Here is a 72,089-nt window from a genome sequence, read left to right as displayed (position 1 = left end):
GCCTTATTAGTCTCTTGCGGCAGTCCTCCAGTTTCTGTTAGCTTTTTTAATATTTCAGGAATATTTTTCAGTGCCTCCAGGGCCGATTCATGCTTTTCAAGTGACTCCGCAATCTTGGATAATGATGGAGTTTCATTCTTATCTTCACTCATCTAATCAAAATTTTGAAATAGAAATTTTAGAATTTTGTGGGCCTTTACAAGTTCACCACGAAGCTCGTCACCTCGTTGAGGTGCCTGCGAGCAACAAACACCTGTTCAGCTCTTTGAGCGGTGTACAATATTTAATTATAATTTAAAATAAACAGGAATTTAAGTATTTGAAATAACCAATCAAAGTTTTTTCTGTATTAATTGAACCGCTAATTGGACATTCTGATAAACCTCCAACCCCCCAGTTAAATACTAAACTTACCTTGTGGTGGCTTATCCGTGTGGACGCTAAAAGGTTGGAGAATTTTCCAGAATTTCTTCACTTGGTTAAAGTATGTCTGTCTCCCTTGCTGCCTAAAAGAACTGTGAGGAGAAGTGTGCATGTGGTGTGCGTGGCAAGCAGGGCGATTTTTTCCCTACGCTATAAAAAAGGCATTGTCTCCCGGCTCCTAGATGGAACCTACTGTATCACTTCCGTGATGTAAGAAGGTGAAGGAAGATGATATAAAATTAATTAATTATGAAAAAAATCATATGTTGGAGTTCGAATTTCAGTGAATAAACTCTGGGTGGGGTTTTTATCCAAATGTAGAATTTAATATTAAATTACTCAAAATATTATGTCTGGCGTTCAAATCTATGCAAATTTGTGTTGCGAAAATTTTCATAATAGTATTTAAGAAAGTTTCGTATATGTGAACTTGATTCAATCAGTTCACATAAAGTAATTCAGTGTCATGTTATCGTAGTTTCTTTAAATTTGAAAACCCCCACTACCTGTGGGTATTACTCAAATTTGCTACCTCAATACCCCAAAAACACTGGATAGCATACCCTGCTCGTCCCCCTTTTGTATTGGTCAGTTTAGCTCTCAAAGTGGCTTATGCATCTTATATATTACTCTGCATCTTCTATATGAATGTATGTTCAATGTACGAACTAAAGGGTCAAAATGTGAGAGATTCACGCCGAATCAAATATTTATAAAAGTTGAATAGCCGAATTAATACGTTTAGATTTTACCACTATTTTGACTTGCTCATTCAAAAGTGGCCGAAGTTCGTTACTTTGGGTCATATTTAGTAAGGTGTATTAATCTATTTTGGTAATTGTAAATCTATGAAAACAAAAAAAAATGTACAGAAAGCAAGTATTAAATTTAGTTAAATACGTTTGATAACGAAAATTTACCCTGTTTTGTCACAATATTTTTTAAATTGTTTTGGACGATTAAATGTATAAAAAAATATCTCACAAGGTTACAAAGTATGAAGCAAGATTTGCAAGATATTTCTCTAAGTTTGCGTATTTCTTCAAATTAATAAAACTATTGTACTAAACTCTGATGTAAAATTTTAATTAAAATTAGGCTATAACAAAATTAGCAATACAGCAATTTTTGACAAATAAAATATAATTTAAAATAATGTTATAAAAAACTACATGAAATCTTTTAAATTATTTCGGATTAAACTTTCTAAAAAATATTTCACAAGGTTTCAAAGCGTGACAAAAGTTGCAACTTTATCTTTCCAAATTTTGTGGTTTTCGTAAAATTGGTGAAATTATTGTGATAAATGATATTTCTGCTAAATCTTAATTAAAACCGGACCTAAACAAATTTAGCAATATTGTAATCCGGGCTTTTGATGAATTTTTAAACAATTTTTTTAAAGAAATCGTGCCATGCGAAACAAAATGAATGTTTTAACCTAAATTTTGCTTTCTAGAAAATATTTCAAAAGGTTTCAAAAAGAAATTATTGTAACAATACTTGTAAAATCTTGATTACAATAAGTCGATAAAACTTTAGCAATATTGCAATCTGACGTTTTGATAAATAAAGCGAAATTTAAAAAAATGTAAAAAAAATCTCAACCTCAAAAGCAAGGCAAGCGAAAATCTATTAAATTGTTTTATATTAAACTTTGTTACAAATATTTGAAAAGGTTTCATAATTGTTTTATATTAAACTTTGTTACAAATATTTGAAAAGGTTTCATAATTGTTTTATATTAAACTTTGTTACAAATATTTGAAAAGGTTTCATAATTGTTTTATATTAAACTTTGTTACAAATATTTGAAAAGGTTTCATAATTGTTTTATATTAAACTTTGTTACAAATATTTGAAAAGGTTTCATAATTGTTTTATATTAAACTTTGTTACAAATATTTGAAAAGGTTTCATAATAGTACAAAAGTTGCATCTTTATTTCCCAAATTTTGTATTTCTCGTAAAAATTGTAAAATCATTATAACAATTGTATAAAAAATTTGCAATCGTGTAATCTGACGCTTTGGAAAATAAAACACAATTTCAAATAATTTTGTCAACGAAATCTCAACGTAACCATAAATCTTTTCAACTATTTGGAATTATATAAATTTTCTAAAAAATATTTCAAAATATTTCAAAGGTTTCCAAACTGACAACATTAATATCTTATTTTCTCCCATTTTATGTAGTTTGCCAAGTTCGCGAACATTATCTTGCTAAACAAGTGATGCATAACTTTCGTAAAAAAAATCTTGACATAAAAACTCACCGTTATCCCCAAAATTTAACCAAATCTAAGCTTCTATTAAAAAAAAATATTCCTTTCTAAAAGATATTTTGAACAGATTCAAAATATATCAAAAAATTCTTACAAAACTAGTATCTCTATTTATACACATCTTTTATGAATTCCGTAAACTTCGCAATTCCACACTTGGCACAGATTTGTCCCAGATTCAGCCTATCATAATTCAGAAATCATTCACTGTTAGAAATCTGGTATAGCAAGCAGGTATAGATTTATGGGTATTAAAGAAGCTACCGTTTGGTACTAAAATTATACTGCTCAGTAAAAATTTGCTACCAATATGGCAAAACTTTAATACCGATCTATTACTACACAGTATTATACTTATCAATACGACGTTTTGATAGAGTCATATATGAATAGCGCTTGGTACCATTTTAATACTGGATTTCTACACTCTTACAAACCTGATTCTCAGGCAGGTACGGATTTATTGTGATTGAAATGATACCGGTCAGTAAAAAATTTGCTACCAATATAGTAAAACTTTAATACCGAGCGATTACTATATAGTATCACTTATCAATACCACTTTTGTAGAGTCATATATGAATACCACTTGGTAACATTTGAATACTGGATTTCTAAGAGTGTGAAAACATGCCATAATAAGTGTGGCACGTTATTCGTGACATGTTTACTCCTCCTGCCCGTCTGTCTGCCTGCCCTGCTCCATTACGTAGACGACAAAAGACAGGACGGAAATCAATGCGTGAATACTAAACTACAAAACTTTCTCGGAAAGAGAAACACTAAGCGGAAAAGTTTTCGAGGCAGAGTTGTGCTGCACAATTAACAATTTTGTCGCGGTTTCCAACTGTCGTTGTTAACGATGTAGGGATAAAAATTAGTGGCTACACAAAATGGGTAACAAAACATCACCAATTTGGAGGAAATAATTAGTGATGGCAAAACTTAAAAGTATGCAGCATTTAGTAGTATTTGGTAATAAATTCTAATTGGTAACATAAAATAATTATTAAAAGACATTAATTGGTAACGGAAAGTAGTTTGTGTTACAAAACGAATAGTTTCAGAAAAGGGTGCAAAAAAGATCGAATTTTGGTTGATTTTTGGGGTTTTTGCCTGACACAAATTACTTATTTGTAACTTTTGAACCAATCAGAATTTTCCCTTTCCTTAAAATTTTTGACGTTTCTGAACCAAAAACAATTGCAGTTTGCAAGAATTTAACAATTCAGATACAAATTTTGGAGGAGAGGAAATTACAAGTGAAGAAATTCGGAAAAATTGGGATGTTTTCTACAAGAAAAATTGGATGGAAACGAACGAGTAAAAATTATGTATGTGTAATACAAAATCTGGTTTCACAACTTTCACCATTTTTGAGTAACAAGATGTCAAATATTTACAGGAAAAATTTTAGCAATCTTTATTTAGACCGGGTAATTCGTAATTACAATTGATCAGAGAAATTAATTGATAACCCCAATTTATGAGAAACACCGACCAAAACTTATAACTGGGGTACATTAATACATTAAATTGTCAACAAACTCCACTCATAAATGAATACAAAGTATGAATTTTGCAATGTTTGGACACCTTTAAAATATTTTTTTCAAAAAGCCTAAACCGAGGTAATTTAAAAGATTCTTCGGATGACTAACCAAGATTTTTTGACAACCTTGCTTAAAATTGTGTTGTTTTATTTGTCAAAACGCTGGATCGCAGTATTACTAAATTTTGCAGAGTCAACCTTTAATTCAAATTTTGTATCAAGTATTATTACAATAATTTCGCAAATTTGATGAAAAATCAAAAATTTATAAAGGTCTCATACTTTGAAATCGTTTGACATATTTTTTGGAAAACTTAATCCTTCGTAATTTAAAAGATTTACACTTGTTTCCGTTTGCATCTATTTGAGGAAAGATACAAAATTTGAGAAATGAAGATCCAACTTTGAAACCTTTTGAAATATTTTTCAGAAAGTTTAATCCAAAACAATTTAATAGATCTTTGATCCATGCAGTTGAGATTGAGATTTTTTTAGACAACATAAAGTGTAAAATTGTGCTTTATTTTTCAAAAAATCATTATTGCTAACTTTTTTAGAGTTTAATTTTAATTAAGATTTTACATAAATGTGATGTATTACAGTAATTTTACTCAATTTTCAATTTGACACAAGGTACAAAATTGGGGAGGTGAAGATGCAACTTTTTGCAATACGATGGAATCTTTTGAAACATTTTTTGTAACATTTAACTGTACAAAATAATTTAAAAGGTTTCAAGCTATTTTTTTGTAATACGTATTTATTTATATAAAAATAGAGATTTATTTGCCAAAATTCCAGTATCGTATTACTGGTAAATTTTGTATCGTATAATTTTTATCAACATTTTACACATGTATTATAAAAGTAGTTTCACCAGTTTAACAAAACCTACAAAATTAGAGAAATAAAGAAAGATGCAATTTTGTCGTACGTTTGTCATACTTTGAAACCTTTTAAAATATTTTTTAGAAAGCCTAATTGAATACAAGTTATGAGATAATATCACTAGTTTGAGGAAAAGAACAAAATATAGGAAATAGGGCGTGTAATATCGATATCGTTTTCGATATTTCGATATTTCGATATTACGATATTTGAATATCGAAATATCGATATTTCGATATTCAAATATCGAAATAGAAATATTGCAATTCATGAATTACTTTAATTACTTTAATCTTTTTGGGTGTGCCAAGAATTCAATTTTGGGAACCTTTGGGGGTTTAACTAAAGCAAATATCAATTTTGGAAACTGTATGGGTGTAACCAGGGGAAAAACCACTATTGGGAACTTTGGGGGTTAACCAATTAAAAATTCAATTTTGGGAGCTTTGGAGGTGTAACCAAGTTAAACTTCAATTTGGGGAAGTTGGGGGGTGCAACCAATTCAAAATTCAATTTTGTGAACTTTTGTGGGCGTAACCAATTCAAATTTCAATTTTGGGAACTTTGAGGGTGTAACCTACCAAAATTACAATTCTGGGAACTTTGGGGGTGTCACCAAGTCAAAATTCAATTTTTGAAACATTGGTGAGTGTAACCAATTCAAATTTCAATTTTTGAAATTTTGGTTGGTGTAGCCAATTCAAATTTCAATTTTTGAAACTTTGGTGGGTGTAACCAATTCAAATTTCAATTTTTGAAACTTTGGTGGGTGTAACTAATTCAAATTTCAATTTTTGAAACTTTGGTGAGTGTAACCAATTCAAATTTCAATTTTTGAAATTTTGGTTGGTGTAACCAATTCAAATTTCAATTTTTGAAACTTTGGTGGGTGTAACTAATTCAAATTTCAATTTTTGAAACTTTGGTGAGTGTAGCCAATTCAAATTTTAATTTTTGAAATTTTGGTTGGTGTAACCAATTCAAATTTCAATTTTTGAAACTTTGGTGGGTGTAACCAATTCAAATTTTAATTTTTGAAACTTTGGTGGGTATAACCAATTCAAATTTCAATTTTTGAAACTTTGGTGGGTGTAACTAATTCAAATTTCAATTTTTGAAACTTTGGTGGGTGTAACTAATTCAAATTTCAATTTTTGAAACTTTGGTGAGTGTAGCCAATTCAAATTTCAATTTTTGAAACTTTGGTAGGTGTAACAAATTCAAATTTCAATTTTGGGAACTTTGAGGGTGTAACCTACCAAAATTACAATTCTGGGAACTTTGGGGGTGTCACCAAGTCAAAATTCAATGTTGGGATCTTGGGAGGTGTAACCAATTCAAATTCTAATATTGGGAATTTAGGGGGTGTAACCACGACAAATTTCAAATATGAAAAATTTTGGGTGTGAAACCATGTCAAAAGTCAATTTTAGAAAATTTGGGGGTGTAACCAACTCAAAACTTATTTTTGGAAACTTGGGGGGTAGGGCGTAACCAAGGCAAAAGTAAATTTTGAGAACTTGTGGGGTGTTATGAGGTAAAAATTCAATTATTGGAACTGTGGGGCGTATTTGGTGACCAAGTAAAAATTCGATATTATAATATCGAAATTTCGATATTTCGATATCGGAAATTCGATATTCAAATATCGAAATATCGATATTTCGAGATCTCGAAATATCGAGATTACATGCCCTAATAGGAAACAAAGACAGAAATACTTAAAATATTTTTGAAAACCATAATCCAATGCAATTTAAGAAATTTATCGGCGTCCAAGAAGCTGATTTGATTTAATTGATTTAAACCTTTATTCAAGTGTTAATAGAAATCAGTTTACAAAACTGATATTTTGTGGCAGCATAGTTTAAAAGTGTTTTTTATTTATTTAAACTCAAGATGTAATTTATTTCTAATTTGTGGTATAGTCAAACTTTAATAAATATCTCACATAATTATTTTTTGCAGTAATTTCACCAATTTTACGTAACATACAAAATTTGGGAAATAAAAATACAAATTTTGTCACACTTTGAAGCCTTTTGAAAGAATTTCGTGAAGATTATTTTAAAAAAGACAGGATTATTTTAAAAAAGACAGGATTATTTTAAAAAAGACAGGATTATTTTAATGCCAAATTTTTATAGTCTGATTTACATAAAGATTTTGCATATGCACATAAGCCTCATATGTATGTCCCGGTAACAAAAACATTACCATGAAGTCTTATTTTTAATTTATCATTACCGGTTTACCATTACAACATGTTGCCTCCTGTCGTTAAAACTTGCAACCTAAAAGAAACTTTCCTCCTCCCACCTGACTCTTCAGAAATCTCATAAAGCATACGTGTCACACAATCCTTGTGTAATTGGAGAAAGTAAAATTTGTGGAGAAAGTAGTCCAACAACCTGTCGTGTCTCTCTGGAAGATCGCGATGATGATCATCCTCATTAGAGAGCGGATATTTATTTACGAAAAATTATTGAAATATGTACTTAATATTTGCGAAAAAAAGAGAAAATGTTTACGGAACAGGTGCAAAAAAATCATAAAAACAATATTTTTCTCAAAATTTATACTTTTCAATATTTGCAATGAATATTTGCTCTGAATTTCATCAGCTTTTAACCTTTTTTAAAACTATCATTAACAAAGGTTTTCTTATTTCAACAGTGATAAAATTTGTTTAAAAAATCGTCTCGTATAATCTAAATATTTACAAAATATATGCATTTTAAAAAAATATGTACATTTCCGTATTTTTCAAATTATAGCGGAAATTTATGTCTGAAATATTTTGATATATCTGAAAAAATAGAAATATGTATAAAAAATACTTAAAAAAACATGAACATAAAAAAATCTCAAAATTTACAATTCTGAATGTTTACAACTCTGGAAGTTTTTATAATCGAGTGGCATTGAGATATCGTCTCGTTTCATCGAAATATTTACAAATTGTATGTATTTTTTAAAAGTAAAGTATCTATGTACAATATTTCTGTATTTTTTAAATCATAGCGGAAATTTGTCTGACATATTTTAGAATTAAAAGCATATATATTAAAATTTTCGTGATCTATACGCGTTAGAAAACAAACACACAGAGTTTAACCCTCGGTCGTGCTCAAGTAAAATAGTTGAAAATAAATGCATATCCGCTCTCTGATACTGATTATCATCATCCTTTTCCCAGCCGTAGCATGAGAAAAAGAGCGCCCGACTTTCACCCACTTTGAACTTTCTGTGCTACATCTTGACATTTAATCGTGTCCCACTCCCACCTTGGCTACTTTTGGCCTTGAGGTGAAAGTGGGGCAATAAGCTGTAAAATAAAATTTCTACCGCTACCAAACTTTATTTATCTTTCATGCCCTCACTCTTTGGTCGTGTGTTGATGTAGAAAGTACTAAACAGCGGGAAATTTATTATTGTTGCAAAACTTTCCCTTTGTACTTTCTCCCCGAGTGCAATATGGACATGGGAAAGAAATTATGGGTGAGGCACTCTTACAAATGGGTGAGTTGGTAATATGTACGTCGGTAATGGTAAATTTGGTAGTGGTAAAAAGAGTTTTAAAATAACGATATTTGGTAATTAAATGAATCAAGCAGGAGGTAAAACATGACTCTACCGGCACTGGTAACAAGGGGCATTACCGTAATTTTGTGGTAATTAAATTTTTACCACTAACTACTACCAATCCGGTTTAAAGTTATTGTCAAATCAATACCATTATGGTGACTACCAGATTTTTAAGAGTGCAATACTTTACGGGGAATATTTAATGTGAGAAATTAGAACACGAGTTTTGCCATGGTTTGAAGCTGTTAGAAATTTTTTGTAAAGTCAAATACCAAATATGTCTATAGGTACATTTTTCACAGTTATCTAATGTCGAATTTGGTCAAATTTTTTGATGCCATGTAAACAAACTCTGCCAGATAACCCGTCAGATTTTTTTCTCCTTACTTTTTTTCAACGGACGGTAATAAATAACTTTTTTTTATCACCACAAGACAATTTTACCGATTGGATTTCACAAAATTTTGGTAAAATAAGGTAATAAATTAACCAAAAAAATTTCCAAATTATTTGGTAATTACTGTTCGTTCAAAATAATAGAGACAATTAAATTTTCTTTTGCCATGCAAACCAGTTAACCTCTCAGATTTTTGCGTCTCTACGTTTTTTGAACGAACTGTAACAAATAACTTTTTTTATCAGCACAAGACAATTTTACCGATTGGATTTCACAATATTTTTCGTTCCCCAATCTTTAAGCGTGTTTCCATCCTTTACATCCACATTATTACGGTAATCAAGTTGAGGAGCCCATTTCTCTGCGTGGACGTCACTCTGTACCGTCACGTCATCCAGGGACGGCTAAAAGAGCGGTAAATTGCTGCCTTATAGTTTTCTTCTCTGGCTGCATTTCTACTTGCCCAGCATGCGAGGAGCCAGGCTCATCATGGCCATAACGTAAACCTTACTTTCTCTTGGATGAATTCATATGGGAGACAGTAGACCATTATCCTGACAGGATATGGAGATCGGGACATCCACGGTGTGCTATAGTTCCGCCAAAAAATTTCTAAAATATTCTCAAAATTCTGCACATTTTGTTCATAATTTTGCCAAAAACGAAAGTAATAAAAGGTTCGTAAAAGTAGGAAATTTAGTAATTTTAACGAACGTTTGTTTTCTAGGAATGTTGTCCGTTAAATTTCCTATACATATGTTTTCTTATAATTTTTTTACAATGTCCTAGCTCCACCAAAAAAATTTAAAAATAATCTAGGAAAATTTGAACTATAAATATACTATTTTCTCAAAGTTTTACTAAAAAGAAATACCAAAATCTTTATAAAATTCACAATCTCATAGATATTTTTGTCACAAATTTTTTCTCCGAATTTTCACCCACTCGGTCAAATTTCTTATTTTCAACTAAGATTATATATGCCACAAAAATAAATACGAAGAAGTTACATAAATTTATCTTAGCTTGAAATTAGGAATTCCTATTTTTCAGGTTTAAAGAGATTTTCAAACGTTGATGAGATTCACTTTCTTCAAAATAGTGAAGTCTTAAATTTTTGTAAATTTTGCGAAATTTGACGTCGAAAATAAAGTATTTTTAAAGTTTAGAATATCATAACATGTTTAGATGTCATTCGATTCCCGAAAAAGAGTTTTAAAGTTTCACTCAAAACTTGTTATTCTTCATTTAAAATTTGTGGAATTTGTGTAATTTCAGAAATTAATACCAATCTGGCTTAAACTTAAATACATTTCTCATTCTTTACCCAAATTTTACTCTTCCTCAACTTCACCTAAATTTCCTAATTTCTCCATAAACCTTAAACTTTCACCAAAATCATAATTTCTAATTTTTTTTACCAAACTTTCCCCACCAACTTTCACCACCACATTATAAATATTTATTAAGTAAGGTGACCTGCTTTTTGTGATCGTTTTGTCCGTCCGCCTAATAACCTTAATTTTTAACCTTAATTTTCATATGGGTGGCATTTTAAAGGAAATTTTACCATAAATTGAACTCCGGAAATATTTATGACCACATGACCGTGAGGATGAGGTCAAAGGTCAATATGTTGGTAATGGTAAATTTGGTAGTGGTAAAATTTTAAAAATAGACATATTTGTTAATTTTGTTTATTAAGTAAAAATAAATTTATCAATTAAAAAAAATTTTAATTTTTCCGACGCTACTTTTTTATTTTCGTTTCCAATGGTTTGTTTCATTCTTCTTCTCGACAAGCCAACTTTCTCTCTGGGAGGAATCAAACTTTTTTCCTCGAGACATCAGAACAACAGCTCGTCTGCTCGGTCCCCGGCTGGTTGCTTGGCTGCCTGTTAAAGTGAAAGCATAAAAGTGAAAGCATTATATATGATTATGACTTTCACCATTACGAACCAAATCACTGGGGTGTCTTTCTCTCTTCCCGAGTTTCGTTTTTCGCAGACCGATACCTTACCTGCTTGTGTCTAGGCGGTTGGGAGTCTCGTTTTGGTACGGCTGAGTTTGCACAAAAGGAAGGTGAAGACATTATTTATGAAGGTGTGTAAAGGAGAGGATTACAAGAATTTTGCTTTCTCTACACTCACAAAGATACGTGTCATACGGTAATGCGATTTCGGGGAGAAAGTGCACTGGGGGTATGCATGAAGATGCGGTTTTTGAGATTTTTTTGGATGGGATAGTTTTCAATTTGAGAAAATTGTGAAAAAATTACTGCAGGCATTCATGGAGGACTTGGTAACTTTGTAAAATGGGTAAATTTTTTAAATTAACTTTACAAAGTGTGAGAGGGGTATGCATGCCTTTTTTTGTGAAATTTCAATTTGAAAATACTTTAATGTTTGTATGAAAAATATTTTCATAAAATTAGCCTTGTACATAGAAAAGTTTTTGAAAAATTGGATTTCAATTAACGCACGACTTGGTAACTTGGTAAAATGGGTAAATTTAGTAAGGAGAGGATTACAAGAACTTTGCTTTCTCTACACTCACAAAGATACGTGTCATATGGTAATGCGATTTCGGAGAGAAAGTGCACTGGGGGTATGCATGGAGATGCGGTTTTTGCGATTTTTTTGGGACGGAAAGTTTTCAATTTGGTAAAAAAATATGAAGGCAATTCACGCAGGACTTGGTAACTTTGTAAGGTGGATAAATTTTTTGAAGTAATTTTGCAAATCTTTAGATAGGTATGCATGGCGATGCAGTTTTAGCATTTTTTCGAGTAAGGTTTTTAATTTGAGAAAATTGTGTAAAAAACATTTAAATACATCACAAAAACAAAAACATGGAGAACTTGGTAACTTTGTAAAATGGGTAAATTTTATAAGGAGAGGATTACAAGAATTTTGCTTGCTCTACACTCACAGCTATACGTGTCATATATACGGTAATGCGATTTTAGTGTGTTTTTTTTGCGGGGGAAAGTTTTCAATTTCAACATGTTTTAATATTTTTATGTAAAATGTTTTGATAAAATTGGACATACGTATAAGTTTTTGATATATCGGATTTCAATTCACGCAGCTGCAGGGCTTGGTAACTTTATAAAATGGGTAAATTTTGTAAAAATAAGTTTCGAAACCATGAGGGAGGTATGCATGACGATTTTGGTATTTTTTTAGGGGAAAGTTGTAAATTTTAGAAATTTGAGAAAAATATTGATTCAGGCCTTGGGAACTTGTAATGTAAAATACGTACGTTTTACTGAAATTTTCTTTAGAAATATGCCTAAGTTTTGTAAAAGTTTGTAAGTTTACAGATTTTACAAAGTTACCAGAGGCCTGCGTGAATTGCCTCTCTATTTTTGGTGCATTTTGATACGTTTTTATGTATCTTACTTTTTTTTTCTCAATTGTGTTTTGCAGACGCGGAACCTGAACTTTGAAAAATAAATGCACTTTTTCAAAAATTTTAATTTTGGTATTTAAATTATTCATATGTTGACGATTTTTTCGAGTTTAGTTGACCTGCAATGTTTGCAATCATACAAAGAGTAGCCACTTGGGCTGTGTATCTGCTTTTTTGACTCCCACACAGAGATTTCTATGGCTCGCTCAACCACATATGAAACTCAAATTTACCCAATTTGGGGTCATATGAGATTGACGATGGTGCGGAATTTGATCATTATTTGTTTTTAGTTGGTCTGCACTGTTCAGCCAACTTCCACTATTTTAGAGCCAAAAATAAACTAATAGTTTTTTGAAAAATAATGTAAACAAAGAGCTCCAAGTTAATTTTTTAGCAATGTCATGTTATTTCATAAATAAATTTATTTCATTAAGATAAGAGTAGCATAATGTTATGCATTTATTAACAAAAATGGGTCAATCTGCGTCAACCACGTCATCATGAGCTTGACTTTCAGCTTCCCGAGTCGTCTCTGCACGTTACTTAGCTTGATGTCCTTGACCTTGCCCGCCCTGGACTTGAATGTCATCCCCAAATCCAACGGCAGTATTGCCGACTGGCCGCTCTACACCTGAGGGAGCTTGATTATTAGATTGAAATGCTACCTAGCAATTTCAAATAAATTTATTACTTAAATTAAATTATTTTAACTTTCAGTATATTTTTAAATGAAAGCTCACTTGCTGGCCCTGAATTTCCCTCAACATCTTCTGAAGTCGTTTGACTTCCTCTGTTTCTGTTTCCAACTTCCCTTTCAATTCTCTTTCCGTAGCTTTTTGAATTTCCTCAAACGCTTCTTCATTTCTCCACTGGCAGAGACAACAAAAGAAGTGGGCTTCTAAAATTCGAAGTGAAAGAATTATGTTTGCTTTATCAAATTATTTTAAATTATTGCCACTAACTATGAACAAAAACGTCACAACACGGACATCTACCTCATCCTGATTCAGGATTAAATCCTGCCCTTAGTGGCACGAATTGGCCGCATGCAGTGTTTGGACAGGTCCCTGAAAATAAGATTACGAAACATTAACAACAGTATTATTAGGGTTATATATTTTAAATTTATTCGTTCAAAAATGCCTGTTTTTCCAATTGTCTTCTCGGCGTTTTGGCCGGCAATTACTTCACCACACCATGAACAGTATCTGTCATGACGCCCGTATAAAATTGGGAGGTGCATAGACAATCTGGCAAGATTTTTTCGCCTAAAATTCATTCTTAAATAAATACGAAGCAAGATCATTAGCTATTATTAATTTACAAGTAATACAAAAAACATCTACCTTCGAATTCGATGCATCAGGATGGGGGTGGTCCACGTGACGTTGAGAAATTCAAAAATAAATTTATTTTTAAAATAAGTTAGGAAGCGTCACAAGACGAGCAAACTGTGAATTCGACAGAGGGGGAGAGAAAAACATGTGGTAGTTGAAATTCGTAAAGTCAGTAGTTCGGCTAAATATGTTTAGGTGACGCCGGTGCTGGACATATCCAAATGCAACCAACATCTGCATCAATATTTGTGGTGAAATATAAGACTACGTCTCTTAACTATTAGACTGCGAGACTTCATTTCACGCACAGGAAGTAGGGGCCTGTATCATTCACGCCCAGATTTTGATTTCCTTGGTTGTAGTGCCATGTGCTAACGTGATTTTATTCCACAGCACATTTGCGGCTGCCACGCCCACTCGATTGAAACCGGTCAAAACCACGAAAATCTTTGCCAAAAACCAAAGTTTGTTCCGATTTAAAAAAATGTTCCACCATTGTGCAACTATCCATGACCAAAATATATATACTGCAAGAAATTTCAAAATTTGACCGAAATTGAATTTTCTATGAAGGTTTTAACGGGTAAAAACAGGCTTTTTTTAGCGTTTTAACCTCTTTGATTGGGTATGCCGCGTACATATACACATATAGGTATATACATATAGGTATATGCACTTGACATATTATCAACAATTACTCCAAGTGTATGCTTCGTCCGCAATTTGCGGGCTTAACTTCTCGTGTGATAAATGATGTGAACTTACATCTTTTACATACGTTCAGGATCTGTACAAAATGGAAAAGAGTGGAAAATACGAGCTGGATATTTCTTTGATATTACTCGGTTACAAATCTTCGAGTGAATGCATTTATGAGATTTAAATATGTGAGAATAGTTTGAACAATTTTGCGTATTTTTGAAGCTAGATGAAAATTTTTCGTAAAATCGTATTGGATAAGTTAGTAAAAGATACATTAATTATATTAAATTATTAACAACTCTATTAATTTATTTTTTTTATAATACATGGATTTTTACTAAATTAACTTTGTGAAGGAAATTATAGTTTCTTATTAATTCCAAATTTTGTTAAATGGTTATTGAAATGAATTATTTGGCTTATAAAATTAAGGAAAAAATCGAGAAAGTCGTCCCAACCCAAGAAAAACCTGTTGGGAAAAAAGTCGTCCCAAAAGTTGCACGTTTTTTTGCAAAAAGTGTAGAAAGTGCTTGCCAATACTTTACCGAATTAACAGGTTAATAAAAAACTAAATTGCGAAAATAATGTCCATTTTAAGAGGTCTCGAGGGGAGAATATATCTTTTGCAAAATTTCTTAATAGAATATTCCCCACTTTTTTATGAATACCTCCAATTTTTACTTGCCCCGTTTTGAGCCAAGAAAACTGTCACATTATTCACGTGAGCAATATTTAATTGAATTCAGCTTTATTTCATTTCTCTGCATTTTACCATTTTCATACACTTTATTACATCCTAAATTTCTGGGAACTTATAGATTCCCTTTTTAAATATGTCCTTTGGTACTCGTTTTGTCTATATTTTTTTCAAAATTGCAATACGTTTCCATAATTTGATTTCCAAATTTTGTAATTTCGTACAATTTTGTAATTTCGTACAATTTTGTAATGGGTTCTTAAAATAAAATTCCAATTCCTAAAAATCTGCACTGTCTATGGAGATTTTATGAATGATTTTACATAATTTTGGCAAAATTACACCTGATTATCTAGTTTGCGAAATAACTTTATTTCAATTTCTTCTTAAATTTCGTAAATTTTCTTTTACAAACTTTTCACGAATATTTTCCGCACAAAAAAATTCCGTATAGAAAAAAGTGTCGCATTATTCACGTACCTAAAATTCAATTTAATTTCACTGCATTGCATCCCATTTTCCTGCATTTTATCATCATTTTCACCCATTTTATTGCAAACAGAGTTGCACTTTAGCATATGCTCTGACATTTGGGCATCTACCACTTGCCTGGATACTTAAATTAATCCCAATACCATAATTTATGGCATTAAAGGCATGTTCAAAATGCGGAGTTCTATTTATGCTATACTAACACCTGGAAACTTTTAGGCTCGCCATAAAATTCAATGCCGATTTAAAAAAGTTCCAAATATAATAATTTCCAAAGCATTTATGGCATTTATAACATTCCCAAAATACAAATTTGCTTTTATTCTATGAAAAGTGTCAAGATTGAGATAAAGTTCGATGCCGGTTTTAAATATTTTATTCTGTAAAAAAACCAATAGATAAATTAGATAAATGTTGGCTATGTAATTTCCATGCCAAAAATTCACAAAAAAACGAATGTAAAGAAGTAACGTCAAAACGAAAACGATTGAAATTTCATTTACTAGGACACCACGTATACCAATCACGTATTTTTTTACCTTTGACCCTCACAATCATGGGTTGGTCATGTTTGTTTGTTTGTTTCTTTGCCTTTATTTCACGGGCCATACAACCTATCAGTACAAAATTAGACTGGTCTCCCTAGGGTGACACGACTGACCACATTATTATTAATTAATTAAATGATTAAAACTAAAATATAACTAAAATCTTAACCAAAATCATACAATTATGACCTCTTATCTATTAACCACTGATTAACGGATTTTCTGAAGTTGAGACTTTTGTCATCGATATCACAAAACTCTCGGGGAAGAGAGTTCCATAATTTGCAGGCCGAATAACTGAAAGAGTTCTGATATATAGATGTGTTGTGATTTTTAACTGAACAGAGGTTGGTATTTCTGGTGACCATGCTACAATTATTTATCTGAGGGGAAAATATTTCACATAACGTCGAGATCTTGCACCCATATTTTCTAACTTTATATATAAACCAAACAGAGAAAAAGCTAAATCTCTCGGCAACCGTTAAAAGATTGTGTTTCTCCAAGAGTAGCGAGAAGTCTATAGATTTGAAGGGTTTGTAGCATTCCTTACGAGCCTTCGTGGCTTCACCTGGAGTCAATTCTGACCAAAAACGCTTATGTTTGTATTTGTTTGTGTTTGGATAATAATAATTGGCGAGTATATTACGTGTGACTCTTTGCAAACGGTCAAAGTCATTTTGACGAGTTGCGCCCCAAACTATTAGACTATAATCAATTATGGAATTAATATAAGCATTAATAAGCAACATCAGAACATGAGGAGTAATATTTCTTCTAATTTTACAAATTAGACCAGCATTTACACTAATTCTTCTGTAAACCTGATCAAAATGGCATTTATAATTTAAGTATTCATCAAGATACAGACCCAGGTACTTAAATGAAGATACTTTTTCGATCACATTATTATTAACAGTGATATTTGTCAGATCCATACGAGGTACTCCGGATTTCCTAAAAATCATAAACTTTGTCTTTGAAAAACTAATTGGAAGACCAACTGAATTACACCAAGTATCTAGACGGGATAGGATGACATGCATACGTTCACAGGCGGTCTCCAAATTTGAGGCCTCAAAATACACGACCAAATCATCGGCAAACGCTATGAAGCTACATAGGTAAAAAATATTGGGGGTTGAATTCGTCGTCAAATCCTTGGAAATCACACTCCATATGAAAATTAAGGCATTTGACCTCTCCATAGGGTCACCTTGACCTTGACCCCAAGGACCCTATTTTCGAACTCGGCCAAAAAATTAGAAATATAATGGTGGACTAGCGGTCTGATTATGTTGAGACGTTGTGGAGATATTTGCTTGCAGACGGACGGACGGACAGACAGACAGACAGACAGAAAACGATAACAATAAGCATTCAACGCTACTTATTTACTGGGCGTAATTTTCATACCGTCGCCATTCTACAACTCTAACGTGAAACGATTTCTAAATTTATGGGAAATTACATATCTTCCACATGATTTCCTTCCTTTATTAGTATTTACTTTGATCAATATCTCACTCAGGCTCAACCTAGGAGCCGACGAGGGACCTGAAAGTCATAAAAAACACGAGAAACTGTATTAATTTCCTTCCACTTAAATGAAATATATCAAGTATTCCGTATATTTTCGCGATCTGTGCAGAAATCATGTTCAACAAAATCGATACCTAAAACGTGAACTTTACCAAATTTGGAAATACTTTATTTTAAAGGTAATACCTCAATTTTTCCGAATTTTTACCAAATTCTTACCAATTTTTTTACCAAATTTTTACCAAATTTTTACCAAACTTTTCCCAAAATTATGCTAAAATTTTTACTAAATTTTTACCAAATTTTACCAAGAACTGAAATCTTGTGAAAATAGTGCCATGTAATGTTCTCACCGCCCGGTAACATTGCTACCAAATTAATAAAGAATTATTAAAAAAATAGTATAAACTCTTAAACATATGTGAACCACGAAACTAGAGACGACAGCAGCGATGACAGCATCTAAGTTAACATTTTGTATTCATCAATTCGGAAAAATGCCATTTGGCGTGAAAGTAAATATAAGTTTAAATATTTTTTCCATTGTGCAACTTTGTACAAAAATGCATCTATCTAAACAAAAGTAGCAACTTGACAAGTGGAACCATATCTTTTTAAATTGTTGACGATTCAGTTTTAAACAGAGCGTACTCACGGCAACCTTCGCATATCTCGCATATCTCGCAAATTGAGCATAGCAGAATAACTTGCGAAGCTTCGCAAAAATATTGGGCGTACTCACGACAACGTCTTATTTCACATCGCAACTCATTTAGCAAACTTGCGAAGATCAAAATATTTCTAGGGATTCGCAAAATATGACTTCGCAAATCTCTGTAATCTCGCAAATATATTGAAAAACACCTATTTTGGTATTATATCCATGAATTTCTTTCATTTCCTTGCTGGTGATGATGAGGATGAGTTTGCGAAGTAATACCGATTTTTGGAGCAAAGTAAACTCGTTAACAATTCACAGCGTGCTGATGCAAAAATCTTTGGAATGACTTTCTTAAAAAGCACATTATTTTAATCAGTCTCACAACATGGCACATTTTACGCCCCATTGCATAAGGGTTTTGAATTTAAATTTTTGAGTCTCACTTTCGCTTCTTCCACGTATTCAAATGGCGATTTTGAAACCTTTTATCTCCGTGCGTTTTTTTAATGAAGATTTTACTACATCTAAAAATCGGCAATTATTAAGTTTCTAATGTGAGGTTAAAATTTAAATTTTTTCCTAACATGAAAAATTAGTATTTTCAACTGGAAAAGACAAATCAAAATTATAACCTCCCAAACTTTTAAACCTAAAAATTCTAAATTTTCCGATACAATAAAATCTACATTTTTTAAAACGCACGGAGACGAATAAGTTTCAAAATCGCCATTTAAGAAGGGAAAGTTGAGACATAAAAATTCAAATTCAAAAGCCGCATGAAAAGCAACCTTAATACCAAATTTTAATGAGAATTGATATCGTGTTAAATTATCGGGGTTACCAATTCTGTAGTGTTGTCATTAAGTAAAATTGCTACCAAATTAGTTAACAATAATTAAGTTTCATTCAAACATTTGTTAAATTAAGCACTCCTTACGGACAAGGATTAGCAGAATCTGAATTAGATTTGGTATTCACAAATCCAGAAAAACTGCAATCTGGCGTAAATTGCAGGCAAATATAATTTTTAATGTTAATTGTGGTTTTAATTGAATTTTAGAAATTTTAGTCAATTTTTAACTTACGAGGGAACCTCTTATAGTGCCCGGAGCTCCCAGCATAACCACCATGTACATTCGACGTAGATTTTAATACTAGTCCGATGATGTGACAAAATTTCCGTGTCAAAATGACATTTCGTCAAGTGGTGACGACTTTAGTGACGCGCCGAACGGTCACTTTCGCCCATGCTTTCAAAAGAGGAAGGCTTTTCACCACTCGCTCCTCACTCATCTCACTTAAATCTCAACCTATTTTTCGACATAATTTCGGATACGATGGATGGATTTATAATCACGAACTTTACTATACCTACGCCTTGTCTTTTCTAATTTATTTTTTTTGGCACGATTGTAGAAATTAAGAATATTCACCAGGTAAAATTTACACCGTCGACATCTTCTTCCTCCCATTCCTGTGAGGTTCGTTGCGACAGACTTGCAGAAGCTTCCTCGACGTCTTGCTCATCTTCAGAATCCTCATGAAATTCATTTATTGTATCACTATCACTAATTAAATCGTATGCCTCGACATAAGTGTCAATATCACAATCATAATCAAATTCTAAAGTAATAGAAGATTCAAAGTCCGTATTTGAATTATCAACTAAATCTTCCACAAAACGCAAAACCCGGTCAACAATTTCAACATTGTTAACTAGAATTGATGAAGCGTTCGAATCTCCCGAATACCTGTCCTTGGCGATTTTAAGAACATACTCACAAATTGATACAATTATAGACATTCTATAATTTTTAAACTCAACGACTATTTCAAGGTAAAAAATTATATTAAACTCCGTTTCACTTTACATGGTATTACCGCCACACGAAACTAACATGAGATTCTCATGTTCCTTGCCTGTGGCGGTAATACCATGTAAAGTGAAACGGGGTTTAAAAGGCTACAAATAGTAAACAAGGATCATATTGTCAAAACATTTAAATTGGATGCGAGTTTACTCAATGAGTAAATGGGTTGAGATTTAAGTGAGATGAGTGAGGAGCGAGTGGTGAAAAGCGTTCCTCTTTTGAAAGCATGGGCGAAAGTGACCGTTCGGCGCGTCACTAAAGTCGTCACCACTTGACGAAATGTCATTTTGACACGGAAATTTTGTCACATCATCGGACTAGTATTAAAATCTACGTCGAATGTACATGGTGGTTATGCTGGGAGCTCCGGGCACTATAAGAGGTTCCCTCGTTAGTACAAAAAAACTGAATCTGAAATAAAAACTAGCAACGCATCACAACCTCACCATCTTATCTTTGAAATTGTAACAAATCTGTTTCGTTAAACAATGTTCCAAACGGTTTTAAAACTTAACAAACTTTTAGTTTTATTTATTATAGAAATAAATAAAATAATTTGATTAAGTATTTACCAATTACGTCAAAACATGTAAATTTTAAAAATTGTTAAACTGCATAAATATTTCATTCTATTTAATGATTGCTGCTAGTGAACCTAATTTAAATTACAGAAAGCCAAAATTTAAAATAACGTGATCCGACATAGATTTTACACAAATAGAAAAAATATTTGCTTTTGGAAAAACACTCGGTAACAACTTTATTACCAAATTATTCAAGAAAATTTATTTTTAATATTTCAAAACGTTGCAAAACATTGCGAAATCTAGAACAGTAATTAACATAATTTTTAATTTGGTAAAATTCGTGGTAAATTAGGGTTGTTCTCTCAGGAAAAACGCTCGGTAAAAAATCGGTCACATCATTTTCACAGGCTTTGTTACCAAATTACGTTTATACGAAAATTTTTATCAGAAGTGATATATAATACAGTAAAATTGGTAACATCGTTTTTGCAGGTCCCCCCAAAAAATTCCTAATCAAAGTAAAATCAACACCACTCCGAACTTTTTTTATTACTTGGGAGCTTTCACTGGAGTGAAAGTTATAGGAAAAGCAGAACATCTAAATATAAATTCGACTCAAGGAGGCTCTCGTACGCAGATTGTCGCCAACGCCGTCGTCATAGCAACGGAACACTGGGAGCAGCTGGACGAAGAATAAAATCAAATCAAGAAGAGAAAGATTGGCTCGTATTTTAATGAAACGAGAGAAAAGCGACGGGGAGATTTTATCGTAATGTGGAGAAATCAGTGAATAAGATGGAGAATAAGTTGGCATATACGCACTATTTATTACTGCGCTGGTAACGAATTGTTTAGGCAATAATTTTAGCTTGGAACTTTTAAAATTGATCACTTTATCTTCTGTAATGACAAATTAATTCGTACATAGCAAATTTTACATTTTTTGCACGGTTCTTGTTCTATAGAGAATCGTAACCGGCTCAGTTACACTTTTGGCAACAATTTTAGTTACTAACATATTTCCAGGCGGATGCAAAATTTATATAAATTGATATAAAAGACGCCTTTTTAATTTTTTACACTAATTAACAATATATAATGACGTTATAGATGTTTATGTTCCTGCATTTAACAAAAACAAGTTCCTCTAGTTTTGCAAAATTGTATACAAAGACATAATTCACAAATTTTAAAAAAATTACGAAAATTCCTTGTCTACAAGATCCAAATCAATTGCATCATGTCATCATCTGACGTATTTTTGATTGGTTCAAAATTTTTGATTGTCCTGGTCATATTTTTGACTAGCCAATCAAAAATTGAATTGAATGCATAGGATGACATGATTAACTATAAACGTAGCTTTACCAAGGACTGTGTCGAAGTTTTCGATTTTTCAAAGACTATTTCACAAAATATACGCTTTGGTGAAGAGAATTTTGTGCAAATTTTGGAGTCCAGTTTTCTCCAAGTTGAGGCTGACGCGGAAATTTTTACTGTATGGCATGCCCTACAAATTTCTTCTGTATTTACCTCGCAGTTAAATTACAAGACCAAATTTTATAATAAATTCGCAAAATTCTGATCAGTCATTTTACTGCCAATTGTACAACTCAAATGCTTTTATAGAAATTTTGAAACTAGAAATTTTGCTAACTAATCATGTAGATAATTCCAACTTGTAGAATGACACGATGACACCAGCAAGACCTTAATTGAATCGTATAATATAAAATATTCTCAAATTCTCTACATGGCGTCAACGTCCCACGAAAAATTGCAAACTAACTGGAAATCCTCAAGTTTACCAATGAATTTTCAAGCCAAAATATTTTGCCAACTTGACAACTTATTTTTTTCTAAAGATTGATTTTAATTCGTAATGAATTGCTTTTACTCTGTAAAAAACAATACATCATTTTCGTAACCTTTCCACTTTTGCTGTTTCGTTCGCCAAAATTATTTCAAAATACGATATAATTTGTCTCGACACGAAAAAAAATCGAACGGCAGAAGTGGAGACATGAAGTGAGAGGAACATTAGTTTAGCTGGAACGAGTATATGTACCTGTTCGTGACACGAATGTTTTACCATTTTATGAACACCGAGAGAGGAAAAGACACCCTTAAAAGTACGATTTGGAATTTGTATACACTTTTAGAAAACTGGTATTAAATAATTACCGACCGGAGTACATATGTGACTCTACCGGCACCGGTTTTAGGGGGAATTACCGTTCAGTAATTTTGTGTTATTAAAAAATGTACCACTCAGAAACAATTTACTACCAACCCGGTAGGAGGTTATTACCAGATCAATACCAGCGTGACTCTGACCTTACCTGATTTTTAACAGTGTATGGTTTCTCAAATAAATAATCGGTAAAAATTGGCATGATAAAATAATGGTAAAACACCGAGGTAACGAATTCGGTAAAGAAATTAGGAAAATACTGTCGTATTTCACGCAGTCCTTCGTAACTTTGTCAATTCTGTAACTTTTGTAAACTAATTTTACAGATTTTTACAAAATAAAAAGACGCCCTAGATCTGAATAAGTTTGCAAAAATTTGTAAGCCGATTTTTTCTCTGGAGATATTTGTACAATTTCGGGAAAGTTTGTAAATTTGCCATTTTATGGCGTTGCCAAAGCATTGCGTGAAGAATTTTATTATTTTTTATAGAGGCAATTCATGCAGTCCCTGGAGACATTTTAAAATTCGTACATAAACTTACAAATTTTTATATTAAATTTTATAAATATTTCTGAATAAACTTAGCTTACAAATTTTTGTAAACGTACTCAGATCACGGGTGTCGCTTTATTTAGTAAAAGTTTCGTATTGCAGTATAATTCCAACGTCAAATTCAATTTTTTGAGAAAAGTAGTTATTAACATAGCTTTCATAGATTGCATTAATTTCCTATGGGTTAGATTACGTGGATTTTGCAATTAACGGACGATTGCCTAATGTATCCTATCCTAGTGTCAAAACCATATTCGTATCATAAATATGTACTAGGTTACCAAAAAAAAAATACCAACAAATTTGATCAAAAAAAAATTACCAAAAAATTTTACCAACAATTATATAAAATATTTTGTCAATATTTTGTAAAAAAAAACTTGCCAGGTATTATATCAAAAAGTTGACCAAAAAATTTGACCAACAAATTCGACCAACAAATTTTACGAAAAAGTTGACCAAACATTTTGCCAAAAAATTTTACCAAAAAATTACCACCTTAAAAATTTGCTCCCCCAATTTCTCAGAGTGCGAAAGTAAACCACACGCTTGGAAAGTTTGGCCTGTCTCCTGGAAAAGTGGGAAATAATAAGAGAACAGTGAGATTAGTTGGTGGAGTGCACACACCGCAACACAAGAAGAACTACTTAATATCACATTTACTTACTTTTCGCGACACATTTCACCTCCAGATCTCCACCGCATTGCAGTCGGGATGCAAGCAAAATCATAATCGCAATAATGATATGTGCCAGATATGGATAAGCGATACGGATATTTCCAGAACTATGCGATTCACGTTAATAAATTTCCTCAAATAATCTTCAGCGTTTACAAATGTACAATTTACTAAATTTTACACAATGATTCGAAATATTGAGACAACTCTTGCAGTCATTGGCAACTATGTTAACGTAAATTTTACAAGTTAATTTTGCAAACTTTGCAAAATAAAGAGACACAGTCGAGGATGCAATAAAAATCAAAATCCGAATAAAGATATGTGTAAGCAATGCGGCCACATTTTCCAGAATTATGCCATTCATGTCAATAGATTTCCTCAAAGAATCTTCAACGTTTACTGTATCTATGTAAAATTTTACACAATTATATAAATTATTGAGGCAATTCATGAAGGTCTTGGTTAACATTGTACAATCCATAAATGCTGTAAACCTAGTTTTACAAAATTTTACAAATATTCCTAAGGAAAATTAGCTCACAAATTTTTGTAAACTTACTCAGATCAAGGGCGTCTCATTATGTTGTAAAAGTTAGTAAAATTATTTTACTATAATAAACTGACTGATTTAAAAAGTTACCAATGAATAACTTCGTAAACTTTGTAAAATAATTTTACAAATATATTTGTAAGTGCCTGGATTTCCAGGGCTGCTACAGCCACAAAATGAGGAGAATACATACAAAAGTCGTACAAAAATGCATGCATGTTTTGTGGAGAAATTAACCCTTCATCGCCTTCAAAATACTTAAAAATCGTGAATCGTTTCTTCACGAAACACAAATTCTCAATGAGAAGTTCTCATTTGATTTTCGATTTACTGATGTTTAAATCCTCGTCTTATTTTAGATATAATAACCCTGTAAAATCCAACGCTATATATAACAACTTGGCTCAAAACACTATATTTTGACAAGATATTCTGCCCAGCAATGGAATTTTGACTTTATTTTGGCATAAATCGAAAGTAAAATGTTTGTAAACTCTGTAAGATTTGTATTTATTCGTGTTCCTATTCAATTTGAAATGAAAATTAGGTTCATATCGCAGACAGCGTTACAAACATCCGAGTGATTTATTGCTATATTTTTTTGAAAAATATTAATTGATAAAAAATAGTAATATTTTAAAAAAAATCGTCGGATTTCAAGAATAAACTTTAAGTTACAAAGTATTCGCCATAATTAATCTCAGGCTTTTAAGTTTGACCAAAATTGCAATCAAAGTTTGCCAAAAAAAACATGCCTAATATATTTGTAATAATAGAAAATTAGATTTACCACGAAATAAACGAATCTTTCTTACTTGCAAAAGTTAATGTGTAGAAACAAAACGGAAGTAAAATGTTTGTAAACTCGACTGCAAGGTCACATATATATTTGATGTCTATTTAAATTTGAAAGAAATTTAGGTTCAAATCGCAAGGGAGTTTCTTTTCTTATAGTGTTACAAATATGGAAGTGATTTACTTTTAACTTTTTTTTTAGAAAAATATGAATTGCGAATAATATTTGCAAAAACCAACCATTCTTGCAAAATGGAATAAACCGTACCACCGCCCAGTGAGAACCACCTGAAAAAATACATTTTGCTTTATAAAATATATTGCTTTACAAAATTGAATTTATCACGAAGTACACGAAACTTTGTAGCTGTCAAAAAATAATATGTCGAATAAAAAAAACATGAGTAAAATGTGGGTAAACTTTGTAAAATTATGTACTAACTTGTTATCCTCTCAATTTTGAAAAAATAGGTTGAAATGGAAGAGGAGTTTCTTTTCTTATTACTGCATTACAAATTTCCGAGTGATTTACTTTTAATCCTTTTCGCAATATACATTCCATTAAAAAACCCAATCATTCTGACATGAACGATTCGTATCTAAAAATTAAATTTCGGGTTGCAAATTTTGATGAAAATTAATTTCTGACTTTGAAGTTTGCCAAAAACGAAGCAATATATTAAAAAAAAATTATTATTATTATTATTAAACAATTATTATTAAACAATTATTTATTTATCTCTATTTTGCGACAAGTCATTTGCACCTAACATTTTAGGTTTGGGTTGCAAATATTCCTGAAAATTAATTTCTGACTTTGAAGTTGCCAAAAAGTCACGCAATTTATTTATGACATTATAAAATAGTATTATTTTTATTTCAATCATAGTGTAAGGTGTATTCGCAGAGTTATCAAAAAAATGTATGACAAAATGTACAAATGTGTAAATTATAAAATTAGATTACCACTAAAGAAACTAATCTCGTCAAAAATTAATGTGTAGTAATTATATGTCGCTACAGGCATTAATGTCCAAGTTTGTTATCATGAATACTTTAAACGGTATAATTAAACTTTTAGGTGGATAAGTTACATTTTGTCGTGGAATGACGTTTCTATTATTGTGATTTTCACCGTTCATGTTTTAATGTAATGATTAAAGTAATTTAATGATTAAAGGTTTAATAATAGGGTTACATTTACATCTTCGTGAAGCAGGAGTTTTTTATGACAAAATTAGTGCGGATGTTTGTAAATCAGTTTGAAAACGGTTACAAGATATGTTTATAAATTGTTTATAAATTGAGAATAGGCTTGTACATACCTGTTCAGAAATTGAGTTTTCATTCAAAAGTCACTCATCCCAATTTCTGACTGACTGATTTTCATTCACATTCAGTCAATTTCGTTCAAATTTATTTCATTTCATTTCAACGGGCTTCATTTCGTTAGCAGAACGTAAGCATACTTCGTACATTAGCTCACAATTTTTTGTAAACTTACCCAGTGTCTCTTGTGTAAAAGAGACGTCTTGTAAAAGTTTGTACAATTATTTTACTATGAAAAGCTCAGGGATTTTTAAAATTACCAATGAATAACTTCGTAAACTTTATAAAATAATTTTACAAATATAAGTTCCTGGATTTCCAGGCCTGTTACAAATGACGAGAATACATTCAAAATTCATACGAAAATATGTGCATGTTTTGTGAAGAAATTAATCCTTCAAAATACTTAAAAATCATGAATCGTTTCTTTAGGAAACACAATTTTCACTTGATTCTCGATTTACTGATATTTAGACCGTGGTCTAAATAAAAGAATAAAAGAATAAAAGAAAAAAATACTTACTGCGATATTTGTAACCTGAAAGCAAAACGCTGAAAATCTATGTGTCATACAATCTCTTAAGATATTTTTCAACTTTAATTGGTTACAAACATCACTCACTTTGCGCAAATTAAAAGTATGAATCTTACAAAACCTATCAAACCTGACGTAAAACTTCATTTATTAAGTTGTCCGCATAAAGAATTTGTGACGTTAAAGATTACCAAAATTCTGCTAGTTCGTAGTTCGTACCTTTAAAAAATTAATGGCACAATCCTCAGATCCACCAATTCATAAAGATCACAGAGAAAAGTATAATGGAACTGAATTAATTTAGCAACAAGCGACAAAATTGCAAATTCTGTGTATAAAATTTATTTAGGAAAAAATATTCACTTACGATTTTTGTAAACTTGGTAATAAAATGCTAAAAACCTTCATGTTCAAATGAGTCGAAAGTAAAATGTTTGTAAAGGGTGTAATATTGCGTATTTATTCGTGTTTCTGTTCAGTTTGGAACGAAAATTATGTATGTTTAAATTGAAGAGGAATTTCTCTTCTTACAACGTTACAAACATCAGAGCGATTTACTATTCACTTTTCTTATGCAAGTACTAATAGATAAGTAAGTAAGTAAGTAATAGCCTTTATTACCCTCATTTACTAGTACTAGGGAATGCACAAAATGAAATTTTAGCATAGCACACTAGCCTATTTTCGTGAGCTTACAAACAGAAATAACTTACTTTAAATGATTAAATAACAATAACTAAGGGCTAAATTACTATATTTAACTTAACAATATATATGTACGTAAGATATTATCTACTCTTAGTTTGTATAAAGTTAGCTATAATCTATCAAATTTGTTAGAGCTTCAAATGACAAGCCAAAAACCGTGGATTTTGATTTCCATTCGTCATTAATTTTGCTGATGATAATAATATTTTTAGATAATAATATTTTTGTAGATAATAATATTTGTAGATATCTGTAGATAATAATATTTTTTTAGAACTTAGATTTAAATTAGATTTATTACGAAGACACGAATCTTTGTAGCTGTCAAAAATTAATGTGTCGAATAAACAAAACAAGAGTAACGTTTTTGTAAACTTTATAAAATTATGTACTTACTTGCTTTCCTCCCAATTTTGAAAAAAATGAGGCTCAAATGGAAGAGGAGATTTTGTCTTTCTTATCACTGCGTTACAAATTTTCGAATTAGTTACTTGTAATTTTTTTGCAACATATATTGGAAGAAAATTACAACGATTATTTCACAGCGAATGATTCGTACCTAGATACGTTCAGTATTGCAAATATTCCTTAAAATTAAATAATTGACTTTAAAGTTTGCCAAAAATCGTGCAATTTATTTGTATGAATGCAAAATTAGGTTTTTCAGTGGGAAGTTGCCGCGAATGAAAACAATCTTAATGAAAATTAATGTGTCAAAATTAAAACATAAAATATCAGTTTCTCAAAATACTGTAAACTTCACAAATATACAAAAATTACAAGTGACAAGGTAAAATATACTGCTACAAATCTGTTATAGTAAGGCAGGTATCGATTTCTCTATTAGGGTTGGTACCACTTGGTATTAAAATGATACAGTAAAGATTTGCCACCAATGTGATCAAACTTTTAATACCGAGCTATTACTACATGGTATTATTTATCAGTACCACCTTGCTAGAGTCATATATGAATACCACTTGGTACTATTTTAATGCTGGATTTCTAAGTGTTTGTAAAATATTTTTTCCTTGTAACAGAATTCCACATCTGTCATCAGAACAGCATTTAAGCATTTTTTGGGTGGATAAATTGATGCAAAATAATTTGATCAACTTTTTTATCATTTTTCTATAGTAATTTTTTTAAATTATTCGGAATTTTTTAAAACTTTTTAGTATTGTTAAGATATTAATTTTGTAAGGTTTTGAGGAATAATGGTTGAATTTTGGATAGCTTTAACGCCAAGGTAATTATTACGTATATTTTACTTCTTCCTTCAATTAATAGGTCTGCAAGCTGTACGCTAAAAATAAGACAAGTGTTTAGAAACGTGAATTGTATTTTGTAGATAAATAAATATGCTAATTAAGAAATCCGCGGAATGCATGAATTCCATAAATGCGGAAATATAAATGTCTGGAGACACATTCCAGTTGGTTTATTTTTAGATGTACAGTTACATAAGAGTAACCGTTGTAGTTATGTAACGCATGTATGTACATGTCAGGTTTCAGGACGATGTAGCAAATTCCATAAGTTCTAATTTTAGAATGAACTGTAAGGAATTGTACGCGAGTACCTGAAAGTTCTATTTTTAGTGCTTTCAGGAATGCGCTTTCAGTTTGGCATTCAAATTCCTGAACGTACACCCGCTTCCATCCTGTCCGACCTTTTGGCATAAATACGGCTGCCGTCTCGGCAGCATTAACATCTAATTACTTGGCAGAGCCTTACAACCTCTGCACAAGACTGTATAGCGATTCTCAATCTGCCTCAATTGAGAATGTGAACTTGTAAATATTGTCTCAACTAACTGTATCAAATTGTCCCAAGTAGTAATTAAGTAACTGGTAGTATCAATTGACAAGTATGTATTTGCAACTCAAAAATAGTGAATAAATTTTATCGTCGTTGTAACGTTTAAACTTAACCCAACCGTTGTTCTGAGCAAGTTAATTCACATACAAACCACCACACTTAAAAATCATTCATCAAAAATCCATCGCAATATTTAGCACACTAAATCACACATTTCACTAGTTACTCATGAACATAAACAACAAGATTGTGAATGAATTCACGCCTATGTTATTAACCCAGTAAAATTTTACAAATTTTTACAAAGGAATCAAAAACAAATGATTGGTAAAGTTGTGTAGTGTAAGAACGTTTTAAAATCGAGTAGCCGGAGTTTGCTTCGTAACCTTTGCAAAAAAATCTAGTTTGTCAAAAATGACAAACTTCATTTTTCGAAGCTTGTCATTCGAAAATGAAGTATTGACGTAGTTTTAACCAAATTATTTTAATTGTTACATATCATATCTCTAAAGATTCGTCAGTGAGTGTTATTTGCTATTAAAAATTAGAAATAATAATTAATAATTCAGTGAAATACTAATTAAATGTTTAATAGTTAAAATAATCGGATTGCAGGTACACCTTCGTGGATAAAGGATATTTATGACAACCTTAACGTCGAAAATTAGTTATTGATAACTTTAACCAAGTTATTTTAATGGTTAGATGTAACCGGCACAGATGGTGTTATGCATGACATTAATAATTAAATAACTAAATGAAATAATAATTAAATGTTTAACAATTAAAATAATCTTGTATTAAAGATTAGTAATTAATAATTAAATAATTAAAAGAAATATATTTCGTTAAATTATTAAATTATTGATTATTATTATTTAGTCTTACTTATTTTTTTAGTATACTAAAAAAATGTTTAACAATTAAAACAACCTGGTTACAGTTACACCTTCGTTAAGCAGGAATATTTATGACCAAATTAGCGCGAATGTTTGCAAATTTTTACAGGATATGTACATGTTTATAAATTTAGAATAGGTTTGTAACCTGATTTTCCTTCGCAATCTTTATAAAATTGAGGAAATGTTTGTAATGTTACAATGAGGGTATTCATTATTTCTTCGTATCCATCGTATCGTAGAATAGTTTACGAAGAAAAAACAAGGGGTCAAGTTTAGTAAAAATCGTAAGCGTAGTAACGTGATTTTCGATGACAAAATCTTACGACGCTTACAAAATCTCGTAAGCTTCGTAAGTTATTTTACGATACGAAGAATACTAAGGATACGAAGAAATAATGAATACCCTCAATGTTTATTGGACTATTTAGAAGGAGCCTAATAAATTATAAATTTAACTCGAATTATTTCTCACCAATTATATTGTGTGAACAAAATTAAGTTTGGATCGTTAGAAAAAATACATTTTTAATCATGGAAATATTGGGTATACTTACGCATATATAAGTTTTGCGAAGTTTAATTTCGCAAAACCCATGTTTGATTCGCAAATTGGTGTCAAGAGATACTTAAATGTACAGGCCTTAAAAGCCATGGTAAATGCACACCTACACTCTTTGATCGATTACTGCCTTGACATTTGGGCCATACATAACGACACTAAACTGGACACCTTACAAGCAAAAATTGATAAATTTTTATGTATATATTTTTACTCGAGAGTTGCGAAGAAAACAAAAAAGATTACAAGCATTTCCTTCTCGAGCATTCGCAACTCGGCTGAAATGATACGGATTCGTGACGAGTGTAACTTTTTGACATTAAGCGAAAGATTATAATACGTAACTCTCAAAAACGCTTACAAGAGATGGTCTCTCGGCAAGCTTTCTTTTTCTAACAGCAGAATTTCCTCTAATTTATCCATGCCGAAGCTAGATCCTATTGTGCACAGGACTGAGTCTCGTAAGCGGGCCCTCACTTATCGAACCTACAAATTATGGAATGCCCTCCCGAAAACTTGGACTTAAAAAAAGCGTCCTTGGTAACCACTCACTCACCTAACAAATACATTTCGCATGCAAAATATTCCACATAATTAATCCTTGACTTAAAGTTTTCCGAAAATTGACGCAAACTATATATATTTATATTTGTAAGTTGCAAATTAAAATTGTTACAACTTGTAACAATGCAAAATTTGATTTATCGCGAAAAAAAACGAATCCTTCTTTTCTTCCTATCAAAAATTAATATATGGAAACAAAACGAAACTAAAATGTTTGTAAACTTTGTAAAATTACGTATTCATGGGCTTTCTATTCAAACTAGAAAGAAAGTTAGGTTCAGATGGTAGAGGATTTCCATGTGTTACATTTCTTAACAACCTGGTAGAGTAACATATATACTCCGTACTGGTATTTATTTGGTAATAACTTCCTACCTGATTAGTAGCAGTTTGTTCCCGAGTGGTATATTTTTCATTGTCACGACATTACTAAAAGGTAATGTCGTTAGTAGGGTACCGGTAGACGCATTACTTCGGTCAGTAATGATTTACTACCAGTTTTCTAAGAGTGTATTACTGCCTTACAAACATCCGATTAATTTGCTTTTCAAAATACATATGAGCGAATATGAATAGCAAATGAATACAAATGAGATGCACCTAAACGTAAATTTTCTTTTACAAATATGCTTAAAAGTTTAAAGTTTTTACTTAACAAATTTGCCAAAAAGTGTTTGTAATAATACAAATTGAATTCACCACGAATTACACAAATCTTTGTAACCGTCAAAAATTAATAAGTCGAAACAAAACGAAAGCAAAATGTTTGTAAACTTTGTAAAAGAACTTATTTATGTACTTTCTATTTAAATTTTAAGGAAAATTTTGTGGGTTAAGACGGAAGAGGAGCTTTTTTTCTTATTACTGCGTTGTAAACTTCTGAGTGATTTATTTTGAATACTTCCCAATATATATTCTATTAAAAAACACAAAAATTACTGTGCCAAATGCGTGAACACGGACCTACAAATTTTAATTTATCTGCAAATATTACTGAAAATCAATTTGTGACTTTGAAGTTAGCCAAAATATATTTGCAACAATACAAAAAAGGATATACCTTGAATGAAACGAATCGTTGTAACCGTAAAAAATTTATGTGTGATAATAATACGTCAAATAATTTACTCTGTAATGGAAACCTTGCAAGTTTGTAAAGATTTCCTGAATTTTCAAAGATTACAAAATTTAAAAAAATGAAATACTTTAACAAAAAATCCCACCCGGTAAAATCATGTAAAATTTTGTGTGGCTTCATTTTTTGTAAACTGTAAGATCAAATTGGTTATGAAGTATGTTAATTAATTTAGTTGTTAGATAAGGCTACCCACCACGTAAACATATTGATAAGTTGTGTTTTGATAGAATGTGAAGAAATTCGAACTTTTAAAATAAAATAAAAATAATTCTAAATAATAATAATTTACAAAGTTTACTAGGTTACGAAAATCCGTGCGAATTAGTTTGCATTTTAACAAAGCATTAATTACAAAAATTATAAAAACCGAGACGACCTTCCGCTAAAATATGAAATTTATCGCCATTAAAGTTTGACTTATGGGTTTAAAGCATGAATCTGTATTACACCAGGTGTATTACACCAGGTGTAAAGTATTCCTCATAATAAATTTGTGACGTTAAAGTCTGTCAAAACTCTGATAGTTGTATTTTTTCAAAATGAATATGTCACGTTCCAACGAAGTCATAAAAATTAGGGCAAGGAAGCTATATAAAAATTGAATTGTAACTTAACAAACACATAAACAGTCGAGAATTTCTGTATAAAATTTATTTATTTAGGACTTTTTTACAGGACGAAAAAAATATTTATTTACCGCGATATTTTTAACCTGGTAATACAATGCTGAAAATCTTCATGGCATGGAAACTTTTAAGATATTTTAACAATATTTCTGAGTTGCAAACATGTGCGTCACAAACGACTTACTTTGCGCAGAATACATATGAATCTTCAAAAATCTCCCAAATTAACCTAAAATTAAATGTGCCATTAATGTGTATTCCTCATCAGTTATTTGTGACGTTAAGGTTTACCAAAATTCTGCTAGTTCGTACCTTTAAAAAATTAATGTCACAATCCTCAGTTCCACCAATTCATAAAGATCACAGAGAAAAATATTTTTAAAAAACTGAATTAATTCAGCAAAACTCATAGAGTCGCAAATTTCTCGGCAAATTTTTTTTGGATTTCGTTAAAAAAATATTCACTCCAAGGTTTTTAACCTGCTAATAAAAAGATCAAAATCCGCATGTAATACAAACTTTTAAGATATGCAATCTTTCCGATTAAATTGAATTTGAGTATTATTTTTTAAGGTTGAGTGTTTGATAAACTTTGAAGCCAAATTAATCACGGATAATATTTTAAGCCACGATTTTGAATTTTTAGATTCAGTCTTCGAACACAAAGTTCACTCGAAAGTTTGTTACGTAATAAAGCCATTTTTAAAATTTCCACAAAATAAGTAAAGCGATATCTTCATAGGACAGAAATGATGTATCATGATTTCCTTCGAAGTCTGAACAAATTGAGGAAATAAAGTAATATTCTTATAAAATTCTTATTTGTAAACTCTTAGAAGTCCAGTATTAAAATAATACCAACTGGTATTCATATAAAGGGTGTTAATAAAGTCCGATCCCATGCATTTTTTGGAGCGTGGTTGTTACAAATTCAGCTGGAACTTTTGAACCAGTGAAGTTATTTATTTCAAATTTTTACCATGGGAGGAACAACTAAACGTGTAAGTCATGAGCATCTTAGAGTTGAGATACAAACATTGCATCAGCAGGGGCTTAAACCTACAGAAATTGTGCAAAAATTGGGCTGCAGCCGCAGAACTGTTTGGAAATGGAAGAATAAAAATTTTGTCCACGACAAAAAGCGACCAGGGCGACCCAGAAAGGTGTCACCTACCACAAAAAGAATGATTAAAAACAGACTTTGCAAGAAAACCGGTAGTTCATTACGTAATTGAGCAAGGGAGTTAAATGACTCAAAACGCTATAAAGAGAAGAAGAAGCAAATTAACTGTGTGACCGTGCAAAAATTTGTGAAAACTACGAAGTGGGGTCACACAGCTTACAAACTAACCAAAAAAACCTCTCATGTCACAAAAATATATCGATGACCGTCTGAAATTTGAAGAACTCCTTCAGAAAAGTGCCCATTTGAGTGAAAAAAGACTTGGTGAAGAATTGCGCAGTCACATCCTTTGGACTGACGAATCTATTATTGAACTATATCCAAAATTGAACCAACAAAATGTTCGTTACAGGACAGAAAACAAATCGGATGTACCATCAAGAGCGATCCCAAAATTCGGGCTTAAAGTTATGGTAGCGGGTGGATTTTGTGCACGTTGCGTGACCCCTCTACATATCATACCAAAAGGCCAATCAGTCAATGCAAAGCATTATATGGAAAAAATATTACCTATCTATTTCGATAGCATGGGGAACAAGGAAATATTTCCGAATGAAAGAAAAATAGTTTTCATGCAGGATGGTGCTATAGCCCATACAGCAAAAGCGAGTTTGAGTCTCATCAAGACGCAAGTTTCAACGGTCTGGAGCAAGGGGGTGTGGGCCGCTAACGGCCCAGATTTGAATCCCCTGAAGAACCAGTGGTCCATACTTAAGGAAAATGTATACAAAGAGCCACAACCCCGGACGAGGGAAGAGCTAGTAAAAAAAAGTTCAAGATGTATGGAATTCGATTTCCAGAGGCACATTGGAAAAATTAGCACAGAGCCTTAAACAAAGAGTTGAGGGCATGGTTAAAGTAAATGGTAACAAGACCAAATACTAAGGTAAATATGTCGAACATTTTTTGTAAGTATCACGGGTAGTTTTTTTTATACTAGCCTTCACTTTTTTACAGGAAAAATGGGATCGGACTTTATTAACACCCTGTATGAGTTTACCAAAATGGTATTACCAAACAATATGTACTGTATAGGATAATATTTTTTATTTTTTATTTATTTTTATATTTTTATTAATCTTTATAAATTATTTGGAATGTTTTAGAGCTCATGAAGTTTATGAAGTTAACAATTTTTGTTTAGATATTAATTTTTTAAGGTTTTGAGGAATGGTTGGATTTTGGGCAGTTTTAACGTCAAATTAATTATCACAAATATTTTACTTCTTTAAATAATTAATAGATTTCCAAGTGAGACACCAAAAATAAGGGAAGAAGTTTGTGAACTCCGATGTTTGTAACCCAGTAAATGATTTTATCAATTTTTACCAAAGTAATGAAAACGAATTGAAGTATGAGTACTTTTAAAATCGAACTGTAGCCCGAGTTTGTTTCGAAACCTTTGCAAAAAATGGTTAAAATGACAACCTTAACGTCGAAAATCAATTATTCATAGCTTTAACCAAATTATTTTTATTGTTAGATGTCATCACGGGATGTCAATAAAGTGACAGTGTTATCTCCTATTAAGGTTCCCATGGATGACACGTTGGCGCGTAATCTCACTTTATCCCATGTAGTCAAATGCAATTTTTAAAATCGAATGAACTACATGAATTTTCAGATTGACGCAACTTTTAATATTTGAATAAGCTAATTTTTGGTACAACAAACAAGTCGATTTTCATACCTAACAATCAAGTATTGTTCTGCAAATATTCCTGAAAATTAATTCCGGACTTTGAAGTTGCCAAAAATTCACGCAATTTATTTGTGACGTTGCAAAATTAAATTTACCTCTAAAGAAACTAATCTCTGACCGTCAAAAATTAATGCGATAATAAAGTGTCAAATAATTCACTCAGTAATGATAACCCTGTAAGTTTTCAAAGATTGTACCCGTTTTTGCAAATATTACAAAATAGAAAAAACTTAAATAATTTATCAAAGAATTACACCAAAAAAAATCATGCAAAATTGGGTATCGCTTCTTTTTTTTGAAAACTGTAACGCCAAATTAATTATGAAATATATTTTACCATTGTATTAAGTTGTTAGATAAGGTCCCCACGTATATAGAAAACCTATCAGTACAGCTTAGCTTAGCCCGGACCAGGAATGATTAGTAAACCCATGTTTGTCAGTAGTTTTCTATGAAATTATGTGCTACTATTTTCCACTAATTCTTCCATCAATCCTTCGTATTACTAGGCTCCAAATTCTAAAAATATTTACTATCCCTTGGTCCAAATTTCAGCTTTCTATGTTAATTTCTGAAAATCGGTGGGGGTCACCCCATAGGGTCCCTCTGGATGAAAATTTTACCAATTTCACTTCATATTCTTCCATTACGGGCCATTAGCGGCCTCTATACCAAATTTCAGCTCGATTGGATCATTTTGAAAAATCGGTATGGGTCACCCCCTCGGGTATCTCCGGTTGACAAATTTTCCAATTTCACTTCATATTCTTTCATTAGGAGCCATTAGCAACCTTTGTACCAAATTTGAGCTTTCTATGACGATTTTGAAATTTTGGTGAATAATACCCCACCCACTCCGATGACCCCCACCGGTCAACCACTGGACTAATGTCACCCATCTTCGAACTCGTTTCCTAAGATTGTCCAATATGCATATGGTAAAAATTTCATGTCAATCGGTCAACTCGTTCGAGAGTTATCGAAAGACAGACGGACAGACAGACAGACAGACAGACAGACAGACGGACATGACAATTACATAAGCCCTGGTTCGGGCTAAAAATTGACAAGTTGTGTTCTTGGGAAGAAACCATGTGTAAAAATTCACTCGGATTTAAACCTCCCAAAAATACTCTAAATAAACCGTAGTAACGTTAGAAGTAGCTCACCCTGTCAAAATTAGGCTATACTAGTGCACCTTCGCGAAGGTGCACAATAAGCCGACAAAATAGATCATAATTATTATATATTCTTGCAAGTATGGTGCAATATAAACGGAGAAATGTAGCAAATGCTCAAATAAGTTGGACCACTTGTGCAACATTAGCGTCACTCCGGCTACATAATTTTGAAAATTTTATGTCAAAATTGTATGATTATTTCTCCCGGATATTCTGCACTATTGGTGCGTTTTGCATCCAGTAGCCCCTATTATTTCGCATCATTTTGGGTTCTCAACTGTTAGATACCAATGGTGCTCCTCAGACCGGTAATAATGGAGCAGGGACTTATTAATTCGCATCAATTGATGCAAAAAACTCGTCAACAGACAGACGGACGGACGGACAAGAGGAATTCAATAGCTCTCATGCTACGCAGGGTGAGCTAATAATAATAATTTCTTTATACAATAATAATTTTAAGTTTACTAGGTTACAAACATCTGCGTGAATTATAGTTTGTATAAATTCTTCACAAAACATGAGTCGCATAAATTACAAAAACCGAAACATCCTTCGGCAAATAATAACATGACCTAAAGTCTGAATAACATCGCTTAAACTATTCCTCATTATTAATTCGTGACGTTAAACTCTGCCAAAATTCTTGTAGTATTAGTACCTTTAAAAAATCAAGATGTGTCAACAGCCCTCGTTCCCAGGAATTCATAAAAATTATGGTAAGGAAAGTATACAAAAACTTGAATTGCAATTTAACAAAAACTATAACAGTTGCACATTTCTGCAGAAAATTTGTTTATGGATTTTGTTAAGAAAATATATAAAAAAAACATTTACTGCGATATTTGTAACCTGGTAATAATGCTGAAAATCTAGGTGTAATGCAACCTTTTAGATGTTTTTGTGAAGTTTATTTGGTTACAAATATCTGTGTCACAAATATCGTTCACTATTTGAACCTCAAACTCCCAGCTGAAAAAACCTAAAATTTAAAGTGTATCGTTGAAATTATTTCTCACACGTAATTTATGATGTTAAACTCTGCCAAAATTCCGCTAATATTCGTACCCTTAAAAAGTTAGTATGTCAACAATCCACATTTCCACAAATTCATAAAAATTACGGCAAGGAAAACAGAAATAAAACATAATTAATTTACTAAAAACCGTTGCAGAAACAAATTTAAATTTCTGCGCATAATATTTATTTAGGACTCTGCTAAAAAATATTTCCTGTAATGTCCGTAATCCTTTTTTAAAGGATTACATTATCCAAAAGATTATCCAAAAGATTATCCAAAACTTTTTTTTTAATTTATACAAAATTAATAATACGATATTTTGATAAGATTTGAATATTGTGTAGATTTGTATCCTGATTTTCCTCGGAGTCTGTACAAAATTGAGAAAACAAAGTAATATTCTTAGAATAGTCTTATTTGTTTTATGCACACTATTAGAAATCCATATATATGAATACCAAGCGGTATTCATATATGACTATCAAAGTGGTATAGGCAATTAATACCTTGTAGTATTAACTCACAATTAAAGTTTTACCATATTAGTGGCAAATTGTTACGCACTGGTATGATGTTAATACCAAACGGTAGCAACTTTAATTCCGAGAAATCAATACCTGTCTGTGTATCCACGATTTCTAGCTTAGCATAATTAATTCTTGATCTCAAAGTTGCCAAAAATGAAACGATTCTTCTAAACCTTGAAATATTATTATCTCTGAGAATTTGGTAAACCTTACAAGATGACAAAAGCCGATCGTAATTTTTGTTCAAAATTGGGTTCAAATTTGAAATTAAAAAAAAATGAGGTTGAAATGGTAGTGGAGTTTCTTTTCTTATTACTACGTTACAAATTTCTGAATGACTTACTTTTAATTCTTTTCCCAATGTGTATTTCATTAAGAAACCCAACAATCTTTCCAACACAATGCACTCACACCTAACAATTAAAATTCGTATTGTAAATATTCCTTAAAATTAAATTATTGGCTTTCAACTTTGCCAAAAAATCACTCAATTTATTTGTAACAATGCAAAATTAAATTTCCCACTGGAAAATTTCCACGAGTCAAACTAATCTTACACGAAAATTAATGTGTCGAAACAAAACAAGAGTAAAATGTTTGTGAACTTGGTAAAATTAGTTATTTACTTGTTCTTTGTTCAATTTTTAAAGAAAATTAGGTTCAGATGGATAAGGAGTTTGTTTTCTTATCGTTGCGTTACCAACTTCCGAGTGATGTACTTTATCTCTTTGTCTTTTTGAGATATATATTTGATAAAATACCCAACAATTATTTTGCGACAAGATAAAGGTATCTAAAATTAAATTTCGTGTTGCAAATATTCTTCAAAATTAGTTCCTGGCTTTGAAGTTTGCCCCCCCCCCCAAAAAAAAATCACGCACCTTATTTCGAACAATACAAACTTATTCATTACTTATTAATCATTATTCGCAGGGTTTGTGTGAGTTATTCAGAAAGAAATTATGCAGAAAAAGGTATTACGAAAGGTATCGTAAAATACTGACTACGCAGGAGTCGTACAAAGAGGGTCCGTAAAATTAACTAAAAAATCGTAGAAAATTCGTAATAAATTGCAGAAAAATCGTATAATACAAACTTAGATTTGCCATGAATGAAACGCTTCTTTTAAACCGTGAAATATTTATGTGTAATTATAATATGTCAAATAATGTACTCTGCAATGTAAACCTCGCAAGTTTGCAAAGATTTCTCCCCATTTTTACAAAGATGATCAAATTTTTAAAAAAATTGAAATACTTTTACAAAAATATTTGTAACAATGCAAAACTAGATTTACCACTAATGACACGATTTACTATCAAAACATAATATGTGTAAACTTTGTAAAATTACTTATTTACTTGCTGTCTGTACAATTTTGAAAGAAAATGATATAAGTCCAGATGGACCGATGGACGAGGAGTTACTTTTCTTATGATTGCATTAGAAATATCAGAGCGGTTGACTTTTAATTGGTTTTGTAACATATATGCGAGTAAAAAAAAACCCAAAACCCAACAATTATTTTGCGACAAGTCGGAAAAACCTAACTATTAAAATTCAGATTACTAATTTTTCTGTAAATTAACTCCTGACTTTGAAGTTTGTCATAAAAAAATATGCAACTTATTTGTAACAATACAAACTTAGATTTTCCATGAATGAAACGCATCTTTGAAACTGTAAAATGTAAATGAGTGATAAGAAAAGTGTCAAATAATTCGCTCTGTAACGAAAACCTTGTAAGTTTGCAAAGATTTCCACCATTTTTGCAAAGATTACAAAATTTAAAAACAAAACTGAATTACTAAAGAATTATACCCGGAATACTTAATCATGCAAAATTGAATATCGCTGCTTTTTTTGAAAACTGTAATGTGAAATTATATGTATAATTTAACACTTAATTAGTTTTTAGTCACTCACCATGTAGATAAGTTGTGTTTTGGGAAGGAATTTTAAGAAATTCACTCGAGCGTTTACAATAAAACCTAAAAAATCATAATTTACGAAGTTATGTACATTTGTGTGAATTAGTTTGCATTCATTTTTCAGGAAACATGAATCGTGAAAATTACAATAACAAATTACGATTATTTCACGAACAGTCCTCGTTCCCAGGAATTCATAAAAATTACGGCAACGAGAGTATTTGAAAACCTGCAATTTAACAAAACCTAAAACAGTCGCAAAGTTCTGTAGAAAATTTATTTATGACTTTGTTAAGAAACTATTTAAAAAGAAAACATTTACTGTGATATTTGTAACCTGGTAATAAAATGCCGAAATCTAGGTGTAGTTTAACCTTTCTAGATAAATTTTAACTTTATTTGGTTACAAACATTTGCGTCCCAAATATTATTCAATTCCCTGATTAAACCTAAAGTTTAAAGTGTATAGCTTAAATTATTTCTCACGGTGTCCGGGCACTACATACCCCACACATCATTCCCCCACATTACATTTCCCACGTATCATTCCCCCACAGTTAATATCTTCACATGTCATACCAGGCACACCTCATTCCCCCACGCATAATTCCTTCACTTATCATACCCAGCACATTTCATTCTCCTCAGTTCATCCCTCCAGTTCATTTACATACGTAAATGGGAAATGAAATGGATAAATAGGTGTTCTATTTTACTTCTCAACATTAATAAAAGCTTTATTTAATAACATTTAAAAATTGTAAAGCCAATTGTACAATTTTTAGCCCGAACCAGGGCTTATGTAATTGTCATGTCCATTTGTCTGTATGTCTGTCTGTCTTTCGATTACTGTCGAACGAGTTGACCGATTGACTTGGAGTTTTTACCATATGCATATTGGACGAAGTTAGGAAACGGGTTCGAAGATGGGCGACATCGGTTCAGTGGTTGACCGGTGGGGGTCATCGGAGTGGGTGGGGTATTATGCACCAAAATTTCAAAATTGTCGAAGAAAGCTGAAATTCAGCACAGAGGTTGCTAATGGCCCTTAATGAAAGAATGTGAAGTGAAATTGGAAAATTTGTCAACCGGAGGTACCCGAGGGGGTGACCCATACCGATTTTTCAAAATCATCCAATCGAGCAGAAATTTGGTAGAGAGGTTGCTTTTGGTTCTTAATTGAAGAATATGCATAGTAATTAGTAAAAATTTCATCAGGAAGGACCGTATTGGGAGACCCCCACCGATTTTCACAAATTAACATAGAAAGCTGAAATTTGTACCAGAGATCCATACTGCTTTTTCACGAAATAATAAAGATAAGAAAGACAGACAGACATACAGACAAATGGACATGACAATGACATAAGCCCTGGTTCGGGCTAAAAATTGTACAATTGGCTTTACAATTTTTAAATGTTATTAAATAAAGCTTTTATTAATGTTGAGAAATAAAATAGAACACCTATTTATCCATTTAATCTCCCATTCACCTATGTACATGAACTGGAGGCATGAACTGAGGAGAATGAAATGTGCTGGGTATGATAAGTGAGGGAATGATACGTAGGGGAATGAGGTGTGTCTGGTATGACATGTGAAGATATTAACTGTGGGGGAATGATACGTGGGAAATGTAATGTGGGGGAATGATGTGTGGGGTATGTAGTGCCCCACAACCATTTCTCACATCTAATTTGTGACGTTAAACTCTACCCAAATTCCGCTAATATTCGTACCCTTTAAAAGTTAATATGTAAACAATCCTCATTTCCACAAATTCATAAAAATTACGGCAAGGAAACATCAATAAAACTGAATTAATTTACCTAAAACCGACGCATAAATTGATGTGTATAAAATTAATTAGGAGTTTGTTAAAAATAATAATTCCTGTGATGTCTTTAATTCGATAATAAAAAGCTCAAAATCTGCATGTCACATAAGTTTCTAAGATATTTCCATTTTGAAATCTTCCAAGCTAAATTGAATTTTTGAGCTGATAATTTTTTAAGGTTGCAATGCAAAGAATTTTTGTTAAACTTTGAAGCCAAATCAATTACGAATAATGTTTTAAGATTCAAATAAGTTTTAAGATATAGTCGACGTATTCGAATTTATTTATATTTATTGAATACTAGCGTATAGCCCGGCCAAGGCCGGGTTCTAGAGTTCCAGTGGGGGGTGTGCCCAAAGCGAAAAATCCGTCATACTATATTTTAAATAATTCCTAGTGGAGACTTTGTCATACTACATACATACATCAGACTGAGGGTTTGCCCAAGTCATACTGCATTTTAATTAACCTGGTCACAGTAAAATTTGATTCCCCCCTGTGGGAGTAGTTGAATAGCTAATTACTTAAATTCTCGTCGCGTGGGAGTAACTCCATAGCTAACTATTTAAATTCCCACGCTTCACGCTCCCGTTAAGTTCCATAAACCCCGTTAACTTCTACAATTAACGCCAAGCTATTGACGGATTCGGATTCAGCGTCAAAAATACATTCGAATTGATATGCGACATCACGAATAAGCCAGATTTGGACACCACGGTCACGGCGAGGTCACGGGGGCCTCGCAGGTCAAAACCATTGACGGCGTTGGATTCAGCGTCAAAAATACATTCGAATTGACATGCCACTCGCTGTGGGTAGAGTTTCTCAAACTAAAATAATTAATTAATAGTGTTTATCACGATCACTTATCATGATAACCACTATTGATGAGTGATGTATGTATGTGGGGTGTACATGTTCATGTATTCATTTATTCATGCAGTGCAGTGCATGCATGCAGTGGTTGCTCCGCTTCCTTCTTTGTCTACTGTACTGTGGATGAAGTTCTAACCCTGCAGACTTATTACACCGCTTTGTAGCATTAATTTCACGACGTCACCGGTCAAAAAAATTTTTTCCTCCAAACTGGTCCAAAATAAAAGTCTAGCATGGGAATAGTATAGAAAAATTATTTTTAGCGTTCTATGACCCCTGGGTCATGAATTAAGGGCCCCTGAAGGGTCAAATAGCGTTCCCTGATAACCCCATGCAAATGGGGTATCAAATTAATCCCCTGGACCAGGGGAACCAGAAAAATATTTTTATAAATTTTTATGACCCTTGAGTCGTGAACTAGGAGCCCTTGAAGGGTTAAATATCATTCCCTCACAACTAAAGGCAAGTGGGGTATCAAATTAATCCCCTGGACAAGGGGAACCCAAAAAATATTTTTCTGGATTTTTTTGACCCTCAGGTCAAGAGTTAAGGGCCCCCGAAGGGTCAAAATAGTAACCATGGTAACCCCATGCAAGTGGGGTATCAAATTAATCCCCTGGCAAAGGGCAAGCATAAAAATATTTTCCTGAATTTTTTTGACCTATCGGGCAACAGTTAAGGGTCCCTGAAGGGTCAACATAGTAACCATGGTAACTAAGGTGAATGGGGTATCAAATTAATCCCCTGGACCAGGGGAATCAGAAAAATATTTTTTGGTTTTTGTGACGTATAGGTCAAGAGTTAAGGGCCCCTGAAGGGTCAAATAATAACTTATTGTATTTTACTAAACGGGACATTATTTTAAAGTTTTCAGTTTTGCAAGAATGTTAAGTAGAGAGGGGTAGGCATATTTTTGAAAATTTCGTACAAATTTAATGAATAATAATTCTTAACACTATGTACAAATCGGATTCACTATTTATAATATTTATTATGTATTGAATCCATTGAAGTTAAAATCTAGGTTGATTCTGGTGGGAAGGTTAATCTCCTCCTAGAAGTTGCACATTCTTCTTCAGGCAAGTCTTCTTCTTCCCCAGCCTGTGAGTATTCAATATCATTGTGTATTTGCATTCGGAATCTATCAACTACTTCGTCAACATCGTCAGGGTCCTCATCTTCGTCGTCAGACACATCATCTGCTGCTGTAATCTGTATATTATGTATAAGTTATGTATTTTTTTACTAATAGTTTACTGTCACCAAGAACTCACTCGAATGGGGTTGGCTGAAGCTACACGTGTTTGGAAGTCATCAAGGAAGTCATCAAAATGTCCATCATTTTTCCAATACTCGTCCTCCAATCTATTTACAATAATAATGTAGAAATTGCGAATTATTCCCATAATAGCGAATCTTGGTTTTACGAACCGGTGCACATGTTTGATGTGTTTCTGCCATTGTTCCTTTGTGTATGTTGTCATAATTCTCTCAGCCTCAGCTTGTGCAAACTCAGCGGTCCCCTGTGTGTTTGCAGCCCTAACTGCGTGCTTGATGTCTTTCCACACGTACTCAATTGGGTTCAAGTCGCTAAAAATAGTTATTACATGAATATTCTTATTACCGTTACCTATGATTACCAGTTCTTACCAGTTATATGGGGGTAATCTGGAAAATACGTAAATACAGTGTTTAAATAAATATTACAAATTATTAGTAAATTACCCATGAATAGAAAATAACTTTACCGGACAACAGTGTTTCCATATTTCAATGCCTCCTTATCCACAATGTAATATTCATTTCCGTTTTTAAGGTCTTGAACCATTTTCCATAATTCAGGTCGTCTCATTTGCTTTACAGGTTTTAGTTTCAGCTTTTCAGGGCCCTCTAAATTATCATTCAGCCAGTCGTATAGCTCTTGTTTTCGGGATGTAGATTTTGGGGCTTCCTTGGTGCTGTGATACGGAGCTGACAAATTTAAATAAATGAAATTCAAATTAAAATGGAATTTACAAATACAAATTATTGGATGATATTACCGTTATCAATAACAATTATGCATGGACCATAATTATCTTTTATCTTTTGATTAAGATCCTTCCACCAAGCCATGTAAGCGACACCGTTAACGTTTGCGTGGTAATCCATCTGGACTTTCTTCTTTGATACTGGATATACCTTCATAGCGCCAGGTACGAATCCATCCTCTCCACCTGTGAAGATAATTATTATTTTGAAATAATTTCCTATTTAATGTGGATAGTTGAACTGCACCTGCATGCATCACAATGATACGTGGTCCTCTAGAAATTTTCGGGTTTTGGAAGGAGTATAAAGCCGCTTCATGAAATGACTTTGGTGAATTAATAACCCAGCCTTTTCCAGTTCTAGCATAACTATCGACCCACGTTTCATCTGAATAAATATAATGCATTAATAATTATATTAAATTAAATTAAAACATTTTTGATATTTAATCAGCCAAACCTGTGTAGACAACACATTTTGGGTTCTCGGACTGACGATTTTTAATCATTACGGACAGATATTCATATCGCTTCTGCACGATGTCTGATCTCATGAGGATAACTGCTCGCTTATCAACAGTTTTGAATCTAAATCCTAATTGCTTAATGAGTTTTCTTAACGTCCACTTGGAACATTTGAACGCTGTAAGAGTTTCTCCTCGGGCTATCCGACCATCTTCTTCTTCCTTGACTTCCTCCATCAGTTTTGTGTATACGTTATGCATTGTTGGTGCTTGATTATTAGCATAGAATTGATGAATGATTCGTTTAACGTGCTCAGTTCGGAAGTCGTCAAACTGATCCATCACTGGCGTTGGTCTAATACGTTTCTTACCAGGTGTTTTTATACTATTCGTTTTGTAATTCTCCATTGTCTGATAAACTGTTCTCTCTCCAATTCCTAGAATCTGGCTAGTTTTGGTGACAGAGTTTCCTGTTAGTATTTCACACTGTACCTGGTTACTGTCAAAGAATACTTTGGCGTTGACAATTAACTTTTGAGCTGTCGCCTGTAGTGAAACACCAAGTAGTTGGAATGGGAGTTTAGTATTTGGTTGTTTACAGTCGTTTTTCGCTTTCGGTGTTGCTTTCTCAATTTCAAAGGCTAATTGTTGCATAGGAAAACTCGTAGGACTGCACCTCGAAAGACTAAGGTAAGGTTTGGTTCCATCATTCCGTCTAGGAACATCAGATAAAGGAATTCGCATTTCACCTTCCCCCAATACCTGTTCTTTAGCTCTGAGAAGGGAATAGAAATATCCACACTCAGAATCCGGACAAGGAGGACCAACAATTAGGACATCTTGAATGAACTCGTTTATAAGGTTCATCTTTTCGTCGTTTATGGGGGTTGGGAGATAGCCTACCGTGTCACTGCCGGGTGGAACATTTTGGATTAATGAAAAAGATTGAACTGCTTGATGAAATTGCCCTTGATTGTGTCCGAAGTGAAGTAAAATTATGCAGTACGTCAATGACTCGGCAGGTAAGATTCCTTCGAGATGGTCACTAGTAATCTGGCTGTCAGAAAACAACATATCTGGTGCAACTTGTTTCGATCCGAGGACAAAGTAGAAATTTTTTATTTTGCGTTGCGTAGTTTGTTTCTCTTGTATGATTGAGAAGATCTTGTTCTGGAAAGATGCGTACATTACTTGGTGGATAGTCATCCCGCCCACAAGGATTATTTCAACGAATCCGTTAAGTGAATTAGTTTTTGGAGGACGAGCGCCTGGGCAAATACGAACATGTTCAATAAACGAAATCTGGTTATCATCATTCTTGGTTTCAAATTCGTTCAAAATCATCCTACATCCCCCTTTGTAAGGGGCCGTTGGGTAAATGTCTGTTCCCACACATGTATCTTCACCTTCTGTACTCTTGGATGCATACTCTGTATTTGAAGTGTCCATTGGTGATTCACCGCCAGGAGCTGACCCTTCCCCTAACTCTTCACGTTGTCCACAGTGCCCACGTTCATCATCTCCTTCACCATCCTCCTGTATTGATCAGAACAAAAACGTACATGAGCTTGTTACTACAATAACAATTTCACGATGTCCCCCACAACATCCGCGGTCGCTGCTATTTATAAATATGTTGCAATATTTCTCACAAGTGCGTCTGCATTGGTGTCCATTTCATCCACATTTGAGCATGGCATGACGAGGGAATTCATGTCAGACTGTTTTTGCTAAAAGTGATAAACTTGTATGAAATGCGTCTGTGCTCTCAGACAATAAATCGATGAATCTGAGCTAGCATTAATAGTGCAAAAATATAATCTTACATCGATATGCGGTGGATTTACATTAGTTTCTGGATCCACCGTGTAGCAGCTCCCTAGCCAAATATTTTGCAGAATACTTATCCACTTTGACTCCTGAGCTTGGCCTTCCCAGATGGCACGAGCAGTTGTTAGTGTTCCTGCTGAAGTTTTATCGTACACCGTTTCATGTGCAAAATGCAAAGTTAAACTGGGATAAAATCCTGCTGGGTAGAAATATAAGAAGGATGTATAGGACCCTCCAATTTGACTTTCGAAATATTTTTTGGCACTCATTGCGGCCGCAAAAAGTGGGAACAGATCTTTTCGATGTAATTGCACAGTAGTTAGAAGTGCCTCGTCTGCCTCTGATGGTAGAACCCCTAGCAAATAATCGACGTCATGTTTGCGGCATGCTGCATCTGTGAATAATATCAACACAAAAATTATAAAATTAATTTTCACAAATTTGACTTGGTTAGTGTATGAGCATAAATTGGGCAACAATTACCAACAGCATTTATTGGGCCACCGAGATCATCCTGCTTCTCAATATCGGTGGCAGGCCCGCAATATCTTAATTAATACCAATAATAAAATTATGTTAATAAAGAATCATTTCATAAAGATTCCAATCGCAACTTCAAAAATAAAAAAACTCATCCAAAATAACCAATTACCTATATCCAGGGAGATTGAAAGGTAATCCGCTTGGCGCCTTTTTAACTTTAGCTTTCTCCAAGGAAAGTATAATACCACGTGGGCGTCGGAGAGATCCAGGATGGAAAAATGCATCTTGACGAAGATGAAAGCAAGATGGCAATTTACCTTCGTTGGTAGGAATAAACGTGTGCTTTCTGGCAAAGAAGGCTGAATGCAGGAGACTTGTGTAGTTGAACCTGATGCATGATATTTGGTTGCACAGAATTAGAACTGTGCATGCAGAAGGAAGAGGAGTAGTGCCTTGAATAGCTTTAGTTACTGCTTGCTTGGTGGTACAGTTCTTCGTTTCAGCCGCTATATTACAATAAGTGTCACTAATTTTTTCCTGAGTTAAGTCGGATAGTTTATTGGATGGAAATGTGTGGTTGGCGTTTGAAATTGTGATGTTATTTAGTAGATAACGGCTGGCATCCACGAAACTTTTAAAATAAAAAGTTACATAGCTTTCACTTCCCCATACCCGTATCTTTTTATTTTCATACTCTACTTCTTCAATTTTGATAGTGTCACTGAAGAACATAACAGTTTCATTAATTTCCATACACATCGTTTGATTACATATCAGAAATCCACTGCAATTGGATGGTAATGTCTCCTTGAACCAGATAACCAATCCACCCAGGTTATCCGTCTCATCACACACAACTTTAACCTGTTTATCTATTTCTATTTTATCGACATTCGCGCAACTTTTACCACAAACACAATGAACTATATATAACACATACAGTGTTCCATAAATTAAGTTATGCAACGTCATCTTCAATTTTAAAAATTAATAATTGAGCGGATACCAGTAAGTACAAACTCCAAAACTTAAATTTCAAAATGTCGACTGGAGAAGCCAGCAAGGATAAGGGGTCTCCCATCACCTCATATATTTATAATGCATCAGTTTTTAGGGGATATTCATCACCCCAACCATTAACCCAATCCTTCCCCAAACAAGATGGTGCATAAAGATATGTATATGAGAAAGGGACCAGTTTATACAAACATAAGTATGCTGCCTGAGACAGGATATGAAGCCTGGTTACCATGGTTACTATGTTGACCCTTCAGGGACCCTTAACTCTTGACCTATAGGTCAAAAAAATTCAGTTATCCTCATGAGATCAGACATCGTGCAGAAGCGATATGAATATCTGTCCGTAATGATTAAAAATCGTCAGTCCGAGAACCCAAAATGTGTTGTCTACACAGGTTTGGCTGATTAAATATCAAAAATGTTTTAATTTAATTTAATATAATTATTAATGCATTATATTTATTCAGATGAAACGTGGGTCGATAGTTATGCTAGAACTGGAAAAGGCTGGGTTATTAATTCACCAAAGTCATTTCATGAAGCGGCTTTATACTCCTTCCAAAACCCGAAAATTTCTAGAGGACCACGTATCATTGTGATGCATGCAGGTGCAGTTCAACTATCCACATTAAATAGGAAATTATTTCAAAATAATAATTATCTTCACAGGTGGAGAGGATGGATTCGTACCTGGCGCTATGAAGGTATATCCAGTATCAAAGAAGAAAGTCCAGATGGATTACCACGCAAACGTTAACGGTGTCGCTTACATGGCTTGGTGGAAGGATCTTAATCAAAAGATAAAAGATAATTATGGTCCATGCATAATTGTTATTGATAACGGTAATATCATCCAATAATTTGTATTTGTAAATTCCATTTTAATTTGAATTTCATTTATTTAAATTTGTCAGCTCCGTATCACAGCACCAAGGAAGCCCCAAAATCTACATCCCGAAAACAAGAGCTATACGACTGGCTGAATGATAATTTAGAGGGCCCTGAAAAGCTGAAACTAAAACCTGTAAAGCAAATGAGACGACCTGAATTATGGAAAATGGTTCAAGACCTTAAAAACGGAAATGAATATTACATTGTGGATAAGGAGGCATTGAAATATGGAAACACTGTTGTCCGGTAAAGTTATTTTCTATTCATGGGTAATTTACTAATAATTTGTAATATTTATTTAAACACTGTATTTACGTATTTTCCAGATTACCCCCATATAACTGGTAAGAACTGGTAATCATAGGTAACGGTAATAAGAATATTCATGTAATAACTATTTTTAGCGACTTGAACCCAATTGAGTACGTGTGGAAAGACATCAAGCACGCAGTTAGGGCTGCAAACACACAGGGGACCGCTGAGTTTGCACAAGCTGAGGCTGAGAGAATTATGACAACATACACAAAGGAACAATGGCAGAAACACATCAAACATGTGCACCGGTTCGTAAAACCAAGATTCGCTATTATGGGAATAATTCGCAATTTCTACATTATTATTGTAAATAGATTGGAGGACGAGTATTGGAAAAATGATGGACATTTTGATGACTTCCTTGATGACTTCCAAACACGTGTAGCTTCAGCCAACCCCATTCGAGTGAGTTCTTGGTGACAGTAAACTATTAGTAAAAAAATACATAACTTATACATAATATACAGATTACAGCAGCAGATGATGTGTCTGACGACGAAGATGAGGACCCTGACGATGTTGACGAAGTAGTTGATAGATTCCGAATGCAAATACACAATGATATTGAATACTCACAGGCTGGGGAAGAAGAAGACTTGCCTGAAGAAGAATGTGCAACTTCTAGGAGGAGATTAACCTTCCCACCAGAATCAACCTAGATTTTAACTTCAATGGATTCAATACATAATAAATATTATAAATAGTGAATCCGATTTGTACATAGTGTTAAGAATTATTATTCATTAAATTTGTACGAAATTTTCAAAAATATGCCTACCCCTCTCTACTTAACATTCTTGCAAAACTGAAAACTTTAAAATAATGTCCCGTTTAGTAAAATACAATAAGTTATTATTTGACCCTTCAGGGGCCCTTAACTCTTGACCTATACGTCACAAAAACCAAAAAATATTTTTCTGATTCCCCTGGTCCAGGGGATTAATTTGATACCCCATTCACCTTAGTTACCATGGTTACTATGTTGACCCTTCAGGGACCCTTAACTGTTGCCCGATAGGTCAAAAAAATTCAGGAAAATATTTTTATGCTTGCCCTTTGCCAGGGGATTAATTTGATACCCCACTTGCATGGGGTTACCATGGTTACTATTTTGACCCTTCGGGGGCCCTTAACTCTTGACCTGAGGGTCAAAAAAATCCAGAAAAATATTTTTTGGGTTCCCCTTGTCCAGGGGATTAATTTGATACCCCACTTGCCTTTAGTTGTGAGGGAATGATATTTAACCCTTCAAGGGCTCCTAGTTCACGACTCAAGGGTCATAAAAATTTATAAAAATATTTTTCTGGTTCCCCTGGTCCAGGGGATTAATTTGATACCCCATTTGCATGGGGTTATCAGGGAACGCTATTTGACCCTTCAGGGGCCCTTAATTCATGACCCAGGGGTCATAGAACGCTAAAAATAATTTTTCTATACTATTCCCATGCTAGACTTTTATTTTGGACCAGTTTGGAGGAAAAAATTTTTTTGACCGGTGACGTCGTGAAATTAATGCTACAAAGCGGTGTAATAAGTCTGCAGGGTTAGAACTTCATCCACAGTATGGGGCAATTTGCATTGCGAAGACGGACCCAGGGATCATACTAACACTTTATTAGAGTAGATTCACCCGAATGTTCGTAACAATTTTTTTTAATATCTACAAAATAAGTAATAAAAGATTTTGATAGGATTTGAATATCGTGTGGATTTGTATCCTGATTTTCTCCGGAGTGTGTACAAAATTTAGAAAAGAAAGTACCGTAAAACCTCTATTTATAGCCGGGGCTAAAATCCAAAACTGAGGGTCACGGACCCGGCTAAAATTAGAGACCGGCTATATGTAGAGACCCGGCTAAATTTTGTTGCTCCAAAAATTTTAGATGTTACAAAATCAAATATAATTCACTAGTGTATCTGCCCGTCTCCCGCCGGGCGAGAGCTTACATATTTGATTTTCGTGAAAATTAAGTCGGATTGTTCTTAATTCCAGCGAATCATTTTTTACTATATAATTAGCTAGAAATTCCTGCTAGCGAGGAAGTGAAACTTTCTCCATTTTTACTTCCGTCACGGAAAATTACTTTCACTTACGTTGCAGACAAACAGTTCCAGCTTATAATATCGAAGATTTTGACTCAATTTGAGTTTTCTAATTTAGCAAGATAAGCCATAAGTAACCCATTCATTTTAATCTACATCTTGAAACGAAGTTTAGCAGATTTTTTAAATTTTCTGTCATGATTATATCCATTATTAACCTGAAATTAATAGGAAAAAATTAGTAGTTCAACTTATTCGTTGATTGGCATAATGTGTAACATTTTTCTTGAATGGACTATGAACAGGGATACAGAGGACAAGACAGGTCATAATTAGAGACCCGGCCATAACTAGGGACCCGGCTATAATTAGTATTAGCGACCCGGCTAAAATTTTGAAATCTTGGTCTCTAGACCCGGCTATATTTGGAGACCGGCTAGAATTAGAAGAGGGCTATAAATAGAGGTTTTACGGTAATATTCTTAGAATATTCTTGCTTGTTTTATGCACACTCTTAGAAATCCAGCATTAAAAAACAATACCAAGCGGTATTCATATATGACTATCAAAATGGTATTGGTAATTAATACCTTGTCGTATTACCTCACTATTAAAGTTTTACCATATTACTGACAAATTTTTACGGTCTGGTGTGATCTTAATACCAAACGGTAGCAACTTTAATGCCGAGAAATGCCTGCCTGGCTTTCCACGATTTCTAGATTTAGCATAATTAATCCTTGATCTCGAAATTTGGCAAAAATTATTTTTCTAAACCTTAAAATATTAGTATCTCAGAGAATTTGGTAAACTTTACAAGATTACGAGAGAAGATCGTAATCTGTGTTCAAAAGTGCGTTTAAAATTGAAAATTTTGAAAAAAATCAGGTTGAAATGGAAGAGGAGTTGCTTTTCTTATTACTGCGTTACAAATGTCCGAGTGACTCTTTTAATTCTTTTCGCAATATGTATTCCATTTGGAAACCCATCAATTATTAACTCGTACCTAACATTTAAAATTAGCATTGTAATTATTCCTTAAAATTAAATTATTGGCTTTCAAGTTTGCCAAAAATCACGCAGTTTATTTGTAACAATGCAAAATTAGATTTCTCACTGGGAATGAAACCAATCTTAAACGAAAATTAATGTGTCGAAACAAAGCGAGAGTAAAATGTTTGTAAACTTTGTAAAGGGTGTTAATAAAGTCCGATCCCATGCATTTTTTGGAGCGTGGTTGTTACAAATTCAGCTGGAACTTTTGAACCAGTGAAGTTATTTATTTCAAATTTTTACCATGGGAGGAACAACTAAACGTGTAAGTCATGAGCATCTTAGAGTTGAGATACAAACATTGCATCAGCAGGGGCTTAAACCTACAGAAATTGTGCAAAAATTGGGCTGCAGCCGCAGAACTGTTTGGAAATGGAAGAATAAAAATTTTGTCCACGACAAAAAGCGACCAGGGCGACCCAGAAAGGTGTCACCTACCACAAAAAGAATGATTAAAAACAGACTTTGCAAGAAAACCGGTAGTTCATTACGTAATTGAGCAAGGGAGTTAAATGACTCAAAACGCTATAAAGAGAAGAAGAAGCAAATTAACTGTGTGACCGTGCAAAAATTTGTGAAGACTACGAAGTGGGGTCACACAGCTTACAAACTAACCAAAAAAACCTCTCATGTCACAAAAATATATCGATGACCGTCTGAAATTTGAAGAACTCCTTCAGAAAAGTGCCCATTTGAGTGAAAAAAGACTTGGTGAAGAATTGCGCAGTCACATCCTTTGGACTGACGAATCTATTATTGAACTATATCCAAAATTGAACCAACAAAATGTTCGTTACAGGACAGAAAACAAATCGGATGTACCATCAAGAGCGATCCCAAAATTCGGGCTTAAAGTTATGGTAGCGGGTGGATTTTGTGCACGTTGCGTGACCCCTCTACATATCATACCAAAAGGCCAATCAGTCAATGCAAAGCATTATATGGAAAAAATATTACCTATCTATTTCGATAGCATGGGGAACAAGGAAATATTTCCGAATGAAAGAAAAATAGTTTTCATGCAGGATGGTGCTATAGCCCATACAGCAAAAGCGAGTTTGAGTCTCATCAAGACGCAAGTTTCAACGGTCTGGAGCAAGGGGGTGTGGGCCGCTAACGGCCCAGATTTGAATCCCCTGAAGAACCAGTGGTCCATACTTAAGGAAAATGTATACAAAGAGCCACAACCCCGGACGAGGGAAGAGCTAGTAAAAAAAAGTTCAAGATGTATGGAATTCGATTTCCAGAGGCACATTGGAAAAATTAGCACAGAGCCTTAAACAAAGAGTTGAGGGCATGGTTAAAGTAAATGGTAACAAGACCAAATACTAAGGTAAATATGTCGAACATTTTTTGTAAGTATCACGGGTAGTTTTTTTTATACTAGCCTTCACTTTTTTACAGGAAAAATGGGATCGGACTTTATTAACACCCTGTAGAATTACTTATTTACTTGTTTTTTGTTCAATTTTGAAAGAAAATTAGGTTCAGATGGAGGAAGAGTTTGTTTTCTTATCGTTGCGTTACCAACTTCCGAGAGATGTACTTTGTCTCTTTGTGTTTTTGCAATATATATATTTGATAAAAGACCCAAAAATTATTTCGCGACAAGCTAAATGTACCTAAACATTTAGTTTTGTGTTGCAAATACTCCTGAAAATTAGTTCCTGACTTTAAAGTTTGCCCCAAAAATAATCACGCAACTTGTTTGGAACAGTGTAAAATTGGACTTAACCGTGCCTGGGAGACGGAATTTCTTAAAAATGATGTTTAGGGGTCATTTTTGGACAGAATTGAAAACGGATCCGTAATTCTGTGGGGATTGGGTTTCTCCACAGAATTACCGATCCGTTTTCCATTCTGTCCAAAAATGAGCCCTAAACATCATTTTTAAGAAATTATTTTTGTGCCTGTGTCCCAGGCAGCCTTAACACAAATGCAACGAATCTTTTTACCGAATATGTTGTACACTCAAAATAAAAATTTGTCGAATCAACACCGCCGGTGTCAGTATATGACTTAACCGCCTTGGTTACAATGTTGAATCCGAGTTATGATGATTTTGATACCGGTAGTTATAATGTTATTACCGGACGGAAAAAATTCATTACTACTCGGAATCACAATTGTAACCAAGGCGGTTAAGTCACATATTGACACCGTTTTGTTTTGAGTGTAATAATATGTCAAGTAATTTATTCTGTAATGCAAACCTCGCAAGTTTGCAAAGATTTCTCCCCATTTTTTCAAAGATCATTAAATAAAAAAAGATTGGAATACTTTGACAAAAATATTTGTAACAACAATGCAAAATTAGATTTACCACAATTGACAAGATTTACTATAAAAAAATAATATGGCGAAACAAAACGAGTTTATAAAATGTTTGTAAACTTTATAAAATTACTTTTTACTTGTTCTCTGATCAATTTTGAAAGAAAGTTATATGGTTTCAGATGGAAGAGGAGTTTCTTTTCTTATGATTGCATTACAAATATCCGAGAGGTTTTCTTTTAATTCTTTCTGTAACATAAATGCAATTAAAAAACCCAACAACTATTTTTTTGCGATATGTCATTCACACCTATCATTTAAATTTCGTGTTTCTAATTTTTCTGTAAATTAACTCCTGACTTTGAAGTTTTCCAAAAATATCACGCAACTTATTTGTAACAATACGAACTTGAACGAATGAAACGCATCTTTGAAACCGTAAAATATTAATGTGTGATAATAAAATGTCAAATAATTCTCTCTGTAATGCAAACCTTTGTTGCAAATACCTTTGCAAACACCTAAACACCTTTGTTGCAAACCAAAGTTTGCAAAGATTTCCACCATGTTTGCAAAGGTTACAAAATTTAACAAAAAAACTGAAAATAGTAAATCATGATAATAATCATGTAAAATTGTATATCGCTGCTTTTTTTGTAAACTGAAATGTGAATGTAATTATATGTATACTTTAAAACTTAACTTACCTTTAGTTACAGATTACAGCATTACAAAATTACAGCAAGGAAGTTATGCAGAAGTTAATTTAATTTAATAAAAACTGACACAGTCGCAAATTTTTAATAAACTTTGTTAAAACAACATTTACTGCGATATTTGTAATCCCATAATAAAATTTCGAAAATAATCTTACAATGGAGGCGCAAACCATGTTCAGCCCAGATAATTTTTTGACCTTATTGGTTTGAAAGAGCAAGTCTTTACAAACAACATTTGGTTCGGCATTTCAGCAGATGCGCAAATTTCAGCACGTTATGGGCGCCGCAAGTTCGCAAAAACGCATGATTTTTCGGGCAATGCCCAGCGCGAGCTCAACTTCGTGCGTTTTTGCGAACTTGCGGCGCCCATAACGTGCTGAAATTTGCACATCTGCCCAAGTACCGAACCAAATGTTGTTTGTAAAGACTTGCTCTTTCAAACTAATAAGGTCAAAAAATTATCTGGGCTGAACATGGTTTGCGCCTCCATTGTTAGTATGATTCAAACTTTTCAGATAATTTGTAACCTCATTTTGTTACAAACATTTACATCAGATTCAGAAGCATCTCTCATTATGCGCAAAATAAAATGCGAATTTTGGAAAATTTATCAAGTAAATCTGAAATTAAAAATGTGCCATTTAAAGTATCCTCATAAGTTATTTGTGGCATCAAAGATTACCAAAATTCTGTTAGTTCGTAACTTTAAATAATTAGTTCCACAAATTCTTAAAGGTTACACAGAAAAGTATGCATGCTTTAACTGGTTTATTTTAATTGTTAGTTCTCTAATGATGCGACATTGACGAGTGTTATCTGGCAAATTAAAATAATCAGGTTTCAGTCATACCTTCGTTTAGCAAGAATATTTATGACACAATTAGCCCGGACGTTGGTACATAAATCAGTTTACAAATTTTTACAAGATATGTACGTCTCCATAAATTTAGAATAGATTTGTAAACTGATTTTCTTTCGTAATATTTATAAACTTGAGGAAACTTTTGTAATTTCACAATGTTTATGGGACTACTATCAAGGACTACTATCAATTATTCTTTAGTTCGAAATATAACTAAACAATTATATTGTGTGAAAAAATTAGGTATTTATCTCTGGAAAAATACATTGTTTTAAAAAAACATCATGGAAATATTGAGCGTATTTCACACGTCTCGTAAATTGAGCATATCACCACAATATGCGAAATTTTGCGAAATTATATTTCGCAAAACTTAACTGGAAAACCATGTTTGATTCTCAAATATTCTCGTTAGGTTTGTGAAATTTGCCCAGCTTAATTTCACTATTCTAAAACGTCTTCTAAATTATTGGTCGCAATTATTTAATTCCGTCCTATTTCTATGAACTAATCCAAAGATTTTCATCTTATTATTTAAAAAGTAAGTACTTTACTAAAATAGAAACCTGACTTTGACGTTAAAAGTATTCAATTTTCTTAAATGGAAAACTGCACTAAATAAAATTTTTCGTAATAATAATCCTTATTGCATTCAGTGTCGAATTCCAAATTCCTCAATGCAAACTGTGGCTAGAAATAAGAATTAAAAAATTAGCACTTTGAAGTAATAAAGACACATTCTCGTCTTACTTTAATTAAGAAGAAAGCGCGCTTTTATTCGTAAAATTATTAAGCAAATTCACCATATCGCAAATTTCTCGCTGGTGATGATTAGCGAGAGAAATTATAAATATCTAGGGAAACAACATTAAAATACTTATTTGTTTTTAGAAGTAGAGAGGTTTGCGAGATTTGCAAAGTCCAATTTTCATTGCGAATTCATTAGCAACATATATTTCGTGAAATTCACAAATTTTCTAAGCGATGCGAAATAAGAAATTGTTCTGAGTACGCTCACTGTATTTTGACAACGATAAAAAGTTAATTTCCTAAAAATCGAAGCAAAATGATTTTTCTGTTGAGGCAGAAAAAAATTATTAAATTAGATTTCTCAAATTCGCTTAAAATGTCAGCAATTTCGCGAAACCACTGTGCGCAGAAAATAGCAGAACGAGACAAAAATTTTATTCAGTTTGGTAATGATTTTTTAGATAAAAATTTACCACAAATTGTGTGCAAAACTAAAATGTATGATTTGTCCCATTGAAAGAAATTAATTATGATTCTCGTTGCCTTGTGTCCCATCGAAAATAATCATTACCGACAATACCGACCGGTAACAATATTATTACCAGTTTATTAAGTAAAGCAAATCAGGACTTTCTCTCTGGCAATATTTCACGCATATTCATGACTTTTCCCTTTTCCACTCTGACAATGAAATGAATACCGTAATAACAAGATCATAATGTTTTCACTTTTTCGGAAAACTTTCTCTCATCCACTTTCACCCGGTTGAGCAGAGGGCTGTGCAGGCAGGATGGGTCGAAATTTATGTCCACCCGACTCTATATGATGTCAAATGTAACATTTAAATACTTAATTACAATGAGCTAACTCACGTGAACCTACGCAAATCTCGCTAATTGAGTGTAGCAACATCGCTTGCGAAGTTTAGGAAATTCTGAAAAATTTTGATAGCAAGCCATATGATTTTTTATCCATATGAAATTTCTTAGCAATTGGGAATGTTTTTTTTCAAGATTATTTCGTAAACTGATTCTACCAACTTAATGCTTTAGAAAGTACATCTAATCCGTGGAAACTAAATTGAAATAGGAAAACATAATTATTTTTACAGACTTGCAAAATTTTTTAGTTAAATTTTTGCAAGTCTCGAATCTCTGTAATTTTTTTGAGCTTTGCAAGTTTGATAAATAAGTTGCGATACTAAATAAGACGTTGTCATGAGTATGTTCAGTATGACAACAATATTTTAGCGGTAGAAGACTTCACGGTCAAATTAAAGTTAGTTGCCAACTCGGTAAAAACTTGTGATTAATTACTTGTAACCAGTGAAATTGGAGAAGTGCTAATTACAGATTGGTATATTTTTTGCGATTTTTGCATATTTAGACGTTTCATATTAATTTTTTGCAAAATCGATACTTTAAATTGCCCAGCCAGATTAATACTTGGATTGTTAGAAAAATTGGTAATGTTAGGGCAAGGTGCTCTACTATTTGCATATTATTTTGGCAAAAATTTTGCAAAAAATGCGAAATCACTTTACCCACTCACCGAACAATTTATAATGCTAAAAAAACAACACATCCTTCATGAACCCCCCGCTCCTACATAAGTAAGAAGTTGACTTAAGTAATGTAATTTAACTGCGAAACTTTTTCGGATATAATAAATCCAAATGAAAATGAGAACGAAACCCTTCACGGTCTGCTCTCCGTTGCTCGGCCGTTGTCAACCAGGCAGGCAAAAGGACGTGATTAGATATTCGATCCGACAAACCACAAGAGCAAACTTGCTTAAGTAACCAATGGCAACGCAACTTGTCTCGATGTGCGTTTTCTTTTACTCTGGGGTGAAAGAAAAACTGAGTGGAATGAAAGCTAATTTGGGGGTTAGAAGTAAGATTTCTCGGGTATACCTGGATTTCCTGAAGGGGAAAAATAAGGGAATGTTGGTATGCTGTAGATATTCGTTGTTGGACGCGCTTAATTATGTAAACACATGTTTACACGTTAAACACACGTGTTCACTCAAAATAAGGTATCATTTTTTCATACGTTAAGTAAAATCAGGTTTCAAATGAAATGACGCAATTAATGCAGTTCTTGTAAATTGGTAAGCTTTGTAAAATAATTTTACAAACTTTTACAAATAAAAAACGCCCTTGATCTGATAATGTGATGGTGTGAAGTGTAACACTCAGATGTGGTTAAAATTTTAGAATTATGCAGTCCAATACAACCAACGTTCCTTGTGGCAGTTACTGCGATGGTTGAAATTTTACAATTTTTTTTACGTCAAACTTGAAAATTGTTCTCGAAAATTGTTCTCGAAAGGAAAATCCATGTGGTCTAACTTTGTCGCCCCACCTACTCAAATTGGTCAAAAACACGAAAAAAACGTTTTAAACCGTACAAAACCCTATTGCAGTGTGTAGTTTTCTATTGTGAATTCTTCGGATAAAATTCTTAAAAAAAAAAATTTTACAATAAAATTCTTCGGATAAAAAACGATTTAAAATTGACCCGCTTCGAGCTTAAATAACGGCCATACTTTGAGAAATTTAAAAGACTGCTTTATTACCTGTCCCATAGTACAGTATACATAATTCAATTACTAAGTCAGTAACTGTCATTCATATCAGTCACGTGGTCAACATGACGAGAGTAAGAGTGGCAGATTTTTTATCCGGTTTACCTCGCAACTTATTAATAATAACTAATTTTTTGTAAAACGAATAATAAGATGCTAAGAATTTTTTGGAATTATGTAGCTTAAAATTGCAAAAAATTGGCTTGTGGGTGTCTGTTCGGGGATATTTATTATTATTAACTCACCTTTAATTTGTGTTTATATAGATTTTTTAAATTTGCGTAAATTCGTCCTGTATCAATTCATCTTTGTGGTATACTCTGCTATTTTGTTACAGAACTTAGCTTGCCGCTAGGCGTCAGGCGACCTTGCCGCCTTGGTCTTAGTTTGAAAGTATTTACTCTGTAAAGGAATAAACAACATGGATTAGTTACGAGTTCAAATCCCGGCATTTTTGCAAAAGCCCACATTCCGCGACACAGACCACTCGACCAGCAAGCCACGGATGAAAAAATGAGATATTTTACTCGTATTCAAGTTCTACTAACGAGAAAATATTTACATCTGCTCTGTACTCAAATAATCATTTAGATTTCAGATTTTAGCAAGAAGAAGGGAATAATTCGAGGTAAAAACAAATATTAGGCACCAGCCATTGCTCCAATTGAAGATAATAATTTGCAAAAAAAACAAGTCTTTTATGAATATGGAACATTAATGGGGAAATTTATCAACCCCGTAAATTTACAATTGTTCCCAAAATTTTGTACGATAGTGAAGGCCAACTTTATCCGATCTGTGGTAATACATATTTCGTAATATTTTCAAAAATTGTGTTTCGACTTCAAAATTAATCATTAATTTTCAATATTGGTATTTTTTAATTTCAAGGAAGATGCATCTGGGGCTAAATTAATCTGGGGGATTATTCAACAAATTTAATTAAATGGTAATCCCAATGTTGAACTTAATTTAATAGTTAATCCGGAAAGCATAATCCTGATAATATTTTTAAGCATTTGGCATTTATCCCGATTTCGCTAACCCACCAGTCTTATTAGTATCCGTTATTACATAATTCGATATAAATATTTTCAACTTTGTCTTTGTCAGAAGTTTTTTAAATTTAATTTTGAAAGTTGGAATTTTATACAAGAAAAATAAATCTTAATAAAATTTAATTTCGGTGGTAATAATTTGCCCCCAAATAGAAATTTCCTTAAAGTTTGCTATGTTCAAGGCAGGAATTAACCTCAAATGAAGATTTTAAGATTTGTAAGGGCTTGAAATTGTATTAATAATATTTGTGAAATTTGGCAACTATTGGGACGTTCAAAGGTTGACGTGAATTGTCTCAGGGGATTGTCTCTATTGTCTCATATTACGAAAATATTAGCTTAGCTATTTCCCAGTTTAAAATATTGTGAAATGTGCTTATGCAAATTTTACATATTAAAATTGAAAGTATAAATTTACTTCAGTTTAAGGTATCGAGGTACATATTTATTTTATCCAAGCAAGAATAATTCCCCACAATTTTTGCCCTGTAAATTTAGCCGTATAATTTATCAAACTTTGATAAAGCTTTTTGCATCTAAATTACACCAAACAAATCTACATGTTTTCACTTCTAAAATTTATTTCGCAAACTTTGTACAATTCGAAATATTTAATAAATACGTTGACGTGAATATTGACACTTTACTTTTAATTTTTTACAGATATGTTTGTTAGAAGTGAGCCGGGCCTGGGCTTTAAATGGGCTAGCCCGGGCCCGCCCAGGCCCATTGAGCTTTGGGCGGGTGGGCCTGTCAGCAACCGGGCTTGGGCGGGCCTGGGCTTTTGAGGAACCAAATTTACTTGGGCCGGGCCTGGGTGGGCTTTTGTCCAGCCGGGCTTGGGCTTTTTAGGAAAAGCCCAAGCCCGAATCAAAACAACCCAGTCTCATATTTTTTTGGGGTGAATGAGATTATATTCAAAATTGCAGCACACCGGTACAACTGCATGAAGTTCTTGATGTTTTTCACCCCACCAGTTATCTTCTTACACAACAGATTTACTTGTACCTTTCTGTTATCATTACATTATGTATATTTATCTACACATACATAAGTATATGTCATCCTTATTTGTTCATGCTAAAATCAGAGCAATCACTTCTTGGCACATATTCAACATATCTTACACTTAGGGAACTTGAAATTAGTCCCAGATACTACACAGCTTGACAATTGTACTGCAATCAATTAAAAATTGCAGTTTTAATTCAGGAGGTAGAATTTTTATTTATGTACGCCTTATTAAACAATCATATTTTATCAATTTGAGGGTGTCCTTCAATAACTGTCTTGAATGATGGGTATTTTTGATAATCATTCATTTAAACCTAGCCTTACAAAAAGCCCAGTGGGCTTAGCCCGGTGGGCCTGGGCGGGCTTTTTTAATAAAAAGCCCAATGGGCTTGGGCGGGCTTGGGCTTAATTTTTCCGGGCCTGGGCGGGCCCGGGCTTTTGAGATGGGCTTTTGAACCGGGCTTGGGCGGGCCGGGCTTTGATAAGTCCAGGCCCGGCTCACCTCTAATGTTTGTAAATTCCAAATTATGGTAAATTTTCATGATCACGAGTTCCATCAGCTTTATTGTTTCTCTAACATGATTCGCTTCGTTTTTGAAATTTACGCGAAATTTGTCTACTTTTTTTACTCAATAAAAATGTGAGCTTTACGAAAAATCCAGCTGATTACATTACGTGACATTTGGATTTGGCTTCCGTAATCAAAACCCGGGATTAAAAGCACTTGGGCAGCAGCTCCATTTGGCGAAAGTGCGTCATAAAGTGTGTAGCAGGTCAGTCAACGTCGTCGTAATGGTTGTCATATCCATATCATTTGTCATCCCGGATGAAACGCAGTTTTCCAGCTGAGAGAAAAATAACACAGGCATAAAAAACACTCTGCCACGTTTTCATGTCACGAGGCAGGATTTCGTAACGTGATAAACATGGTGAAATCCGTTGCGTAAACATGTTTACAAAATTTTGTAAAAAAAATCTAAAATAATCACGTCTTTCAACATAAGTTTACATAGAATGCAACAGTGTCCTTATTTTGTGAAAGTTTGTTTGTACACTAAATTTGGAAAACATGTGAATTTTTCAATAAACTTGGTGAATATTATGAAATATTTTCTGTTTTTTGGTAGATTTACACTTTGGGATCACGTGGAACTCATTAATTTCATTCTGCACCATTTACCTTAAGTGCTTAACAAAGTATAGTGAATTCCAGGGTTGGGCAAGATACTTTGGTCGTAAGATACAAGGGGAAGATACTATCGCTGATAAGGTATAAGATCCAGTGGATAAAATACATCTTTGAAATGCATAAGATTCAAGATACTGGATACTTTCCTAAAAAATAATTAGCTAAGATACTTCCTATAAAATTAAGCAGTAAAGTTACAGGATACAAGATACTTTCCTACCAAAATAAGTACTCAAGATACACGATACTTTCTCACAAAATTAAGCAGTTAGGATACAAGATACAAGATACTTTCCTACACAAATGAGAAATGAAGATACAAGATACTTTCCTAAAAATAAGTAGTCATGATACAAGATATGTATCTTACGATCCTTTTGTGCAGATAAGATACATGTAGGCAAAAAATACCTATTCGTTTGCCTTAAAGATACAAGATACTTCACTTATCAGGTAACCAAGATACAAGATAAAAAGACCATTTTGTACCTCGTATCTTGCCCACCCCTGCCCGTCACTGTCTCACTTTTCCTTTCTCTCCCATTTTCTCCTTGTCCATGTCCACCTCTGCATAATTCATTCACGACGCAACAATAAAATAAATCTCGTCATCCGGTCCGTCCTCTTCCGCCATCCAACCAGTCGAATGTTTCCACATTTATGCGTAAAAGTGAATCACAGAAAATAAAAGTCTTTCTCTCAAGGAATCGATCTCGCAATCCGATTTATTTCGGAACAAAATGAAATATGATTTTGTTTCTGGATGGAAATTGAGAAATCGCCGTGTCACGAGGCGAATGGGGATGTGCGGGGAAAATGTTCTCGATTACAATAAATATTGAAATGTACGAATATTTCGAGTAGTGAGGCATGATTTTCATTTTTTCATTTTTTCATTTTTATTTTTATTTTCATTTCATAATTAGTAAAACTAAACTTTTTTGAAAATAATTACGAACTTTACAATATTCGGCGCCGTTATACAATTTTAGGTTTATTTAAGTAGTTTTGTAATTGTAGATTGCTTTTTAATTGCATTTTTTACACTATATCAAAAAATGAAGATATTCACAATGGCATTGGTAACATTTAAAGTCCGTAAAATTACACACTTTTATAAAATTTTGGAAACATTTCTGAGGAAAATTAGCTCTCAAATTTTTTGTAAACTTACTCAGATTAAGGGCGTCTGTTTATTTTGTAAAAGTTTGTCAAAATATTTTAGAAAACGTACGGATTTTACAAGTAACAAATGACTGCGTAAAGTACCTTAATAATTTTTTTACTAACTGCCTACACATATTTAGATACCGAAATATCAATAATCTTGCCAAATAATTATGACAAGAACAAAAAATGACATTTTGGGAAAACTTGGCGATTTACATTTTTCTGAAATTTTCGTCAATACGTAAAAAATTATCCAAAATATAGATTTCGCTTACAAATTACTAAATTACTAATTACTAATTTTTAGTACCCTATGGAAGTATGGAATCTCTTCACAATTTAGTTATAAACTAGTCAAAATAATAACAATAAAGCGTGAAACTCCTACTAAATTTCAAAAATAAATTTTGAAAGTTTCACACCTAAATTTCAGAACTAAATAAAAAAAATAAAAAAAATAAATACCAAGCTATTCTCCATTAACTAAAAAACATAGTAGCCATTTGTCACCGAACGGTATCCTCCCAAAAAAAATGGATGGGGTGACAAATGTGCAAAGACAAATCTGCAAACGACAAATGTGCAAAGACATTTGTGCAAACGATAAATGTGCAACCTGACAAATGTGCAGCCCGATAAATGTGCAAACGATAAATGTGCAACCGATAAATGTGCAGGAATTTTTCCAACAAATAGTGCAATATATCTTGATATAATTTACACTTCAAATCAAATTACATCTTATCAAAAAACTAAGAATTCTGAAACATTAATTTTGTGGTGAAGCTTATGAAGCTGGAGATCATATAATGGAGATTCTATACTTATTAAATATTACTAATCATCATTATAACGGGGTTGACCCCTGTCAATTTTATAATAAAATTCCCGTGCCGAATCACTGTAATGCTAACCTTACATTTATGTAATGCTAAATTTAGCTAGTGACAATTAAACTTTAGTTAGGGACACCCCTCGGGGACAGAATTTAAAATGACAGCAAATAAGTAAATCCCGAATTATTTCATTGAAATTTAGAATTTTTATATGTACATAATTCCAGCCTATACGATAGGCTAAAATTCACGAATTCACGAAGATGTATGTACCAGGAAATTTATGCACCATAAAAATATAATTTAGTAAAATATGAAGTTAACAATAAATTAATACTGCTCAATATAAGATCTACAGCTTCAACAGACATCATACGGGATGCCACCACAAAATTAATGTTTCAAATTTAAGTTTTTGAGGAGATGTAATTTGATTTCATGTTTAAATTATATCAAGATATATTGCACCATTTGTTGGAAAAATTCCTGCATATTTATCGGTTGCACATTTATCGTTTGCACATTTATCGGGCTGCACATTTGTCAGGTTGCACATTTATCATTTGCACAAACGTCTTTGCACATTTGTCGTTTGCACATTTGTCTTTGCACATTGGTCGGGCCACCAAAAAAATGCGATTTGTCACCAATGATACAATTTGATCTTTACCAGAGTTGTATTTGTAGAGCTTCACGCGGTGTCGATTTTATTACCGATTTATTTTCATACCAAATTTATTCTAAAATCCTATTAAATTTGCGAAATATACTCAGAGTTTAGTAAATATTTGCATTGATCACGTACTTTACGCACATCCCCCCACAACTTGACTCCATTTTTATCGAGGATCGACACAAAGAGAAAAAAATGTAAAGTATTTTGTAAACTCAATTTGGGAAAGAAAAAAAATTGTTTGATACAGAAATTTGGCAAAGAGGTTGCTAGTGATTCCTAATGAAAGAATATGAACTGAAATTGACAAATTTTTCAAGCCGAGGTACCCGAGGGGGTGACCCATACCGATTTTTCAAAATCATCCAATCGAGCTGAAATTTCGTATAGAGGCTGCTAAAGGCCCCTAATGGAAGAATATGAAGTGAAATTGGTAAAATTCTCATATCCGGGACCCGTTGGGGTGACCCATACCGATTTTCATAACTTGTCTCAAAAAGCTGAAATTCGGAACGGTGATACTTAATAACTTCTCATGAAAGAATATGAAGTCAAAGATGAACAAAAAATAACCAGATGGGCAATAAGGAAGGGGTACAAATACTGATTTCTAAGAATTTATATATTCAGCTAAAATTTAGTGTGGAGTCAAAAATAAGTTAGGATTAGAATTTAGGAAGTTTGAATTTCGAAATTTTTATAGGAACATCCTCCACTGTTCGTGGTATTTATTATATCAATAAATGCAGCTCCACAAATTTCTTCTATTAATTTCCGTTTTCTGGAAATGATCGGCATTTTGTTTCAATTATTTTACGAAAATAATTGCGGAAGTGAATTCACGGGAAGCTGTTTGTAAACGTTTGTAAGTTTACGGATTTTACGCTGTTTACGTAGTTACCAAGGGTGCGTGAATACCCTCAATATATTCTTCTCTAGATTGATTTTATGCTATTAGCAAAAAATCAGAATTTGTATTAAATATAAATTTTTCTAATTACATATTTTGTAAAGTGGTGATTTTATACAGGCAAAATTTTAAGTTTTTAAGTAAAAATCTTTTACTCAGTTTACGAATATCAGAGCAGGATCCACTTGGAGTACAAAATAGTTATCAAGCTTTTCATAATTTTTATTATGGACGTCGTTCTTAAACAATTTTTAAATAAATGAATGTAAAAAAAATAAAACTAAGGCGAGAGGCGCCATTAGAAACAAGAAACAAGCCCTCCCACCAACACCCCCGTCTCGCCGTGGCCCCATTAATATTTTTATATCTGGGGGGTGGTACCACAATTTTATTTTTTGACATTCTTTCCTGCATTATACACAATTTAAAAAACCAATAATGTGATATATATGCCAACATGGGTGCATGTCATTTTCATAAAAGTGTCAAAAAATTGTCACACAAATGTCTAAAATCAGACTACAAAAGCTTATTTATTTAACTCGTTTACCACAGCAGCTAGCTCAATTCTGAAATTTCTGAATGGAAATTTGGAATGTATTTAATCACATGATTGCCTACGTTAAGAGTCGGGTTTAAGAAGTAAATATTTCATTTTTTCCAAACTTTTCCAACAACAAGACCGATTGACTTGAAACTTTAGTATCTTAGTTCTGTTATATACGTTTTCTTTAATCAAAAATCTTTAATTAAAAAAATGCTTTTATACATATTTGTCGCTTTTATTAAACATTTTCGATAAATGTTTAGGGGTTTCTAAGAATATATTTATCCGGACTCTGTTGATTAATGCTAGACTGCATGTTTAAATTGAAATTAATGTAAGAACTACAGGTAATAGGTTTTAAAAGTGCAGTGCAATATAAGATTGTACTATATATCAATTTTAAATGCAGTTTACATAAGTAGTTAAAGGTTTGAATCATAAATTGTGGTACCACCCCCCAGATATAAAAATATTAATGGGGCCACGGCGAGACGGGGGTGTTGGTGGGAGGGCTTGTTTCTTGTTTCTAATGGCGCCTCTCGCCTTAGTTTTATTTTTTTACATTCATTTATTTCGTCGTTTTTAAGTGAACAATTTTTTAACTCCGTCATTAAAAACCCACAGTGCAGACTTGATATAGCCCGAGTCAAAAAAGGTTGCAATTATCACCCAATCCGAAGTTTTGCACGAAATTTTTTCATAAATGCATTTATGGTTCTAATTTAAATTCACATTTTTACATTAGTAGCAATTGACAGCATATGTAACAAATTGCGGTTTGATACGACGATTAAAATAAATCCTTTCGGGTCCCTCCAGATGACCGATTTTACTTAATTCATATTATTCCATTACGAGCCATTACAAATTTACAGACAGACGGACGTGACGATTATATAAGCCCTGGCTCGGGCCATCATTTACACATACATATAAAGAATTTCTTTACTAAAGTTGTTATGGATGTAACTGAATATAAAAAATTTCAAACCTCCATAACTTCGTCATTTTGCATCCGATTTTCATGACCCTAAAGAATGATCTTAATGATTTTTTAAGCTCTTTCGATTTTCCTTTGCCGATTTTTCACTTTCAGCGGAATATTTTGAGATACAGAAAAAAAAGTCACTAAAACGAGAAATACACCATGAAGGTGTAAACCGATTAAGCCCAGAGATCTATGCGCAATACTACACAGAATTTACTACCCATTGGTCGAAACCGCATGTCTCTACGACTTATGGTTCTCTCACAATCTTGTTTGACTGTTTTGAGGTGTCCACTTAACTGCATACTATGGCTTCGCCGTAACCATGCACGTATTTTTTTTGGGTGCATGGTTACGTTTGGGTCTCGCCTTAGAAAAATAAAATAAGTTTCATACTAACTGTTTCCATTTGGTAGAATTATGATGAAAATTTACTCCGATGCGTCGGAATATCCAAAACTACGATCCCCACATCATCGAGGCAATTCACGTAGGCCTTGGTAAAATTGTAAAATCCGTAAATTCTGTAAACTTACTAGGTTTTACAAAATTTTACAAATATTTAAGAGGAAAATTAGCTTACAAATTTTTCTAAGCTTACTCAGATCACGGGCGTCTCTTTATTTTGTAAAAGTCTGTAAAATTATTTTACAAAATTTATACTAATTACGAAGTCACAAAGGACTGGGTGAATGAAAATACGTCTTAAATGTAAAGATTACTTTTTGAGATTATTATTTGTTGCTAAGGTTGCACGTCATAAAGTATTCTTATTTCTTGTAACGCACTAAATAGGTACAATTCAAGTAAAGTTAATTTTTTTAAAATCTTGAATTGTTAAATTTTGCTGTTGCAGTTTGCAGTCACCTAATTCTATCATGCACGAATTTCTCAATGTTCTATTTATCGAGTGAAAATTGTATTGAAATTGAAGATCATTCATCTGGGTCTTAACAACCACATTCTAAGAAATATTTAAATCGTGCAACTGGTTTTAGAAAAAATTAAAGCTTTTTTTCTTTTTGCTAGTGAAGAAAAATGTGTAGAAATTCTCATTTTCCGAAAATGTTTGTTAAAGGACGAAATTTAACTAAGGTCTTTAAGGTCTATAAATAGCGTATAAAAAAGTAGCGTATTTTTAAAATTTAATTTTGAAAGTTAAAATTTTGAGAGCTTACCATTGTATTAATAATGCTTGGGAAATTGGATAAATTAAAGTAAATACTAAGATTCTCACACTCTCTTCCGTACTGCATCATTTGTTTAAATTTAATTTTGAGCAGTTTTGGAATTGAATTTCAAGGAGATTTAGAATTTAATTTTGAGCATTTTTTTTATTTTAAGCAGTTTTTAGTCCGGTCAAAATTGGAAAGAACCACCTTACACCTCCCCATTGTAAGTATGGTTTGAATTTTCGAATTTTTAATCTCATAACTGAACGAACTACAGGTTATTACGGAAAATTGTATTTGTTCAGTAGATTTTTATACTGAAGTGTTATTTCAACTATTTGCCAAAAATTGGTCACCCTTGCAAATAAGTCATCTGTAAAAGTACTAATACTATCAAATAGTTCGTAGAAATATGACAGGAAAATAAATAAAAATATTTGCAAGTTGTTACGAATAGTGAAATTATACTGAGCGCTTAAACCTAGCGCAAATATATTCTCGAATTAAACATGTTGGATTTTAGTGGCAAAATAAAACATTAGTGCAAAATTCGTGGGTAGAAATTCACGTGAATAGATACACGTCACTGTCAGATATGTACTTAACTTTCGTAATGTAACAAATTTCAGAAAATAAGATTTCGTACACGTTTTTCCAAATGAAGGTAAACTTACGTTTTTAAAAATGGACGAGTTCAACGCCAAGTGTACGATTTACATATTTCCCAGGTAATTATTATTTTAAAACCAGATGATGCGACTGTCGAGCGTTAATTAAATAGGAAGTATTGTTTACATAATTGGGCCAACTATTCTCAATTTAGCAGTTCTTGGTACCATTTTCAAATCCTTAAATTCTGTAAACTTATTATTTTACAAAAGTTACTACACTCTTAGAAAACTGGTATTAAATTATTACTAACCGGAGTACATATATATATGTAACTCTACCAGCACTTGCAATAACGGGCATTACCGTTTAGTAATGTTGCCGTAATGATAAGTTTACCACGCAGAAACAAACTATTACCAATCGGGTAGGAAGTTACTACCAAATCAATACCAGT

General features: G+C 32.8%; 3 protein-coding genes across 5 annotated transcripts; 1 reads left to right on the top strand and 2 right to left on the bottom strand.

Annotated features, from left to right (window-relative positions):
- Positions 1 to 44,898: 44,898 nt before the first annotated feature.
- Positions 44,899 to 47,562, bottom strand: LOC118439412. Of its 2 annotated transcripts, XM_035860710.1 has the most exons (8): positions 46,634 to 47,562; positions 46,421 to 46,561; positions 46,186 to 46,359; positions 45,892 to 46,114; positions 45,794 to 45,811; positions 45,575 to 45,733; positions 45,418 to 45,508; positions 44,899 to 45,355 (listed from the first exon to the last, which is right to left on the bottom strand). In XM_035860710.1, exons 1-8 carry the CDS (start codon positions 47,502 to 47,504, stop codon positions 45,164 to 45,166), a joined length of 1,869 nt encoding a protein of 622 aa, XP_035716603.1. In that variant the 5' UTR covers positions 47,505 to 47,562; the 3' UTR covers positions 44,899 to 45,163. The 2 variants fall into 2 exon arrangements, with proteins under 2 accessions (XP_035716603.1, XP_035716602.1); XM_035860709.1 differs by having other exon boundaries at positions 45,418 to 45,733.
- Positions 47,563 to 48,168: 606 nt separating this feature from the next.
- LOC118439409 lies at positions 48,169 to 50,217 on the bottom strand. Its single transcript, XM_035860702.1, has 4 exons — positions 49,120 to 50,217; positions 48,951 to 49,015; positions 48,464 to 48,861; positions 48,169 to 48,367 (listed from the first exon to the last, which is right to left on the bottom strand). The coding sequence occupies exons 1-4, from the start codon at positions 49,920 to 49,922 to the stop codon at positions 48,263 to 48,265; spliced, it is 1,371 nt and encodes a 456-aa protein (XP_035716595.1). The 5' UTR covers positions 49,923 to 50,217; the 3' UTR covers positions 48,169 to 48,262.
- Positions 50,218 to 50,266: 49 nt separating this feature from the next.
- Positions 50,267 to 52,100, top strand: LOC110860901. Of its 2 annotated transcripts, XM_022110021.2 has the most exons (8): positions 50,267 to 50,365; positions 50,438 to 50,578; positions 50,640 to 50,813; positions 50,885 to 51,107; positions 51,188 to 51,205; positions 51,266 to 51,424; positions 51,491 to 51,581; positions 51,644 to 52,100. In XM_022110021.2, exons 1-8 carry the CDS (start codon positions 50,272 to 50,274, stop codon positions 51,833 to 51,835), a joined length of 1,092 nt encoding a protein of 363 aa, XP_021965713.2. In that variant the 5' UTR covers positions 50,267 to 50,271; the 3' UTR covers positions 51,836 to 52,100. The 2 variants fall into 2 exon arrangements, with proteins under 2 accessions (XP_021965713.2, XP_021965712.2); XM_022110020.2 differs by having other exon boundaries at positions 51,266 to 51,581.
- The last annotated feature ends 19,989 nt before the right edge of the window (positions 52,101 to 72,089 follow it).

Source organism: Folsomia candida, unplaced genomic scaffold, assembly GCF_002217175.1.
Source record: "Folsomia candida strain VU population unplaced genomic scaffold, ASM221717v1 Fcan01_Sc035, whole genome shotgun sequence".
Classification (NCBI taxonomy): domain Eukaryota; kingdom Metazoa; phylum Arthropoda; class Collembola; order Entomobryomorpha; family Isotomidae; genus Folsomia; species Folsomia candida.
The sequence above is the reverse complement of the archived record's forward strand: the minus strand, read 5'-3'. Positions and strand labels throughout refer to the sequence as shown.

Bases quoted from the DNA above. Each gene is read 5' to 3' on its own strand.
- LOC118439409 (XM_035860702.1), bottom strand. From the start codon at position 49,922: ATGACGTTGCATAACTTAATTTATGGAACACTGTATGTGTTATATATA. The intron at 49,016-49,119 runs GTAATTGGTTAT...GTATTAATTAAG, and splicing joins TTCAATCTCCCTGGATATAG to ATATTGCGGGCCTGCCACCG. The intron at 48,862-48,950 runs GTAATTGTTGCC...TATTATTCACAG, and splicing joins TGGCCCAATAAATGCTGTTG to ATGCAGCATGCCGCAAACAT.
- LOC118439412 (XM_035860709.1), bottom strand. From the start codon at position 47,504: ATGAACCTTATAAACGAGTTCATTCAAGATGTCCTAATTGTTGGTCCT. The intron at 46,562-46,633 runs GTTTGGCTGATT...ATATTTATTCAG, and splicing joins AAAATGTGTTGTCTACACAG to ATGAAACGTGGGTCGATAGT. The intron at 45,356-45,417 runs GTGAGTTCTTGG...CATAATATACAG, and splicing joins CTTCAGCCAACCCCATTCGA to ATTACAGCAGCAGATGATGT.
- LOC110860901 (XM_022110020.2), top strand. From the start codon at position 50,272: ATGAGATCAGACATCGTGCAGAAGCGATATGAATATCTGTCCGTAATG. The intron at 50,366-50,437 runs GTTTGGCTGATT...ATATTTATTCAG, and splicing joins AAAATGTGTTGTCTACACAG to ATGAAACGTGGGTCGATAGT. The intron at 51,582-51,643 runs GTGAGTTCTTGG...CATAATATACAG, and splicing joins CTTCAGCCAACCCCATTCGA to ATTACAGCAGCAGATGATGT.